General features: G+C 40.5%; 1 protein-coding gene across 4 annotated transcripts; it reads left to right on the top strand.

Moving 5' to 3' along the window:
* Positions 1-7,072: 7,072 nt before the first annotated feature.
* DUSP22 (dual specificity phosphatase 22) lies at positions 7,073-43,138 on the top strand. 4 transcript variants are annotated; one of them, XM_042461178.1, is made up of 8 exons: positions 7,087-7,186; positions 14,826-14,859; positions 22,895-22,977; positions 23,921-24,005; positions 29,244-29,293; positions 37,473-37,547; positions 39,608-39,779; positions 41,514-43,138. In XM_042461178.1, exons 3-8 carry the CDS (start codon positions 22,952-22,954, stop codon positions 41,688-41,690), a joined length of 585 nt encoding a protein of 194 aa, XP_042317112.1. In that variant the 5' UTR covers positions 7,087-7,186; positions 14,826-14,859; positions 22,895-22,951; the 3' UTR covers positions 41,691-43,138. The 4 variants fall into 4 exon arrangements, with proteins under 4 accessions (XP_042317111.1, XP_042317112.1, XP_042317113.1 ...); XM_042461177.1 differs by lacking the exon at positions 23,921-24,005 and having other exon boundaries at positions 7,073-7,186; XM_042461179.1 differs by lacking the exons at positions 7,087-7,186; positions 14,826-14,859 and adding an exon at positions 22,152-22,221.
* The last annotated feature ends 20,666 nt before the right edge of the window (positions 43,139-63,804 follow it).

Below are 63,804 nucleotides of genomic sequence, written 5' to 3'. Positions count from 1 at the left end.
CCTCTTCATGTCTCCCAAGACAGCCAGGGAGAATCCCTTCAGAGAGCACAGAGATCAATGAAGGAGGCTGCTGGAAAAGCAGGGAGGGAGCACTCTTCCCAAAGATTCTCTTTCCAGGGTTGGAAGAGAAGGCAGATTCCATTTGAGAAAGGGAGGGAGAAAGGCTCTATCCCCCCCCCCCATTGATCAGAGCCCTTCCCTGTCTGGGTGAGATCAGATGCCTCCTCGCGAGGAGCCTTCCCTTCCCTGTCTGGGCGAGATCAGAGCCCAAGCAGGCAGGGAATGCCTCTTCGAGAGGAGGCTTCCCTTCCTGCCTCTCCTCTGTTAGAAATGGGCTCTCCCCACACAGAGGGGAGGTTGCAATCCACCGGGGGAAGCCTTGTAGTCCTTTGCAGATGCAGGCGCTTGAGCAGCCGGGACTTCAGGTGCTTAAAGCGCTGAAGAGATTAAGCGCCTGTAAACCATTAAAATAAAAAATAAAAATAATCCTTATCTCTTATTGAAAGACCACAGCGGACAAAGGGGTGAGGGAAGCAAAAATGGTGACAGCCACGACGGATGGGGACAGAAAGGGCAACTCCCCCAATGACAGCCCCATCGCACTCCGCTCCTCCCATCCATCTAACCCGATTTCAAAGGCTGTCGTTCCTATTTAAATGCTCCGGTTCCTAACTCGAATCAATGGAAAAACGTAGGTCAGACCCTAGTATTTTTTTAATGCGCGTTAAATGACGAAAACTCGATTCAAAATTTTATTCCGCTCTAAGATTCGATTTGTAGTGGGGACGATTGCGGGTTGCTCTAGAACCGTTGTAGGTTTAAATCGGATCCTAATAGGAACGCCACTCCTTGGATTCGATTCAGAACGCGGGGTTTCACCTAGTGGGAACATCCCCTCAGTTTTCTCTTCACAATCTCTAAGCACTTTCTCTCCCATTCAATATCCTTCTCTCAATTCAATTTGTCACCTCCTTTCAACTTTTTTCAACTCACTTAAACTTCCCCCTGAACTGAACTCTCTTGAACTGTTTGACAGTCACTCACTCCTTCCTTTTATATCTACTCCTTCCCCAGCAGCCCTTCCCTCACAGTCACCCCAAACCAGGATTGGCTCTCAGGATCCAAAGTCTATTCAGTGACTCCATCACAGCTGTCTTACTTCTCTTTTTATCAATGGGCAAAGGCCTTTCTATTCAAGCAGGCATTTAGTGGTGGTCGTGAAAGCTGGACAATGAAGAAAACTGATAGGAAGAAAGTCAACTCATCTGAAACATGGTGCTTGCAAAGAGTTCTAAGGCTATCATAGATTGCCAAAAAGACAAATAAATGGACCCTAGAGCAAATCAAACCTGAACTCTCCCCAGAAGCCAAGATGACTAAACTGAAACTGACATATTTTGAACATATCATGAGAAGACATGACTCACTAGAAATGGCAATAATGCTTGAGAAAGCAGTAGGTAATACTGCTTTACTGTAGGTAGTAGTAAATGAAAAAGATAGATAGACTCAATGAAGGAAGCCATGGCGCTGAGTCTGCAAGACTGGAGCAGGGTTGTTGATGACAGGGTGAGTTGGAGGTCTCTTATTCACTATTAATAGAAGTCAACTTGACAGCAAGTTAACAAGGCATTTAGTGATTAATTGCTTTTTCATGGGATGTGTGTACATGCTGATTTTAACTTTACTGTTGCATTTTAAAATGCATTTACATTTTAAAATTGAGTGGATATGGTAACTTATTTATGCCTTAACATTTTTATTATTGCATGTTTAGCCTTTTCTTTAATATTTGTGTATGCTGCCTTGTGTCCCATGCTGACAAAGGTGGGGTTACTAAATTCATAATTAATAATAATTTGAACTTCCAGCCTGCACCCCTCTTGTGAAATGTGCAAACAAACAAACAAACAAAAAACTACCCTGCCACAGCCACCAGCTAATGAGCAAAAGCCTGTGTAAACAGAAAGACCATTGCCTTCTGGATGATTTCAGTCAGCATGGTGTAGTGGTTTGAGTGTTGGACTCCAGGACCCCAGGGATCAAATCCCCACTTGGTCCTGGAAATCCACTGGGTGACTTTGGGAACTTCATTTTTTCTCAGCCTTAGAGGAAGGCAATAGCTTATTTTGAATAAATATTAACACAATAGAGTTGCCATAAATTGGGATCAATCTTAACACATGTGCCAGCAACTGCTGCAGAATTTACTTTCTTAAAAGGTTGCAGGGCCTTCCTGCATTGTTTATCATGAAAACTACACATTTCAAGGCATTCTTGGTTTGGGGCTTTTAAAGCTTTTTTTCTTTTCATTTTGGGACATTTTGACAGTCTGTACAGCCCCTGTAGGGTCCCAGGGATAGAATAGTGATATATGGATGTGTTGCAGTTGCCCACCCTGCAAGCTTCTAATATTGGCAGCTTCCAATACCTTTCTGTTTGCACACAATAGCCATTTGGGTGTTATGCATTTCATTTCTGAAAGTGCAGAGCACAACTAGGAAACAGGGTTCTATTAGAAATGTCCTTGCATTTCTTTTCTGGCTTGGTACTATGAATTCTGGCAGGTTACAATTCTTACCTCAATTATAGGGCAAACATTACTGACCTGAAAATCACAATCAGGTTCAGATTTGGAACCTGATCCAGAGAGGAAAGTTCTCCCTTGTAGCCACTTAATGTCTTTGTTGCTCCAATGATAGGTGAAGACATAATACCCATCAGATTCCTGGCAGATTGGCACAGGGGCTCACTGAGAAGAAATGTGGTTTTACAAGCACACATACCATTACCACCCCACTAGAAGTGGTGGAGGTATGGAAACCAACGTCATCTATCTTCTTGTGCAGGCAGAACAGGAAGGAGGTAAAATGCACCGCAGAGATCTGGAAGCTCAGTGATGTGTGATGGGAAACAGATTGGCAACAAGAACAAAAATATCCCTGCCTCCTCTCCAGACCACCAGAGGTGCTATGAGATCCAGTTTGGCTAAAAAAATAAACCAAGGTCCTCCCTCTCCTCCAACTTCCATGGAAAATAATTTCATATTGCAATCATTACTGGGTAATGCTGGGCCATCAATAACTGGAATCAGCTTATTAAGATTCTGTAATACTGTGTTGACACTACACCGGTTTGCTTTTTATAATTTTCATTACTGTTCTGTCCAGAGTTTGGTGCATTAGTTTTTGGACATTGCATCCCAGAGAGGGATTCAGGGACTGTAGTTTCAGAAAGAAAGTTTCCAGGCGCTAGATGAATTAAAAATACAAAATTAGATTGTGAAGATAAAATATCTAGGTTCTGTTACCAGGCCTTTCAGACACTTTAAAAGCTGGGTTTATAAACTAAATATCAATTTGGCAAGATAAAACTATATTTGGGTTTTAATTTGATTCATAATATTTATAGCACAGTGTTGACGGACCTTAAAGGGGCTATTAGAACTAGGCTGGCCAGTTTGGGATATTGTACTGAGAAGCTAACATAGCAAATGAAATTGTCTAAAGGACTCACACCTGACACAGCTTTTGAGGAGATTTGGTATTCATTTATAATTTATTCTAATAGACTCCCACTTTGGTCCTTCGCAACAGATGATGAAATTCTGGAGGTTGTCTTTTTTAAAATCTTGTTACAGAGACGATTAAGCAATTAAAAGATCAGGTACCAGAAAGCCATTAGAAATGTCAGAGGATCATCAACAATTTTTTTCTTTATTTTTACAGTTGAATAGGGCATAAGCAAGGATGTAGCCGGGGGGGGGGGGTCCTTGGGATCCGGACCCCCCCTTCCATCAGAAAAATGAATGGTGTGTGCTGCTGTGCCGTCGTGCCCAAGCCACATTATAATGGTGGCACTTAGTCTGGACCCCCTCCCCCCCTTCCTAAAATCCTGGCTACGTCCCTGGCATAAGAGAGGCCCAGCTGCCTTTGGTTAAGCAGGTTTTGAAGTAAAAACCTGCAAACATCACTTATTGGAAAGGACAGCAGTAGTACAACCAATACCAAAGTCTTCACTATTGGAGTCTAGAACCTTGACTGTTGTCTGTCTCTCGCTGCATCCACACTGCAGAAATAATCAAGTTTGACACCACTTTAACTGCCATGGCTCAATGCTATGGAATTCTGGGAATGGTTCTTTGTTTGGATTCTTGTTGTTGTTGTATGCCTTCAAGTCCTTGCTGACTTTTAGTGACCCTAAGCCAAAGCTATCAAGGTTTAGAGGGGATTTGCCATTGCTTTCTCCTGAGGCTGAGAGAGTTTGACTTTCCTAGCTTCACCCAATCGCAGTGGTGCCCAAACTGTGTCCTTTAAGAGATTTTGGACTTCAGCTCCCAGAAACCTCAGCCATATTAGCCAGTAGTCTGGGATTCTGGAAGCTGAAGTCTAAAATCTCTTAAAGGACACAGTTTGGGAACTACTGACCCAGTGGGTTTCATGGCAGTGTGGGGATTTGAATCCTGTTCTCCAATTTCAAAGGCTGCATCCACACTGCAGAATTGATGCAGTTTTGACCCAACTTAAACTGCCATTGGCTCAGTGCCATGGAATTCTGGGAACTGTAGCTTTATTTCCAAGAATGCCCGTGCAATGCGCCATGGCAGTTAAAAGTGGTGTCACTTTTAAAAAGAGAATTAAGGAGTTTATCACATGAAAGGAGATTGGGAGTTTATCCTGTGAATATCCCGGAAGATGACGAGTAATTGCACGAATGATTATCACACGCAATTGCATAAATAAAGTGATATTGGGAATGCATTGTCACTGAAATCCTGAAAGTAACGATGGATGTTATCACACAGGAGGAATGTCTCTCCATTTCGAAAGAAAAGAAAGTAGGGCCAATTCGGAAATGAACACAAGTACATGGATGGCTATCACACCACAGAACACAGAGCCCATCCCAAAGCCAAAGTAGTGCGGATGCAAAAGAAATTATCATATGAGTATGTATCCTTCATAGTCTAGAATTCAAATTAGCATCCCTGCACATGTGCAGTGAGGGCAGAATCAGATCATGACCTTTTTACATTTCCGGTAAGGCTTGCCTCCGGTTCTCATGGTTTTGCCGTGTTTCACGTTATTTGTTCATTCATTACCCTTTATTTCACGTTATGTGGGCAATTCACATTATTTGTGTATTCATTACCTTTTATTTCACGTTATTTAGGCAATTGACCAATTCAAAACCAGTCGAAAGCAACCTTGTACTTGGTTTGAGCATTGGACTATGACTCTAGAAGGCAGGGATGGAATCCCACTGGGGGACCTGGTGCAAGTCACACTCTCTCAGCCTCCTCAGAAAATGGCAATGGCAAACCCCACCTGAATAAACCTGCCAAGAAAACCCTGTGACAGGGTCGCGCGAGAGCGAGCCCTGGCCAATCCCTTCCCTCCAGTTGGAGAGGATGAGTTTGCAAAGGGAAAGAGCCGGAAAGGGCGGAGGAAGAGGAGGGAGGCAGTCTGTGTGTCTCTGGGGGGAGGGATCCTTCATCCCCAAAACAGTCTACAACTCTGAGAGGCTGAGAGAAAAGCCCCCCCCCACACCCAGAGGGAGGGAGGGAAGGCGGACTTTGGTGCTGGCTTTTAACTTTTTGAAAAAGGCCAAAGCATTCGCCCTCCATCTGGGCAAAGGAGCTTGGGAATTGTAGTCCGATTCGAAGGCAATCCAAGGCGGACCGAGACATGCGTTTCATACCTGCCAAATTCAAATTGAACGCAACTTGGAGACGAGACAGGATTTGTAAATTCTGTATTTCCCTGCATTTCCCCTCTCTGGTTGACCCTGGATTGGGTTCGAACTGACCTAACTTTGGCCTGTTACAGACTGCCAAAAAAAAGCAGCTTCGGGTATCTTTGGAGGTATACTGTTTAAATGTGCCTGCATCCTAGAATCTGGAAGCTGCACCAAAGCTGCACTCCAGTGCTTAGAATGGAGTGTGGCTTTGGCCGACCTCCAGACTCTTAGGACTCATGCATCATTAAATAGCATATCTCCAAAGAGACCTGAAGCAGCTTTTTTTGGCAGTCTGTACAGGCCATTGACTTCAATTATGTGTGATAACCTCTTGCGCAAAAATGTGAAACCCCTTGATTGCATCCGGGATCACACTGCAAGGAGCTTCCAATTCCCCCCGTATGATAACATCTGACGTCACACAAAAACCTACCATTAAAGTGGTCCCATAGAAGCATTAACGCACATCTTTTTACTTTTGGGATTTCAGTGATAACACGTTACCGAATCCCTTTATTTGCGCAATTGTGTGTGATTATTATTTGTCAATTACTCGCCATTTCCGCTTCATTTGTGGGATGCTTTAAATGGGCGCTTTCATCTCTCTTTTAATGCTGAAATTAGCCTGTGTGTAAACTCCTATAGCTGAAAACCCTTTGCTCTCTCTCTCTCTCTCTTATATATATATATATATATATACTACTTTTTAGATCCTGTTTTGCATAAAGAGCAAAAAGAGGGGAAAAAACAGACCATCTGTCTGCCAAGAGAGACAGAGCCAAGGCAGGTCCTCCTCCAGACTCAGCCCTGGCAGCATTACTCACCCTTCCAGGAATGAAAGTGGGCAGAGCTCCCACGCGGAAAGGTGGAGGCAGAGCCTGGCCGCTGTGCATGTGGGACTGGTAGTCCCCAGGGAGGGGCCAGGCTGAGCAAGGGATGGGCAGCAGGCTACGTCCCAGGGAAGCTTTCGCAGAGACTGGGTTTGCTTGCTTTTCTCACACGCGGGGGGGGAGGGGGAGGAAGGGGTCTGAATCGGAGGAGCTGGCTTGGAACTCTAGGTCTGACCCAGCAAAATCCAGGGAACTAAACTTCTGATCATAAGAGACCTAAAGGAGGAAAGGCTTGGCCAAGGCTTGGAGGGGAGATGAGGACGATCTTGCATGCAATAAGAGAGTGCATGCCATAATAATAATCATCATATTAATCAATTATAATTGAGATATTATTATTATTATTATTTTAAGCTTATTTATAGAGGCTGTAAATTTGTACATCATCACCATCACCCATCATCTGCTCACTCCAGCAGAGCAATCTTGTCCTGCCCTTTCTATAGATATACTGTATATATATATATATTGTAGCTTCTTATCTGTTAGGCTGCCTCCTGTCTCTGGTGCTCAGGTTTCAGATCCGTTAAAGCCATGGGGAATGGAGAATGAACAAGGTAAACGTGCTTATGTTTTCTTTTGCCCCCCCCCCCCCACAAATATTATATATAATTTTTGGTCTTGGTGCTTTAGTGTTTTGCCTTTTGCCAAAGCAGGAGTCATATCTCCTGAATTTGCAAGGTGGTGGGGAAATGGCTTGATGCTGGGGAGGGGGGAACTGGTCGCATCCACACTGCAAGATCTAATCCAGTTTGAGCTCACTTTAACCAAGCTATGGAATTCTGGGAATGCTCACATACAATCGTGGGGAATATTTGGCCCTAGGGAATCATGGGGATTACTTGCCCATAGAGATCATGGGAATTAAATCCCCATGATTCTCTGTGGACAAGTATTCCCATGTTTACCTATGGGCAAGTCATCCCCAAATATTCCTTCTGGCAAGTATTCCCCAAATATTCCTTCTGGGCAGTATTCCCCAATGGTTCTCTCTAGGTAGTATTCCCCAGTGATTCCCTATGGGCAAGATGATTTCTCTATGGGCAAGTACTGTCATTTGTAGTACATCCCCCTTGGGATGCCCTGCATTTCGCAGGACCTTGTGTCCTCCTTTGCAGTGAGGACTATCTGGTCACCTGATCAGTGCACATTTTCATGACCCATCTGCCTGCCTTTGCACCTCTGCCTCTTTCTTGTTTGCGCAGGGAGGTGGAAACCCTTCCAGAGGTCCAAAATGTTTTATTCAGCTCTGGGCCCTTGAAATCTTTTCAGTTAGATCAGGAGCCTTGGTGAATCCTCTTTCAAGGAATTTTTTATTTGGGATGAAGTTACATGCCCAAAGCAACCTGCCAACCTCCCTTTTGTTAGACTCGCCTGATGTTGACACAGTTTTTAATCTCAGCCCACCCTGGAGCTTTTTCACAAATGCGTTGTAGTTATGAATGTGTAAACAAGGTCCCCTCCATTGAAAAGCATTGGGTCAAAGGTGCCATGAATCCTTTCTTGGTGCATCTACACTGTAGACACAGTGCAGCTTGACACCACTTTAAGTGCTGTAGCGTGGAATTTCTAGCTTTACAGGGTCTTTAGTCTCTCAGCTAAAGAGTGCTGATGCCTCACAAAATGATAACTCCCAGGTTCTGTAGGATGGAGTCATGGCAAATAGAGTGGCTCAAAACTGCATTACAGTAGGCTCTCCGATCTACGATTCTTTATCCACGGTCTCAACCATCCATGGCTTGAAGATATTTAATAAAAGTATATCTTCCAAAAAGAAACCTTGATTTTTACCATTTTATATAAGGGGCACCATTTTACTGTGCCATTGCATTTACTGGGACTTGAGCATCCCTGGATTTTGGTATCCACAGGGGCCTGGAACCAAACTCCAGTGGATAACAAAGGCCCACTGTATTTCTACAGTGCAGATGGGTGGTGATTAATTAGTGATGATGCTGTTGTTGTCAAGTGCTCATGTGTGTTTTAGTGCCAAATGGTGACATGTAGTGCCCCAAAAGGGCAACGGAAAGTACAGTAGACAGCAAGAGGAAATGGAGTGACGCCCTGTTCCATTTTGAACATGGATATCGTAAGAGGATAAATGGACTGTGGCTTGAGTCAACTTTACACTGTGTTATAATTTTTCCTGAGCCTGGATTAGAGTATAAATGGATTGTGATGGACTTGCAACTTAGTTACACACAACTCACAATTAGTATGCTTTATCATAGTAAAGTCCCATCAAACACCTATCTGTTATTACTGAATACTGATAACTTTCTCTAGGATGCTTACAACTGTAATTTCATCATGAAAATGGGAGTGTGTTCAGTGCAATTGTGCTTCTGTGTAGACAGGGTTTTTTTAGGATTGCAACTTGACTTGAATTTTCAGTAATTGTATCCCATTTTTTCTGACAGAATGACTTCATGGTCATTTGCATAAGAAATCTGATCTGTAATTAAGGATACAGTGTGAAATGTCAACAAAATCGGATTGCCTAATGTATCAATCATTGACTAGACATTGCTTAAAGTAAAGTAAAACTGAGAAAAGACCCTCTAGTCCAGTGGCACCTGCCCATCCGCAGAAGAAGCTCTCAGTTAAGGCACACCCTTGTGTTACAGCCCCCTTAAATGCCTGCCCTGGTCAGTTTGATACCAAGCTGTGTCTAAATGGCATGAGACTACGCCCGGAAGGCACCAGGAAAGCTTAAGAGAGTGAGGGGGTAGCCATAGCCAAGGTGGGGCCTGCCCACACTACAATTTGGTTCCTCCCCTCATTTTACACAGTTAGCTTTGTGTAAAAACCATGTGCAAGTTTAACAGCTGCCCCATAGTAGCCAGATCATCAGTTTGAGATTAGAAGAGGAAATGGCAGTGTGAGTGTGTGGCTTGTGGGGTGGCTTTGGCCATATTTTTTCATTATTTTGTACACGACACAATGCTTGATGATATAATTTCCTATCCTAAGAAGATCAGAGGCTAAACTGCAAAGCCATGACCCTCTGGAGATCTTGGCCACTAGTATAGACCTTAGTTGGGAAACTTGCTCATCACTGTGGCCATAGCCACGCAGGCTGTGGGCAGAGGACATCCGCCAGCCGTGGATTATTTCAGTTTTCAAAAACTCCCTTTGTTCTTTAGCCAAATAGGCTTACTTACTTCCCCTTAAAGTTTCTGACAGGGACACACCCCCAGAGGCTCTGCCACCTGCTGTTACTACAATTGGATCATCTGGCTATTGTTTGCTCTCACCCTCTGTCTGACCAGTGCTGACACAGTAACATGTCCGTCTTTGGAACCTTAATGAATGGGAACTAATGACATTTGCTTACATTTTTCCCCTCCACCCTCGTATCTTTTTCTGCCCTTCTTCCCTTGATTTCCCATTGCCTTATTTCACATAGTAAGCTTCCAGGGGCAGGACCTGCCTGTGTCATTTTCTAAAATACAGAAATTTGCTCTGTATTGTAATAGGCCAGTATTCTATTTAGTTATGGCCCTTATCAGATGAGGTGTGGAAACTGGGGGTTTTGTGCACTGGGTGATTCGAATTCGCGTTATTTCGCAAAGTACCCTCTACCAGCATTCGAATGGCCCAATCCGCACTCACGTGATGCGCGAGCTTCCGAACTGAATGCGTACTGACTCATCTTTTTGGAGCGTGTTGGCCAGTGCGCTGATAAGGGATTGGCGATATCCGGATTTTTGCTCTGTTCAATCTCAGTGCGAATGGGTCTTGTTGAATGCCTAGTCCTGAACTCCGTCGCAAGACCCCCCAGATTCCAATTTTACTTCCGGTGGGGTCTTTCCTCTGCGTTCCAGGGAAGCGGGGGGGGGGGGCGGTTCCAGCGGCCCCCTCCTTCCTCCTCCTCCCGGCTGCGAGGCATCCCTGGCTGCATCCCAGGCAGGGAAGAGGCGCGGGGGCCGCTGGAATCGCGGTTCCCGCAGCCCTCCTCCTCCTCCTCCCGGCTTGAGAGGCATCCCTGGCTGCATCCCAGGCGGGAAGAGGCGCGGGGGCCGCTGGAATCGCCGTTCCAGCAGCCTCCTCCTCCTCTCCGGCTTGGGAGCGCCCCGCCGCTGCCTCTCAAGCCGGGAGGAGGGGAGGAGGCGCTGACACAGCGGCGATCGCCGCGATTCTAGTGGGCCCCGTGCCTGTTCCCTGCTGGGATGCACCAGGCTGGATCCAAGCCGGGGGGAGGAGGAGGAAGCCGCTGGATCACGGCCGACCCCAAGAAAAGGCCATCCAGTCCAACTCCCCTTCTGCCATGCCGGAACTCTTAATCAAAGCATCCCCATTGACAGATGGCCATCCAGCCTCTTTGACAGCCGCTGGAACTGCTCCCCCCCCCCCCCCCCCAGATACCTACACACACACTCCCACACCACATGCAGAACCGGGGCATTGCTAATTGTTGCAGGAAGGTCATGGTTACGTTAAAACCAAGCAGAATGTAGAGAGGAAACAGTAACGGGCACGTTGTATCGCGATTGTTAATGTGCATGAGCTGGCTCTCCAGCTGTTTACCGGGCTGTCATGATGTGACCCTCCCCTTTCACCCCGGAAAGCGTTTAAGGTCGCAACCCATGACGGGCACCCCTGAGCTGTGCAGGCGGCCGATACGAATCGGCCAATCCGCATGTTGAGCTCCGGTTTTGACAAAACATTCTGCACTGAATGCACTTCTGCGCGAATGCGGATTGGCCATTTGAATCCTGCCAATGCGGAAGGACTCCCAGGTATGACAGTACATTGCGTTATGATGCGAATTCGAATCTCAGAAGACCCCCAGTTCCACACTCATCTGATAAGGGCCATTATCTGTATCAGACTGTGGTGAGTCTGTGGGCTGGTTTTCTACCCTTTCTATCTTCTATGGTGGTTGCACAAAGTGCCCAAAATGCCCAAACTGACAAATAAAACCAATTCAATGGAACTAACTCTAGAGGAATATTTATACAGCGACACTTCTAAGTAGGCAGTAGGCATGTGTAGGATTGCCCTGTTAGAGCAGTATTGCTAAGGTTAGTTGCTGTTGGTTGTCTTTAAGTCATTTCTGACTTATGGATACCCTAAGGGGAGCCTATCATTTTTTTCTGAGGCTGAGAGTATGTGACTTTCCCAAGGTCACCCGGTGGGTTTGCAGGGCCAAGTGAGGATTCAAACTGTGGTATCCAGAGTCATAGTCCAATGGTTTAACCACTATGTCATGCTGGCTCCTGTTACTAAGGTAGTAAATAAAATTTGCAGGCTTATAGCTTTTTGAAACCTGACAAAGGTCACTTTCATCTACTCCCTTTTTTTGGGGGGTGGGGTAAATCCCAATGATGTCAGTAGGATGACAAGTAGACATTAAAGAGTGGCACTGAAATGCACTTATTCATACAGGAATGGCAACATTCCAGAATAGAAATCGAAAAACGGTGTCCATCCGGTCAAATGTATGATCTGTCTATTTTTCCTTAGTTTCTGAGGCCCATGTGTGGCTGGATGGCCCTTTCATCCTCCTCTTTTTAGCACTTCCCTGGATGAAATGAAATGTATTATTACAGTCGATGACCAGCATAAAACAGTATAAAACAGTACAATATTATACAATAATGATGATGCTACCAAGGTCTTCTGTTCTTTTGGTAACATTGAGACACAATGCTGTGCATGCTCACCAGGGTTTCTATGAGCCTGGAAATGATCTGGCACTTTCTACCACAGAGAGCCGCCTCATTTGGCAGGACACACCATTGCCTAATGTTTGTGGCTAAGATGACAGTGTGCCTGTATTCCATTTCATAAGGACAAGGCAAAGGGGGGGGGGGGATGCAAGGGAAAGCAAGTAGCCTGTGTGATAAAATTGTGCAAAATATCACACTTGCGCTGGAGTGGCTGTCAGAATCATCTGGTGAAATGTGACATGCTAAAGCTTCCAGTACTTTAATAGGCATCTGTATCTTGTTGATGGCCTATTTAAAAAGAAAAAGAAAAACCTGGCATATGTTCCTTGCAAATGTCATACCTCTGATATCAGTATGTGTACATTCCTGAAATGATGAACAAGTTTCCTGCCCCCTTCTGCCTTGTCGAAGAATCCAAATCTGGTAGAGATCATGAGAGACAGGTTAAATCTGAGCACATTCTTTTTTGTTTGAACTGGTTGGCCTTTTTTGACATGATAGCTTCTTCTCTTTTAAAAACGTTCTACCAAGGTTGATTCATGTGGTTTACAGCCTTTTTTGATTCATGTCTTTACTTTTAAGTCCAACTTTGTTCAGAATACATCAAGGATAAAACTGGGGAGTTCAGCGTTGGAATGATCCATCAGATCGGTTTCAATGATCTATCAGTCCTTGTAACTGTAAAAGAAACTAAAACCACTTAGTTTTAGACAGCAAAACAAATGTTTATTTATTTATTTATTTTTATTTTATGTTGTTATCCCTCATTATCTTACCATTATAATGTAACTTAATTATATCTTAGTTACTGTAAAAATGGTAGCTGCTTCTTTATAACTTGTTATTTTTAAGTTCCAACAGAGGAGTATTGAAATAAGAAAAATCTTATGAGAAACAGGTCAGGAGAGCCCAAATTAAGCCTTTTCAGAAGGGAATTCCACAGAATGGGTGCCACTGCAGAGAAGCCCTGTTTTCCTGTCTCCATCAAGCGTACCTATAAAGGTTATAGATCACAGAACAGGAAAAGGGTGCTGAATGGCACTGATTGCATAGGAGGAACCCTCAGATGTGTCCTTCTGTCTTTCCACCAACACTCCCTCTGAATCTTCATTTTAGGAAGTCATGTTCTGTAAACATTTGTCTACTTCCCCCTTCTTTTGCCCAGCTGTCGATAAAGAAGATAGGCTTTCTAGAATTGTGGTTTTAAAGTATGTTTGGTTTCCTGTCCTAGTTTTTAAAGAGAGTCCAGAGCAGATCTGGACTGACAACCATGTGACAATCGTCCCTTTTACATCACACATTTGAAGTGCTGTGATTCCATGTGATTCTATGGAACACTGTGATTGGTAATTGAAGAGGGGGGGCATTTAGCAGCTACTTTAGTGCCTCACCAGACTACAAATCCCATTGCATGCCACCATTACATTTAAAGTTTTGTTGTGGTGTAATACGAAAGGGTCAGGAACTAGATTTGTGTATCCCACCAAGAGACTTGCTGGCATATTCCTCCTCATACCCACACCCTTGGCTCCATTTTGCAAAGAACATGTTATACCCCCAGGATCTAGATTTGGTATTAGGATCTCTAATGACTGCTCTTGGAGAATAAATTGCAAATCAGGATGGGAAACATGTGGCCTTCTAGACCTTTTGGACTGCAGCACCCATCAACCTTAGCTAGAATAGCAAATGATAAGATATCATAGGAGTTACTGCTCAACAACATGGTCTTCTCCATCCCTTTTGTTAATAATGGTGATGACCCAAAAGGAGATGGCACGCACACACACACGCACACACACGACTCTTCATGGTAGTTTAAAAAAGAAGAAGAAGTGTAGTGTACCATTTAAAAAAACAGTCTGGACATGAAAACAAGGGAAACTGTATTCGTGTAACAACCATCCAAATATAGTCAGCCCTCCTGATGCACAGATTTTTTTATCCATGGATTCAAGCATCCATGGTTTGATTTTTAAAATATGTAAATTCTGAAAAGCTAGACTTGATGTTGCCATTTTATACAAGGGGCACCATCTTACTGTGCCATTGCATTTCATGGGATTTGGTATCCACGGGGGGTCCTGGAACCAAACCTTAATGAATACCAAGGGCCCGCTGTATTAGCATCTTTGTTAGCTTTCTGGGGTGGTCTCCAGCTCTTAAATTTTTAGGTTTACTTGTTTTTGTGTTCTTAATTTAATTTCAGTCACTGCCATGGTTATGCTGCTTAATGTTACAGTCCTTTGTAAAAAAAAAATAATCCAGTAGAATCTCTGCTTCGAATATTGTTTAAAAACAAATATATACTAAGTCATGGAACATTTTAACTTTAAAAAAAGTTTCACACTGAAGTGTTAAATGGTGGAGAACGTTACAAGGAAAAACATGTTAACCTTGCTATGCTTACAGACTCGATAGAATTAAACAGTGTTATGTTCCATCCTGTATGCAAATTGAACTGCGTCAGATTGTATTACCACAAGATATCTACATATGATATTATATTTCTTTCTCACAGATACTTACTGGCTTGTACCTTGGAAATTTTAAAGGTAAGTTCAATCTCATTAGCAGCTCTGACCTTGCACTGTTGCTTGTAAACTGGAGGAATTCTCTGACTACCTTTTTCCATTAAGTTCAGAGTATGGTTGTCATGTGCCAAAAAATGAGGAATGCCTGGCTGTCCAGATCATGAGTGAGAAACACATGGCTCACAGATGTTATTGGATCTTCCAACTCCAGAACCACTAACCAGCATAGTCACTGGCAAAGAATACTGGAAGATGCAGTCCAACAATTTCAGGAGGGCTGTATGATTTCCACCCCTACTTTGACATTGTTGCAAGATATTGTTTCATCTGCCTGAACCAACCTTGATTTGAAATATGACTGAAGTCCCACATCATTTGGAGGACTGTGTGCCTCCATTCCCATGACTAAAAGCTGGATTTAATGATGTCTCTAGGACCCCTAGCCAGCATAGATAGTGGCAAAGAATGCTAGATTTCAGATCCTTATTTAAATATTGTTGGAAGATATTGTCCCATCTGTCTCAGCCAACCTTGATTTAAAATATGATTGAAGTCCCACATCCTCTGGGGTACTGTGTGTCCCCATTCCAACCACTGAAACTTATGTTTAATGATGGCTGTAGGAAACACTGAGTACAAAATGTGCAGAAGACTGAAGCAGAACAATACAGTTTCATAATGGTAGCTCTAACTCTTTGGTCCTCCAGATATTTTAGACTTAAGTTCCTAGAGGCCCCAGCCAGCATGGCCAGTGGTCAGATGTTATGGGAACTGGAGTCCAAGCCAAAATGTTAACGGGTTTGCCTCTTTCTTCCCATTTGCTTTCCTCAACTCAAGAGAGCTGCACAGGAGTGGAGGACATTGTGCATGCTGTAATCTTAAAAAGAAGAAAATGTGAAATATTACTCTGTGAGGAAGTACAACTTTGGGTGCTTTTGTATGTGAGCATGGGCAGCACAGTTTAAGCATACTCCCCAAGTCAACATGTGTTTTTGGGCATCTGAATATAGCAATCTTAGCTTTGTTCAAATAGTTTTGGTAACTGGCCAAAAGATACTTCCCCCTCATCAAAAATCTGGCAGATTAGTACAAAACAAGGCAATGATACTGTATTGGCAATCTGAATCACTTTATGAACATGTGTGGAAACAAAATTCAAAGTTTGTTTTTTAAAAAATCAAAGTAGCTTTTAGAAAACTTTTCTAGAAACATGTCAGCATGCTTCAATGAGGTCTTGTTACTTGCTTTGTGAAAGAGATCTTCATATATTAAATTTAAGAGATGAATTTACATTGTGGGCAGGGACACATGTTAACATTTAGCTTTAATAAAATTACCATGAGTATTTTCAAATTGTGTGTGTGTGTGTGTGTGAGAGAGAGAGAGAGAGAGAGAGAGATAATAAATGTCATGTAAACACTTTGTTAACCAAATTTATTGCAAATTATATATAGTGTTCATATCCTGGATCTTCTCCAGAAGGAATCAGTAGGCTAGCAAAATGTTACCCATTCTTCTCCTGCTGTCAACTTGTTCCCTCTACCATTGGACCTTATCACATGTGGGGGGGGGGGTTTGCAGGTCAGATCCACAGTCACTCCTGTTCTAGCAATGCAAAGTGTGATGTTTCTTCACACTAGATCCAGAGTCACTCCTGTCTAGCAATGCGAATTAAGGTTAAAACGTGATGTTTTACCACACCTGGTTGCCTTTCTGTTGCCCTTCCAAATTGAGGGGGAAGCGAAGTCAGTTCAATTCCAAGCAAGTCACGTGATGCGGATTCAAGCAAAGGGGAGTGAGTGCACATTGTATTACCACACTGGAGGGTTCAACGATTTGAATCGGCACCCTTGCACATGCTCAGTGGGGCTCTGGATGCTGTTCTCCTTCCCTGTCCCCTCCTTAGCTGTCATCCTTCATCAAGATGAAGAAGCAGTCAGGGGATGATGGGATAGATGGCAGTTTGGCAGAGAGAGTGAGATGGGGATGCAGGAGCAATCGGGGGATGATGGGATGGATGGCAGGGGGTCACTGAGGCCAAGATTGGGATGCAGGAGAAGGCAGGGGACGATGGGATAGGTCGCTGGGGGTCCCTGGGGCCAGGATTGGGTTGCAAGAGAAGGCAGAGAATGATGAGATAGCTCGCTGGGGGTCCCTGGGGCCAGGATTGGGAAGCAGGAGAAGGCAGAGGATGATGGGATAGCTTGCTGGGAGTCACTGGGGCCAGGGTCGGGATGCAGGAGTAGATGATGATGATGATGATGATGATATAATAATAATAAAATGTATTTATATACCGCTATTCCAAGGATCACAGCGGTGAGCAATAAAAGATAAAACATTTAAAATAACACGAGCCCCAACCCCCCCAACAGAATTACAACAGTTAACAACAATTAGCAGTCAACAACAATAAAAAACCAACAGCACCCCAAGCAAATGGCTGTGTAGAGTGGAATACATCGTAAACATCGCCAAGGGGAAAAGAATAACAGACAAGGCTCACAGGGGAAAAGCCTGGCGGAATAAGAAGGTCTTCAGATCCTTCTTAAAAGTATTAAGGGAGGTGCTAGTACGGAGCTCATTGGGGAGGGAGTCCCAGAGCTGTGGGGCTGCAACAGAAAAGGCCCTCCAGGATGAAGCATATCTAGCATCTGGAACTCTTAAAAGATGTCTCTCACCCGATCTGAGAGTGCGGGGCGGATTGTATGGGGAGAGGCGGTCCTCCAAGTACTCTGGGCCCAAGTCATTTAGGGCTTTATAGGTGATAACCAACACCTTGTATTTGGCCCGGAAGCGAATAGGCAGCCAATGAAGATCTTTTAAAACTGATGTTATATGGCTGGCCCTGAGACATCCAGTAACCAGCCTAGCAGCCATATTCTGCACTAATTGAAGCTTCCGGGTTTGGTACAAGGGTTGCCCCATGTAAAGCGCATTACAGAAATCTAATCGAGAGGTTACCAGAGCATGTACAACGGTTTCAAGGTCCCCCCGGCCCAGGAAGGGTCGCAGTTGGCATATCAGCCAAAGCTGATGGGAAAGCTCGCTGGGGGTTCCTGGGGCCAGTATCGGGATGCAGGAGAAGGCAGGGGATGATGGGATAGCTCACTGGGGGTTCTTGGGGCCAGTATCGGGATGCAGGAGAAGGCAGGGGATGATGGGAATGATGGGATGGGTTGCAGGGTGGCAGAGGGGGCGAGATGGCATGAAGGAAGAGGAGTGGAATGACGGAGCAGGATGCAGGGGGCCAAGGGGGGTGACATCGGAGTGGTTTTCCACACCAGACCAATTCGCAGTGCAATCAAAGTGAGCCTGGAAGTGAATTCTGTGAAGTCCCTTTTTTTCGGTTTTACCAAAATGAGGGGTCACTTTGGAATCACTGCGGAAGCACCTTGCAAGGAGCTCCCATAGAAAGGAATGGCCTCTGATAACACATTCACATTCTGATGTGAATGTGCATCGTTGGAAGCACAGTCACATCAGAACTGACCTGCAAATGCTTTAAAAATCTCCGTGTGATAAACCTCCTAGTCTGTAAAGGGTGCCTGTTGCTACTGGTTCTCGACTTTCCCCTTACCTAACTTCCTGTTGTGGAGAAATCCTCTTCTCTTAAAGGGCCTACCCATCATTGTCACTACTTCTAGGAGTCCTGGTGGCGCAATAGTTAAATGCCTATACTGCAGCCACTCACTCACAAACCATAAGATTGCGAGTTCAGTATCAGCCAGAGTTCAAGCTCGACTCAGGCTTGCATCCTTCTGACATTGATAAAATGAGTACTCAGCTTGTTGAGGGCAATTAGTTTACAGTTGTAAACAGCTTACAGACTGCTTAGTTCAGTATGAAGTGGTATATAAATGAAGCTGCTATTGCTATTGCTATTCTTCATGGTTTGGGTCCTGATAGTGCTGAGTAAGCCTGCCAGTTTGGCAGTCCCGGAAATGACATGGAAAAACTTTAAAATTCCTAATTTCCGGGAAAACCCCCGGAAATTGGCAACATTGCTCCACAGTCCAACTATTTCTGCACAGGGAGGAGAGAGGCAAAGCACTCCAGGTTGTGTGTCCCTTATTTAGTGGAGATTATTGCACACGTTTTTCCCCCGAGGTGGGCAGTGTCTGGGTATCGGCAAAAACCACTTAAAAACAGATGTTATCACACATCTCCATGCCCAGCTTGGAGGCATCGCATACCCAATCTGGTCTTTGCAAAGAACAGGACTTTCCCTTTCTTTGTGAAGGCCAGGTCAGGTATGCGATGCCTCTGAGCTGGGCATGGAGGTATGCGATAACATGTGTTTTTAAGCAATTTTTGCCCATACCCAGCCCATGCCAGCCTCAGGAGCGATAATCTCCATCGTTACATTTGAACTGTGAATCAGTACACATCTTAATTTTGAAAATCTAGATGCTATCCATTTACTTTTGTGTTCCCCACTTCCTTTTCAATGTAAAACCACAGTGGTGTTGACAAGCCCCAATCAACCATGGCCTGTTACAGACTGCCAAAATAATGCTGCTTCGGGTCTCTTTGGAGGTATGCTATTTAAATGATAGATGGGTCCTAAGAGTCCGGAGATCGCACCAAAGCCACACTCCATTCCTAAGCACTGGAGTGCAGCTTTGGTGCAGCTTCCAGATTCTTAGGATGCATGCATCATTTAAATAGCATACCTCCAAAGAGACCCGAAGCAGCTTTATTTTGGCAGTCTGTAACAGGCCCATGTGATATTTTGCTTTGAAACTGTAGCAGAACTGGCTGTAGTCTTAGCTTTAGAGCAGAGGCCTGGCATTTTGGAGCTGGCAAATAAACAGTGGAGGGATCCAGGGTAGTGAAAATGGTGAGGTTCCACATTGTTACCAAGCAAACTGTGAGTCACCATCCAAACTAGGGTTTAGACTGTAGCTCTCCATCAGTGTGCTATTGGTAGGTTACAGTTCGTGATTATACCTGGAAATTGGGAAAACCTGGTAAGCAGAGGAGTTTGGTGTGTTTTTATTGGGTCTAATTAAAAATTCAGTGAATTGTTTATACACTGCTTTGGATATTTGATAGAATGTCAATAATAGAATAGAGAGCCAGTGTGGTATAGGTTTGAGTGCTGGATGACAGCTCTGGAGAATAGGGTTCAAATCCCTACTTAGCCATGGAAATCTGCTGGGTGATTTGGGCAAATCACACTCTTTCAGCCTCAAAAAGAAGGCAAAGGCAAAACCTCCTCTGAACAAATTTTGCCAAGAGAATCCTGTGATAGGTTTTCCTTATGGGTCTCCAAAGTCGAAATGACTTTGAAGGCACAGAACAACAACAAATAATAGAATGTGATAAAAAGTAATAAAAATAATGAGAAAATAGTCAAAATACTGAAATTAGATATCAATAAGGGCTAGTTAGTCCAGATTAAATAATTTGAGGTGTCTGTGGTATTTCTCTTTTGCTTTTAAGGAAAAACAAGATGGATCTACACATGCTATGTTCCTTGAAATTCGTAGAATGTGACTCAAGTGATCTTCTTCTTAGTAGCAGACCTTTGTGGCAAAAGGCAAAAAACGCCCAGTGTGATGAAACTGATATCTAGTATCTGTTTCCCAATTTGGTTCCTTTTAATTTCTCTATGTGCAATAGAGTCAAGACCAAAAAAAGGTTTTAAGAGACTGTACAGAGTGAGTCAGCAATTCAGCCTTTATTAAAAACTTTGCAGCCTTTCTGCCTTGTAGAGCCTGCTGGTTCCTACATAAGTTGGGTCTATCAAATGTTGCCAGCTGTTCATACAGAGATTATAATAACTATGTTGACAGTAAAGACAGTCCTTCAAACTTCACTCATGTTTACTTGCCTCAAAAATTGTTGTGGAGATACAAAAATTAAATAAGGTTTATGGTTGATTTTTGTTTCTGTATTCTGTTTGAACTATCATATGGCTTGGTGTTGTTTTTAAAGTCCTTCTTGCTGTTTACAAAAAATAAAGAAATGGTACATTTTAGAGACTATTATAAAAATAAACTTTGATTTTTAAGGCCTTTGCATTTTTAAGATTTAATAATAATAATAACAATAATAAAACTTTATTTACAACAAGATCAAAGCAGTTTACAAGATCAGTCAAAAGGCATATATAACATCAATTACAAGTCACAGGTATATTCCATTAAAACTTTAAAAACAACATATCTTTTGGTAAGATGATTTATATCCTGCTACTTAGACGGCTGCCTCTCAGAGCACCTAACAAAAGTTTTAAAAGCAATCAGAAACATTACATTCTCCCATGAATGTCATGAAAGCAGGAGAAGGAAATCCATATGGAAAAAAAAAGCAGTGCTCAAATTAAAAGCAGAAGATTGTTGACTGGCGTTGGAAGGACACCAGGGTTGGCAACAGGCTCTTGGCATCTGCTGGGGTTTGGTTCCAAGACCTTCTGTGGATACCAAAATCTATTAGTGTTCGTCCCATTATATACAGTGGCTTAGTAAAATGGTGTCATACATAAAATAGCAAAATCAAGGTTTGCTTTTTTGAATTTATATATATTTAGAATATTTTCCAGTTGTAGATAGTTGATTTCATGGATAAAAAACCTGTGGATATGAAAGGCAAACTGTATAACATCAGGATTAATGTAATCATTTTTCTAAATTGGATTTCTTTAAAAAAAATGAAGCAAGCAGAATTCTTTAAAAAAAATGAAGCAAGTAGAATATTAAGAATGCTGTTTTTGGTCATTTGCTCCTTCTTGTGTTTTTGTTATGCAATTGCATGTAAAGGAACCCTCAGGAAACATACTTTCCTCTATAAGTATGAAGTATGCCAGGGGAACATCTTGCCATCTCGGTTAGAATCAACCTTTCTTCTGCTTTCTTTTGCATAGATACCTAAGGGAAGATGTTTGAGGATGTAATTGGTTTCAGTCTTGATCTTGCACTGAATTGTGACACAATCCTTTAAATTTTTTAAACATATTTTACATTTTAATTTTTTTAAAAAACCCAGTCCTCTTTAATAGAAAAAATAATGAAGATCAGATTAGCTGTGCTGTTAACAGAAAATAAACTTGCCATGAATGAGTTGATCTTATGGTAATGGTCTATAATGGAAGAAGCCAGGGGGTTTCCCTTGTGCTTGTTTTTCTGACATGGAGATGCCATGATTAGGGAAAGATGCCACAGTTGAATTTTTGCAGCAGGTACCTGGGCCCTACCACATTTTGGTGTCAAACCTTCTGGTCCTTCATTCTTGATTCCACTGACTTTATTAAAATAATAATCCAGGAAAATTTAAATGTGTTTCTTTATAGTTATATACTATACAGTATTTCTCCCAAGACCTCAAATGTGGTGGATATGGTTGTCCCACATGTTGTCATCGCAACAGTCCTGTGAGGTAGGTTAAGCTGCAAGTAAGCTGCCTGAGGTCTCCCAGTCAGCTTCAGTGCAGTGGCAGCTGATCCTCATTATGGCATGTGGGGTGGATGGTGAGGTCACTACAGGTGAAGGCAGTGGGTCTTGTTTGTGCCATAACTTGCCTTCTGGTACTCCCTGATGTTTAAGTCGGTAGATGGAGAGTGCCCCATCTGCCCTTACAGGAGGGTCACTTCTGACTTTACCCCTGAAAGAGAGAAGAAATGAACTTGGACCCAGTCTAGCACTCTACCCCTGGTATAGGACTCATGCAGCCTCCAGATACTGTTGAAATGTAACCCCCAACTTTCCTCCCCACTGGTTATTCTAGCTAAGGCTGCTGGGGCTTGCATTTAAGCAACATCTGGAGGGCCATGTGATTCCCTCCTCTGTTTTGCTTATACACAATGCTGATTCTCTTGATTATCATTATTAAGAAGATCCTTGCTTAGAATGATATTTGGTAAACATACTGTCCTTCTCCTTAGAGACTGAGGTTATGTTTAAGAAGGCAAGACCTTCCCCACCCTTTAATTGAACATGTCACTTCTAATGGGGGGAAAACATGTCTCAGACTTGAGTTTTTGTGGTGTTATATGATGATAAGGTACAAGTGATGTTAAACCATTTTTCTTTCTCATCTCTTTTTATGACAGATGCCCGCGACACAGAACAACTGAAAAGGAATAACATAACTCACATTCTTTCAATCCATGATACTGCTCGGGCCATGCTTGAGGTATGAAAAGAAACTTGGCATGAGTCATGGAGAGATGTGAAATTGCTCAGGCTTGATTTTATTGTTTCTCCAAATCGTACCTGTGTTCTTTTCCTGTCTTCATTTTATTTTGGGTTGTGAGGATTTTTTTTATCTTGCTGTGAGGGATTTCCCCCAAAAAACATATATTTTTCATTTTCCTCCTTTGCTTAAATGTGCATCCATATTCCAGCAGTCTACATTTTAAAATTACATTTAAAAATATATGCATGGTTTTGTTCATATTTTAGTTCTCTGAAACGCAGCCCAAGCTCACAGATTTTGGAGGCAGAGTGCTCTTTCTCTCAGTGTGTTCTACAAAATGACTAGTTTTACCAAGAATTTAAAAACCCATAAAAATTATTTTCCAGCCCTAAGTTCAAGCCAGTGCAGTTTCCGTAGCTATCCCCATCTTCTAAACTCTGGTTACATTTCTTTGTCACTTTAAGACCGATATAATGGGATGAAACTGTCATCTGGCTTTCATTTGATTTTGTTCAGAGCCATGTTCCATCATGCCCTGCTTGTGTATTTCTGCAGATCATGTGGTTGGGTCACTCTGGGGGAAAGGATTCTGGACAAGATGCTACATGCATTGATTCTATACATACCGTCTTATTAGGTCATGAAATGTGATTTCAAAAAATCTCCAAGAACTCTATGGTCAATTTCCAGCAGAGTCACGCTGGAGGACCTAGAGATTCCTAGAGAGAACATATTACCCAAATCTGTGAATAACATATTACTCAAATCCATGAATAATCAAAAGCCAATGCTGCAAATGTGGAGGACTGACTGTATGCCACACCCATAAATTCTAGTTGTTATGGAATATATTTTTGTTTTAATGACATAGGTACTCTTTTGTGTGCGAAGATGTCTTTCTGATGTCCTTAGCCCAAACTGAACCCTTTTCATTCCACAGAGTGGTTGCTACTGCAGAGAAGGCCTGTTCTCTTGTCTCCATCAAGTGTTCCTACAAAGACTACAGACCACAGAACAGTAACAAGGTGCTGAATGGCACTGATTGAATAGGAGGAGCCCTCAGATTTGTCCTTTCATCTTTCTACATACTCCACAACCCCATCTCTCTGAATCTGCATACTTAGGAAGTCATGTTCTGTTAACATTTTGTCTAATTCCCCCTTCTTTCCCCCATCTGTTGATAAAGAAGGTAGGCTTTCTAGAACTGTGGCTTTGAAGTATGTTTGGTTTCCTGTCCTAATTTGCTAAGACCGATTCCAGAGCAGATCTGGACTGACAACCATGTGGCAGTCATACCTTAGAATTGGATATTCTGCCTTAAGATGTCCTGGGGCCCTTTTATACTGCACAGTGTGATTCCACTTTAACTGTCGTGGTGACATCTTAAGGAATCCTGTGATTGACCGTTAAGGGAGGAGCATTTATCATCATCAGCCAGAGAGCTAATCTACTGCTGGTTAAACATCTTTCTGGTTAAATATGTATCTATTGTTCATGTGTCACAAATTTTGGGAGGGGGTGAATCCTCTGGTAAAATGGGAAAAAAGTTTCCATTTCACCTAAAAATAATCTGTAGGTGCAACTGGGAGAAGAGTTCATATAAATATATGCCATCATATCTGGGTATAGCTGTGATACATTAGAAGTTAGTTCCAGGGTATACATTTTCATCCTGAAGATTCTCTGGCTGAATAGGGAGCCTTTCAAAAATAGATGTGATTGTTTGCATTTGTAAAATTCTCTGGTGGGTCTGACAATAATTTATCAAAAATATCTATGGGGGTCCCATTGAAATGAAATTTTTGACGTTAATCTGAAGAAGTTTAATTGGCAGATTTGTTGTTGGAGTTTATGATTTTTGTCCTGATCATTTTTTCTTTCCTCAGCCTGCTTCTGTGAGCTTTATAGTTTTGTATACCAGTTTCACTATGAAAGATGAACAGTATATTTTTGCAGCAAAATTCAGTCTCAATACATTTTGAATGTTGGGATGAAATGTGCAGTGTTCTGTGTTCTGAAGTATTGCATAAGGCTCTAATTTTGGTGGATTTTTTTTAATGTGTCCTGTCTGTTTCCTTAAAGTAGCGTGCTAATTTCAATGATGAAATAACGGTGCGCTGCATTTGCTTATTGCTGAAATGTTTGATTATTTTCAATAATAATATGAGTCACAAACATGCAGACAGGTCCTGGGTGACTGCTCCTTAAAGCAACTGAAAGGACAAAGAAACAAATAACTGGCCGTCCCCCATCACCACCTTCCTCCACCCGCCTTGGGCTATCTAGCTCTCTATTGGGCAGAACTCCTGATAACCTCTTGCGTCTGGCTTGAGAAACCACCACTGTTTCCTACTGATGCCGTTTTGGTGAAATGCCCCTCACCTAAAAGAAACGCATCCACCCCTCATCTGTTGATGTGGCAAGTCAAAATAACACAGGAGGGTTTTTTTGGGGCTAACCTGAAAGAACTTGCCAGGTGTTCGAGGTTTTCTATTTGCATCTGGCTTCAAAATGATGTTCTCTGAAGTTTTGTTTTTGGCTTTTAAAAAAGTATTTCTTGGAAGACATCGTTAAAGATTTACATAAATTTAAATACTGAGAAGTTTAAGGCCAAAAATACTGCTTGTCTTCTTTTCTTTTTTTTAACTTCTTGATTTCAGTTTAGAAATCGGTAGTCAGGTTTGCTTGGCTTAAAAATCCTGATTATTGCCTTTCCAGTTGATAAAATGATTCATGTGTCTGTGAATAAGTGGAGGTTTGAAATTTCAGTTTAGTACAGTATCTAAGAACTTGCAAAAGGGCTGTTGGCATTTATATACATTGCTTGAAATGTACAAAAGGGATTTTTTTTTTGCTAATTTTAAAGATGGTTCTCTAGAAAGTCTTTAACAGAATATGGTTAAAAGTGGATTGTGACTTTTACACTTTTATCACAGGCTTAGTGTATGTGGTTTGCAAGTTCAATGAAACTACATAGTATTCTTTTAGTTGCGAATACATATCCAAGAGTGAAAAAAACCTATTGGGTGTTTTGAACATGGCACATTCATTACATCTCTGTACACGAGAAAGTAAAGTAATAACAGTTCATATTGGTTTATGCTTCTTTTTAAAACAATTGCTGTTTAAGTTCATTATAGCAGTTGTTTTAAAGTACTTTTGAACTATGCAGAATATAAATGCAGCGTGTAGCTACTACATGACATTGACATTTGGATTTTCCTTTCTGCTCTGGTTTTTTTTTTTTTCTTTAAAAGAATTAGGACCAGATGCAAAGTACAGAAAAACAAATTAGAAAGGTTATTGTGAGATTAACAAAACTGGAAAAACATTTTTCAAAACGCTGTGCGTTGTCATGATATCAAAACCTAATAAAACTTTTTTTTAAAAAATCTACTAGGAAATCTGAATCTTTAATTGTAAATTTTATTTTGTATTTCCTGAAGAAATGTCTCCTTTCTATAATTTGCTAATTAATTATAAATTAATTACCTTAAAAGATTCACTGTTCCAATCTGACTGTGAACAAATGTATTGTGAAAATATGGAACGTATATTAACAGCAGCAAAGAAAATGGTGATAATATTTATAAACAGATAGATTAACTGGAAGGGGGAGAAGCCTTCATTTGGGCAAAACCCTGGTGAGAGAATTTACCTAGCTTATCTGGCATATTGAGTAGGTAATAACACAACGGTAATTTGAGCCATAAGAGCGAATTATAGAAATTCAGCTGAGCCGATTCTTGCTTCTTTCAGCTTTGGCAATCTTGAAATAAGAATACTTGCGCTAGTTTTGTTAACTCTCCCTTTGTATCGGTTTAACTGTTCTCTTGACTTTCAGGGCCTAAGAGAAATAAAAACGTTTGTCTTTGTGGTTACTCTTGTCTGATGAAATAGAAAACTGAGAAGAAAATGAACTTCTTGGCTCGACACATTGGCAGGCATCTAAAGAAGCAATGGAATTTGGGGAGAATCTTATTTTGACTGGCACCTGGCTTCTGCTGATTGCTGTCTCCTATCTATTGACGCGCCAGATATTATAATGGCAATATATAATGTGTTTTGCAGCAGGCATGGCCTACTGGAAGATGGCTTTCTGCTTTTGCCCTTTTTGTAAATTAAAAAATTCCTACACAGAACTGCCTTAATTTGTGGAATTAGTATGGAACTATTCATACCTGGTAATTTTGCATACAGGCTTGTTTGAGATTTTTGCTGCTACTTTCCAGGATGCATGCAATATCATATTGATAATGATTATCCTTCCTTTCTTAACTTTAAAGATTCTGACTGGACTCCTCTAGGGTACTTAAATTTTTGTAAAAGGGCATGTCTCTGGGAACTGGAACTGGGCAGTTATGTAATGTAAAGGTGTTGTTATATTACTACATGGGGGGCTCACAAATTATTATTATTATTATTATTATTATTATTATTATTATTATTATTATGCTTTATTTATATACTGCTGTAGATTTGCACAGCGCTGTACATACAAACAATAAAATAGGTAAGAGTAAACCTACCCATGGCATACAATCTAAGAAATAATAGTATAATACATATAACTAATACATAACAATACAGGCAAAGTGACTGAAGCATAATGGGACTGATGTGCCTTGGGATCTTGAGAACCAGACCAGACCAGAACTTGGAATTTAAGATTTTAAAGTTTAAAATTATCTTTCTTCAATGCCTTGCTATAGTGTTTGCAAGTTACCTTTTTGCTGGCAATCATTGCAGTGCTGGGAATGTAACTTATTGCCTTCCTGGTTCTATCCTTTCTTTCTTTTCTATTATTTTCTATTACTTTTTTAAAAGAGAGGGAGAGGGAGAAAGAGAGAGAAGGAAACAAATTGGCCATTTAGGGAGGGATATTTGAATCCTTAGCTGAATTGCTTTTCTCCTGCCTCACCACATTACAAATCCCAGGATGCAGCCTATGGCACTTAAGGTGGAATCATAGTGCTATAATTGTGTAGTGTGAAGGGCCCAAATGAGTATAGTGTCTCTAGACTGAGGGAAGTACAGTAATAGTATCACTCTATTCTGCCTTGATCAGACCTCACCTGGAATACTATGTCCAGTTCTGGGCACCATAATTCAAATAGGATGTTGACAAGCTGGAGAGTGCCCAGAGGAGGGCAACCAAAATGGTGAAATGTCTGGAACTGCCCCATGAAGGATGGCTTAGGGAGCTGGGTATGGTTAGCCTGGAGAAGAGAAGGTTAAAAAGTGATAAGACAGCCATGTTTAAATATTTGAAAGTGTTTCACATTGAAGATGGAGCAAGCTTGTTTTCTGCTGCTCCAGAGACTAGGACATAAAACAATGGATTCAGACTGCAGAAGAGGTATATTCCACTAGGAAGAACTTTCTGACAGAGCTATTCAACAGTAGAATATACTTCCTCGAAGTATGGTGGAGTTTTCTTCTTTTGAGGTGTTTAAACAAAGGCTGGATGACCATCTGTTGTAAGTGCTTTGGTTTTATGCATGGAAGGGGGTTGGATTGGATGGCCCTTGTGGTCTCTTCCAACTCCATGATTCTAATCTATTCCATAAGGTCGCCTGCCTGGTACTGTTAGACCTCTAACCCCTGTCATTCATTGTATGTCCAGTGAAGCTATGTCTTTCTCTATCCATGTTCCTCTCTTGCCCTGGTGAGGCCCAAACCCTACACTTGTTATGCTAAAATTCTTTCTGGAAGGGATAAGAAAGTGAATGCACATTATAGGAAATTGCTATGGCATCAGAATGGTGTAGTAATAATTTTTAGCATGAACATTTCTATTATAGAAATATTTTCTTTTTGACATTACACACACACACACACACACAGTTTGGTTAAATAAGTAATGAAACTAATTCAGTAAAGCCCTGAGAAGAATAACAGCCTTCCTCACCTTCATGCATACACATTCAATTTTCTACATTCATTTTAAGAAAGCAAGGCGCGCACACACTGCATGTTAGCAATTCTGAGTACTTGAGCAAGTGAGGCATTTTACTGGATAAATATAACCCTGAAGCTGAACAAGATGTTTCCACTGCAGAGATTCACTTTGATGGGTTTGTACTTGTATGCTCACAAGTGAAAAATATGGCCAACGGAACCATATTTTAAAGTAGTATGTCACTTTTGGCTGCCTAACGTAACACTTATGCTAAATGATAATAAAGTTCAAATTTTGGCAGTCTGATTATTACATCTTAACTTTTATCTTCCTTGTTTTCTATCTTTCTTTTTTTATAAAGGGAGTGAAATATCTGTGTATTCCTGCTGCAGATTCACCCTCACAGAATTTGTAAGTATAGAAAATACTCCCAACTAAATGAAAATCCAGATTGTTTAATGGCACAGGATGTCTCTTGATCAGATATACAGATATGCTTGACTTCTCAGCGGCTCCACTTTGTTTTTGTTTTTTTAACAAATGGGAAATACCTATGTCAAAATGACATCTTGCTTGTTTAAAGTTGGTCTCAAACCATGGAAGCCTGGGTTCTATTCTCAGTCTCTACCACAAAGTTCCCTGGGTAGCCTTGACTAATTTGTTTTTAATTACCTAATCAGCTCATAGGGTTGTTGTGAGGATAACTTGGAGCAATCTCCTATGTGCTACCCAGAACTCCTTGGCGATGTGCTAGGACAGAAGTATGATAAATTTGTGAATAAATGACAAGCATAATAGGCTGAGGTGGAGGCAAAGCATAGACACACGGCCACCATTAGTCCTTCTGAGAAGCCAGCTCCACCTGACTTTGCTTCTTCCCAACTCTTCCAGCAGCTGTTCTACAAACTGAGAAACCTCATGAGATTAAAAACATAGGTTTGCATTTTTCTATTTCCCTTTCCCCTCTCTATCCCCCTTTCTTTCCTTTTTTGTTGTATTTTAGCTTGTAAACCAGATGTCAAGAATGATCTTGGACTTTATCACACCTGAGGAATTTCTCTTAATTTCGAATGAAAAGAAAGTGGGGCCAGAACACATTCATGTGAATTCACTAGTACAGTGAATTTATGTGAATGCGAATTGCGTTTGAACTGGCTTCCCATTGCCCGAAAATAGCATGCCATTGACTGAATTTGTGTGTGGTAGTGTACCATGCAATAATGTGAAACCACATGATTGCGCTCAGACTGATTTCCCATTGCCCGAATTTGTGTGTGGCGGTCTATCATGCAATAACGTTAAACCCCATGATTACGTTCAGATTGCCATCGGATTATGCTTCCAATTTCCCTTGTCTGATAAACTCCCTTGTCTTTTTGAAACTGCTGTAATCATCTCTTAACAGCATTTTCATAGGTAGCTGGATGAAAATGCAGTGAGATGGATGGATAGATGGATAGTATTTGGGAGGCTTGGGAATGACTACTTTTGTCCTAAAGCACAAATTGTGAACTACCAAGCCAAATGCTGCTGTTAGTGTGGTCTGTCAAATGCTTAATAAATCTCTTGGTTATTTGCCTGTCTAAACCTGTAAAAATTAGGAGAAAGGGCTTTCCCACACTACCGTGGTTTCAGGCCATGATCTATGGCTCAAGGGCAGCCTTTGGGTTTCTGATTCACTAGTTGGGTGGGACTGTCTTGAGACTCCTTTACCTGAATGTTACCAGACAAGGTTTTTCAAGCTGCCTTGCATCTCCAGGTACTTGTATAAGCTTCATGAGGAAGCTTGGACAGAAACCAAGTTTTTCTTCTAGTGTTCTCAGTTTATGCTTATGAAAGGTGAGGAGGGAAGAAGGGGGGTTCTGCCACTTCCTGACAATTTGGTTTATAGAGAAACAAAAGTGGTTTCAAAGGGCCTGCCTGGTGTCTACGGAAGGAAATGTAGCACTGCCTTTTTTTTCAAATAGGAGTGCTGCCTATTTGCCCTGATGCTTTCGAGAGATATTTTTAGTATAGTATTTGTTTCTTTCTCATAGAACAGCAAGATCTCAGTGTGGCATCTTGTAAATGTATCAGTTGATGAATTCAGCTCATCCAGTATGGATTATCTTATCTCCTTTGCCTTTGTTGTTGTTCACATTGTGTCATCTATGCCTATGTGATTTTGTAGTGTTGCAGTAGTCAGAAATAAGCAAATGTTTGTTTATATGCCTGTAAATAGATGGTGGCATCCAGTGGTGTAGTGGAGCCAGGGTTCATGGGGCTGCAGTGCCATGACTTTTGATAAATGTGGATAGTAGGACATCTGCCAAATCCCATGCTTCTCTGTTTTCTCCAGACTGAGTGGCAACCCGCATAGTAACATGAGGTAGGTGTGGGAAAGATTTGCTCAGGTCTGTGAGCTCTCCCAGTTGTGATAGTCTTCTGAAATATTTTTGGCATGAATGTGGAGTATTACAATCAGTTTGGATTAGAAAAGAATCATGGGAGGGAGAAATGACAACTGCTAGAATTGATTTGTTGTGGGATAGCATGTTCTTCCCTGGTGCTGGGAAACACCTGTATTTGTGGGCATGTATGCATGCACACATACATGTCCATGGATTTAGAAAAACTGCACATATTTTTAGATTCTCTTTGGTTGACATGTCTATGGACTTTTTCACATGGAGAAAATTGGAAGGTTAAATGAACATCAATCTGGGGTCATCAATGGGATTTCACGTTATTTCACAAGAGAATATCAAATGACGCTGCAGGCAATCCAAACACAATCATGAGTCATCCCAGGCATAGCTAAATTTGGAGAAACATCAAATTTATAAATCCAGTTCCACTGCGAATTCGCAGTTAATTCGCATTTGCGTGAGTGTGAATGCACCTCCAGTTTGGCCATGGCATTCCTCCTGTTACAAACAAACTACAATTCCCATGATCCTCTGTTGCAGTTTTCCTTCCTGTACTCCCTGGCTGCTGAGAGGAAAGCAGCTGTTTCAGAGGCATTAGAGAAGGGGGGAAGGTAAAGATGAAGAGGCTGAGCATGTCTCCTGCCTCCTCCTTATTTCTGTCCACCTCTAACTTGAGGGGTGGTGGTTTCCTAGTGATCAGTACTGTAAAATCTTCCAGATGAGGTCCTGCCCTCCCTGCACAGGTGCAAACACATTAATTCACAATAAAAAATGATTGGTATGTATTCATGTGATGAATTCATTTGCCTCCGCACTGCTTTCTCTTTTGGATGGATGCTGTTTTCGTCTTTGCATATGATGAGCTAGTACGTAATTTTGTGCATTTTCGCATTGGCCCCACTTTCTTCTTTCGGGATGGTGATGCATTCTTCCAAGTGAAAAAGTCCTATGAGGACTGTTATGATCATGCTTGAGCTTAAACATTTGTAGGAACATCACTGGTTGGGTCTGAAGTTGTAGAGCAAAGCACATGGCAAACAGAATCTTCTGTCTTTATACTTATAGTTTCCAGGAGATTTTAGTGTTGCCTGGTGTAATAGTAGCAAGGATTTCTGGGGGTTGTCCTCCAAAACATGGGTGTCCTGCTTTACCAGGAGACAAATAAAAAGATGAAGACAAACATAATGATGATCATGATGATGATGAAAAAGAAGAGAAAGAGGAAGCAGCAGCAGCAGCAAATGAGATATGATATGTTTTGTGTCACTTGAACATCCTCCAGACCAGCGATGGCAAACCTATGGCATGTGCCCTCTCTGTGGGCACACATGCTGTCGCCCTAGCACAGAGTTTGCCAGAGTTTCTTACTAGAAAGCCAGAGAGATGTGGCACTTCACAATAAATAAGTGGGGTCTGGGTTGCAGTTTGGGCACTCGGTCTGTAAAAGGTTCACCATCACTGCTCTAGACAGATTCAAAGAAAACTTATTGTTACAATATTCCCAGTTTTGGACTGTTTTGAAAATGTGTTACACTGTATCCCATCCAATGACAAATCAAAATATTCAAAGATTTCAACCTAAGGGTTATGTGATCCTGTTTCCTAACAAGTATTTCCGCTGTGATAGCCTTGGCTGAAGAATGGGGTATAAATAAATAAGTATTATTATTATTATTATTATTATTGTTGTTGTTGTTGTTGTTGTTGTCCTGAACTAGTCGCTGAATGAGTGGCAAGCAAGAAAAGTTTCCCAAAAACAGAAGTTAATTTGTTCTGTAACTAGGCAAAATCTCAAGAGATAAACATATCCTTGGGAATTACAGTTCAACAACATCTGGACAAATACACAATTTTCAGCCCTGAACATAGCATGGAAGATATAAGGAACCATATAGTCTAAAACCTCTGTCAAATTTTTTTCTGTATTAGGGCTAAACATTATTTGAGACATAGACGTATCAGTGAAAAACATGACCCCAGCTATGTAAAACGTTCCTTCAGAAAAGCAACTCATAGTATGAACTGGAGAAAAAACACAATGGAGTTTATCACACAGAGGGCGAATTGGTAAAATCCAATGCAGAAACGGGATTTTAAAATCCTAGTGTTGTTTGTCAGATACTTTGGTGTGAAAGAGAAATAACATGAAAATATAGTTTCTTTGCCAAATAGAAAACTCCTTTGTACTTTGGGAATTTACTGAAAGTAAAAAGGAACTGGTTTTGACAACTTTGCATTCAGGTTACTTTCACGTTATTTCTCTTTCATGCAAACGTCATCTGAAATGCGAGTTTTTTCAACTTTCGGTTCAGGTTAACCCCAAACATAGTCTGCAAAACATCCCACAAATGTGGGTTGTTTTCAGTTTAAACTTAGGCGGGTTACACACCGCCATTTAGTACGTATTCTATATGTACTAGGGTTAGGAAGGAGCGGTGCTTCCGCACCCCCCTAACCCTAGTATGTATAGAATAGTAACAAGATGGGGGCGCCCTGTTCATACGGCGCCCATCTTACGTATCGGCGCTGTGTGTCCGAACGTCGTGCGGCGTCATGCCGTCCGAGTCCACCCCAGGCGCCTCGCAATGTCATAGAGGCGCCGCAAAAGAAGCTCCAAAATGGAGCTTCTTTTTTGCTCCGCGCGGGAGCCGCGCAGTGTGGCGTGCTGCAGCTCCCTCACGAGCAAATGGCGCTGGCAGGAGACCGCCTCAAAGCGGTGGTCTATAACCCGCCACAGTTTCTGCATGGGATTCATCCCGTGTGATAAACTCCAATGTTAAATTTAAAGTATGCATAGTGTCCATTATTCCAGTCTATAAATTTGGCCTGTATTTATGAGCACTTGATTAAAGGTGGCCGTTGAGGCTGTAGCTTGCCTGAAACCATTTCTGCATTCAATTACTTCAGAAATTAGGAAATTACTTTTTAAAAGAAATTTCTTTCAGCCTTTCATTGCAGTGAAGCGAAAGTAAGCCATTGCAAAGCAACCCATTGTAATTTTATTGTACTGTGCTATCAAGTCATCTTCAACTTGTGAATCATCAATGAGAGGTGTCCAAGAAATACTATTATTCAGAGTCCTACAAATCATTGTATTTTCTAGTGACTCATGCCATTTCATGTTGTCTCCAAAGCAGAGTTTTCCCCCAGTACCACTTTTCAAATGAGATGATGTTTTCTCCTGCCAGCTTCCTTTGCTGTCTAGCTTTTTATATGACATGGATAATCCTGACTTTGGTATTCAATGATATTTTTCGTACATGAGCATCTTATCTAATTCCTTCATAGCTACCTTTCCTTTTTTTTTAAAAAAATTATTAAATGTTCAAATTATAAAATACATCTTGTTTACAAATGTTTCAAATCGTAATATTAGAGTTTTCTATTTATATCCTTCCTCGAATCTCCATCAAGGTCGTATTTATAGCTACCTTTCCAAATATTACTCTTCTGGTTTCTTGACTACAGTTTCCATTTTGATTTATGACTGAGCCAAAGTATAGAAATCTTTAACAATGTTGATAGCTTCTTCACCCATTTTAAAGATATGCTTGTCATCTTGTCTTAATGTTCAGCTGTAACCTTGCTTTTGCACTTTCTGCCTTAACTTTCCTCAGTAGTCATTCCAAGTCTTTGTTAGTTTCTGCTAGTAATATAATATCAGCTGAATGTTTTAGATGATTGATGATTCTTCCTCCAGTTTTCACAGTTCCTTCCTCTGAGTCTGATCCCACTATAATGTGTTCTGCATATAAATTAAATAGCTAGGGCAACTTGCCAATCAAAAACCATTCTCTTTTTCCATAGTCTGTGCTGGCAGTGGCCCCTTATCCTGAGTATAGATTATGTATCACAGCAATGAAAGGTTGTGGCACATCCATTTCTTTTAAAACTTTCCATGGCCTGCTTTTCATAGTCTGCTCAGTCAAACATTTTTCTGTAATCTGTAAAGCACTGGCACTGGGTAATTTTCTTCTAAAATCCTTTGCTGCACTTCACTAGCCAATGGATGCTTGAACTATGATCTCTAGTGTTTCTTCTTTTTAGCTATGTTACTTGTTAAAATGTTCAAAAAGTAGCTTGCATTACTCAATATGTTGCTTTTTACTTTATTACCTTTCCATACTTTAAAAAAATATATTTAGAATTAATAATGTCAGAAAACTTGACAAATTCAATTCAAAATTCATTAAATAGCCCTAACTAGAAATAACTGGGGCAAAATATAATAATAAAAGGGTGTTACATATTGCACCGGACATGAATGCACAGACCATACACACTTCTCTTACATTGTTAACTCTTTTATTTTCAACTATTAAATTCCAAGCTTTGGAGTTAATTTCATGGCTCATTTGAGATCTGAACCCTTTGATGAGCTTGGACTTGGACCGGGGAATCATAGCACAGGAAGGATAAGATTTTAGATGACCTTCTTTATCAGGATATCTCCAAATAACAATGTAAGTGGGAAGGTGTTATTCTGCAATTGGCTTCTGATTGGCTATTGTAAGAACAATAGTGGGCTACATAGGCCTTTGTTCTCATCTAGGAAGGCTGCTGTTTTGTCTCCTGGTCACTGTATTTTATGCTGTTATTTTTAGAGGTAGGTCACCCACTTCCATTTCACAGCTAGGGTTGTCAGGCACAGTTCTGGTGCCTTGGCTGTAGAGAAGACAGAATTTCAGCAGGTGTTTCTTGTCATGCAAACAGATAAGAAGCAACAATTGCTGAAATACCCTTTACAACACAATAGTTAAAGGTACAGGAGTCTTCTCCAGTTTTCAGTCTAGTAACCCTATTCACAGCCTCATTTTAAATGAGGGTTGGAGGGACAGGCTGAAAATTGTCAGGGAAATGGAACTGATTGGTAAGATCATCACATGACAGCCTTAGTTTCTGTGATTATGTAGTAACAACTTAACATATTTAGGAAATACCTGCACAATGTATAATGTTTTTCATGGATTTATGACTGATTTACATGTTATATAGGTGTGCAGATAAGTCCATGGAACTAACTAGCCCACCTATCCATGTGTATACCTGTGTTTGTCTTTCAAAAGCCTTTTTTGTTCTCTTGAAGGTTGGATGATTGTGTTAGTTGTAGTATAAAGGTTACTTGTCTTAGCTCTGTAAGCAAAGTGGAGCCAAAACCAGGTAGGAGTGTTCACTTACACCCTCCTCCTTTTCACAAATCCCTTCCAAATCTCCTTCCCTGCCCAGTGGGATTTTGGAGGACAGGCAGGCCTCTGTCAACCAGTAGTCTGAACAGAACACTTGTAGATATCTCTTGGAATTAGGTCCAGGTCCACAGGTTGCTCACACTTAATTTAAAAAAAGGAGGAGGAGGAGGAGGAGGAGAAAATCCCAAAGGTTTAAGTGAAACTTCTCTGCCAGTTTTTTGCCTTCACCAAGGGGTAGGCAGCTGTGGCCCTCCAGATGTTTTTGGCTTACAGTTTGCATCAGTGCTTAGAGATGATGTGAGTTACCTTCCAAGAAAGTTCTGAAGGGCCACAGTTATCCAAATCTGGCTTCACCCAGTTCTTACTTGCTACAGGCAACTAGGGGCTAGTCTACATTAGAGGCAAAATCTGAATGCACTGAAGCCCTTCCTGTTCCCACACCCGCCCTGGAGACACCCTGAATACCAATACTTTCAGATATAGGAATGTAAGCTTGCAGTATCAGTGTGTTCCAGGGCTCTACTTGTGATTTTACTTTGCATTGTTGCTTGGTATTTTCTGCCCCATTTGATGGCAGAGCTGTGGTTCTCATTTAATTTTTTGAGGACTATTAACTTGCATCAGCTTAGCTATTCTTAAGTGTATCTTTGTTTATTTTATGGATGCACTTTCCTTCCCAGAGTTTGCCACTTTTTGTTAAAAAATGGAGAACTGAGCTTCCTAGCATTGAACTCAAATGGCTCTAATAAACTCTTATGAACGATGATTTAGCATATGAACATGATGTTGTCTTATCATCAAGGTGTCTCAGGTACCATACAAACATTTTTATGCAATGGTAAACATACTATTTTAAAGAACAATACATGGCCACACTTAAGCATCTCCTCAAGCCTCTTAGTTTCAGATACTATTAGTGACTTCTTATGTTTCTGTCCTGTAGTCTTTAATTTTAATAAATCAGACTTTAAAACAAATTCTTCATCTCCCTCTTAGAACCAGACACTTCAAAGAAAGCATTGTATTTATACATGAGTGCCGGCTTAGGGGTGAAAGCTGTCTGGTTCACTGGTACGTATTCTAAATTAGAATCTTCATGTATTCTTTAGGTAAACGATGGTAAAAATGGAGCTGCCAACAAAACATTGTGGTCTGGAGTTCAATGTTGGAAAGGCTTTAAAAAGAGATTAATACATGGAAAATACAGTGGACCCTTGTTATACGCTGAGGTTTGGTTCCAAGATCCCCTGTGTATAACAAAATCTGTGTATGTTCAAGTCCCATTAAATATAATGCCATAGCAAAATGGTGTCCATTTTAAAAAAATAGAAAATCAAGGTTTGATATTTGAAATTTATACTTTTTTTGAACATTTTCAAACTGTGTATGCTTGAATTCATGTATAAAAAGTCTGTGTATAAGAAGGACAGACTGTATTACTGTCAGTGACAACTAGTCACCTGAAGTATGAAAAACAGAGTGACTCGAAATACCAGTTGCCAGTCACAGTTGGTAGCTTCCATGTTGTTGTTTGCCTTCAAGTCATTTCTGACTTAGGTTGATCCTAAGGCGAACCTCACAGGATTTTCTGGGGCTGAGCGTGTGTCACCCGGTGGGTTTCCATGGTCAAGTGCGGAATTGAACCTGATCTCCAGAATCGTAGTCCAACGCTCAAACCGCTACACCATGTTGGATCTATCTATCTATCTATCTATCTATTGAATTTACATCCCTCTTTTCTCCTGGGATGGGATCCAAGGACTTTGAACTGTAAAAATGCTGTCCAACATTTAAGTTTAGGACCTTTTATGGCTTCTTTAAACTTTGAACTAAAACCCATAACAGTATTCCATCTCAATGATATGGAAGTCAACAGTAACCCATGGAGCAAACAAGTGGGAGGGTGCTGTTGCACTGATGTCCTGTTTGGAGGTTTGCTGTAGATAATTGATTGGCTATGCTGGCTGGGTGATTCTAGAATTGTAGTCAAAAATGTTTCATTACCAAGCTCTTGATTTCTATGTATACATTGCGATCTATGAGGGGGTTTCTCTGCTGCATTGTGCTCTTCTTCACAGCTAATTTTTGCCTTTTTAATATATGGATGTTGAAGACAAATAGCAACAGGCATTAGGAAAACTGGATCTTTGGGGATAATTTTAATCAGGGATTATTTCAACATTGAAAAATCAGTTATTATCATCATCATTTATTTATATACTGCCATCACAAGTCAAACAGCAAAAAGAAAGCCAAAAGTATACAGTCTAAAAATATGCATGCACACACATACATGGCAAGGAAGGAGCAATACAAATGAATATTAATACAATACAACTGTAAAACAAATTATCCAGATATAAATACACAAACCAATGGGGGGAAAATACAAAGCAAACTGACAAATACATGAAACATATTTCAGGATAACCATACTAATCATAAAGCAAAATGAAACAAAATCCAAAATTCACAAAGGAGTGATACCCTTATTGGTCAGCCAAAATCCACAGAACACCAATGAGAGCTTTCAAAGCTCCACTGGCTTCTTCATCTGGCAAAAGATGTTAAAAATCATATTGGAGGAAGAAAAAAAGTGACACTGTTGAAGTCACAGGCATACATTTTATATCAGATGTTGAGTTGGAGGGAACTCAGTGTAGGCAGAAGCCAGGTCTTTCTTGGCCTTGTGGAGACTGAGACTAAGGGCAGTAAAATGTAAACTCCAAACCCTATGATAAAGTCACCTTAGAATCGCCGTAAGTTGGAAATGACTTGAAGAAGGCACATAGCAGTAACGTAACTTCTCTTGGAATCCAGAATGTCTCTGTCTCTTGTGAAGCCACAGGCCCCTTTCTTGGGAAGAGAAGAACCCTGAATTTCTTAAGAAGTCTCTGTACTGCTACATCTGGAAAAACTGTTAGGTGCTGAATAGCTAACTCTGTTCTCTGCCTAAACATCAATATTTTATTTTATTGATGTTTATGTATGTATTAATCTATTCTGGTTTGAATATTCTGTAAAATGCTTTGAGCCCTAGTATTGGGAAACAGCGGGATTTCAGGGAATAAAGTAATAATAAGTAACTTATTTTGACCTATCTGTTTGCCTTGATTTGGGTGGTGGTGCAGTCTTGCTGGAGTTTCCAGGAGTGCAACCTTGGTTGTGGCCTACATAATGACAATCACTGATTTCGGCTGGGAGGATGCACTGTCCGTGGTGCGAGCATCAAGGTCATGTGCCAATCCAAATGCAGGTTTCCAGCGTCAGCTAGAAGAGTTTGAGAAAAATGATGTTGCTCATGTAAGTAATATGATCCTTGAAGTCTCCACCTAAAATCTTAAACCAAGTTTAGGGAACTTCTTTCAGCGAAGTGGTTGAATTCAAAGAAAGAGAATTGGTTGGGAGCCACATGCAAGTGGTGACGGGGGCACAGGAGACCAAAAAACTGCTATATTTTAACTTAAATGTCTTACAGCTAGTAACAAAATATTTGGAGAGGCATTTGAACCATTATACAAGGTGTGTGTCGGGTTGAGTGCTTTATAAATGCTGGCAAACCACAAAATGGTGGTATCATGGGAAAATGGAATGTGGTCATCTAGAGAATACAGGAGGGCTAGATTGGGACATGAAGAGAACTGGATTTGACCTCAGATGCAGTCCTCTGGCCTTCCACAGTTGTCCACCCTGATTTAATGGATAGTATAATTAGATGGCCGTGTGTGAGAGAGAACTGGTGTAGATTAATTTCTTCTCTCAAGCTAATTGAGAAATCCCAGGAATTAGGAGAAAATCTGTGTTCTGTTTCCTTTCCCTCAGCTTCTGTTTCTTGACAGACAACTCTTCCAGCCCAGTTGCTAAACCTGCCTGTTTGCTCTCCATCCCAGCATTCACTCTTTTCTGCCCAGTTTGGATGGTTCAATGTCTGTTTACTCCTTGGTCTTGCCTCTTTTAAAAAAGTTTTTTTAAAAAAAAAAGAATGTGCTGTATTTTAAGCAATATCTTTTTTAGCACTAGGTATTTGTTTTTCAAAAGCTTAACATTTCCCAGCTTATTAAGGACTAAGGCAATTGGGAATATAACGGACATTATGTAATAAGAGAATGGAGGGTATTTCCAAGCCAGTCATGCCACTTCTTGATTTGAACCCTTACAGTCATTTCAGATCTGATAGGTCTAAGCTGAAGAGGAAGATTGTCCTTGTGTTATGCAAATAACATTTTTAAGATGGTCATAGAATATATGACGGGTGTGTGTGTTCACTTCCATATTGGAGGAGTATTTTTGCAGCTTTTATAGGAAGGTTCATGTTAACGTGTGAAAACATACTTGCATAGCCTTCCTTTTAGCAATGCTGTCTGGGGATGATGGAAGTTGTAGTCCAGTTGCATCTGGAGGGCACCATACTGGGGAAGACAGTGCTCCAAAATGAAGTCAGCTCCATCTCCTTTTCGATGGTATTGGTTCTCAGCCATGGACCTCTGGATATTTGGGCCTTCTACTCCCACAGTCTCTTGACAGTGGCATGATGGCTGGAGCTTTTGTGAAAAGTCCAAAAGATCAGGAGGTCAAAAGTCTGAGAATCACTGGAATAAGGGCTACAGTACTCATGCCTCTCCTATTGTGGAGTGTGCCTTGTTGTGGGAAAAATAGGACATCCTAATCATGTTTATCTGAAAGTAAGTCCTGCAAGTTCTGTGTGTTTTTAGGATATCAGGTTAAATTCTGGAGATCACTTGCTGCAGTATTAACCTTACATGGACCAGGAGTATGGTTAAATATAATGGGTATTTCTGTGTTAAATTAATTATGAAAAATCTTATGAAATATCTTATGAAAAAAGGAGGGGGAATTTTTCAGCCACTTTGTGCTTTTTAATAGATCAGCCATTAGCAGCCCCTTATCTTCAGGTGCATTAGATTTATCTCATGGTTCCTGCTGCATTGTAATCATGGCAACCTTGTTGTGTAAAATTATTCTTTTCCTAGTTGTATTTAAACATTTTCTGTTATCTTTTATTTCTAAACCTTCCAGTTCAGAGAGTGGCTCAGAGCTGAGTATGGAGAGAGTCCCTTGCAAGACAAAGAAGAAGCCCAAAATCTTCTGCAGAAGTACAAAGCACATGCAGCAGCTCAGTCAAGTGCTTCAGGAAGGCATTGGAATGATAACTTGGCATCGGTGACCTCCTTGTCCATGTCTGCTCCTGAATAGAAAGCAAGAATATATAATGTTCCTATGGATATGTTTGGTGTCTTGGTAAACCTTGGTTTATTTTGATGGATTTGAGCCTAGGTGTGCTTTGAGTCTGGTCTATTTCTGACTGTCAGACTGGAAGCATTTTCTTTCATTTTCAGTTAACCACAGTTTACTGTTGCATTCAAACTCTAATCTGTGGTTTTTAGCTATGGTTTATTTAAAATAGGTCTAGCTTCATAATCCATGGCGTGACTGACTCATTTCAAATAAACCATAGTTAACATTAACCACAGCCTATTGAGTTGAAGGATACAACAAACTGTAGTTAATCAGAAAAAGGAAAGCTTCCCAACACCTAGAAGAGAGTCAATAGGAGCACATGACTGCAAAGTTCACTGCCATAATAAGCCATAGTTGATTGTGTCATACACATGCAGCCAGCAGGGCACATTGCTTTGATAGGCACATATGTAAGGAAGACATGTTTTCTTTATATATTAGCTCCAGGATGAGATGCCTTGGTCCTCTCAAATAAGCTTATCTCTCAATATATGACAAGCAGGGTTCCAGAGTTCTTAATTTGGTGTCACACTTGGGACTGGCTATGCTATGTGGTTGCAAAGACCCCTCTTCCAGTGTTCATATAAACAGCATGCCTCTTTCTGACTGTTGAGATGTCAAATTAATTTCTACATATCTCTGTTCTTCAGGTTGTTCCCATAGCCAGAATTTGGCACTGCTGCACTTTTTACAGTTACAGATTAATCTTTTTCACAACCTAAAGGATGGAAATATGAATGTCTGGATGAACCTTGGTCTCAGCTGGTTTCACTGCAGCAAGTACCATAACTGAAGAGGCAACCTGTTGTGTGATGTTTAAAGCAACATGTCTCTTTAGTAATGGAAATGCAACAACCAAATCAGCTGTGTGCATGGTTGTCTCTCTCATGTGTGTCTTCTTTAAACTTCTTTTTAAAAATCTCTTTGAATGTATGGGTACTAATGTTGTATATTTTATTCAAGATGGAAGTATAAGTATAGCCAATAGCTGTGCAAGCATTAATCTCAGAGGAATTGTTCACCTGGAGTATGTTCACGGGTAAGGTATGGACAGGACTGAATGTATATTGCAAATTTATATACTTAAAGACTATAGTGGGTTTATAATGGCTGATTTGCTATAATAATATTTTAAACATTCTCTTCCTATTACTACTGAAAGAAAGATTCTTCACATGTCAGTTATTTTGATAAAGTTTGACCAATGATTGTCTTCCCTGATAGAGTGTTGTTTAATAAAAGCTTCAGGTTTTTTTAAATGAATGAAACATTCCAGTGTTATGTCATTGTATTGGCTGGATAAAAGCACTTCTGGTTGACTCTAGTTGTTGTTTATGATGATGTCAAATGAGCAACTTGAGTAGAATCATCTAAATCCATTATAGAGTCTAGAGCAGTGATCCCCAAACTGTGGCCTTTAAGAGATTTTGGACTTCACCTCCTAGAAGCCTGAGCCATGTTGGCCAATAGTCTGGGATTCTGGGAGCTGAAGTCCAAAATCTCTTAAAGAGCACAATTTGGGGACCACTGGGAGTGTCTCATGCTATAGGGAAAACAAACAATCCAGACTCAGCATGGCAAGTTAAAAGTATACCAATAAGTCTCCTCTTCATTCTGGAAAGTGGGGAAAGCCCCCCTCAGCAAGACTCAAATTTCTTAGGAACATTTATAGGTCCTATACTTGCAATACCAGTTGTTAGCCCCAACCAGTACGTCCTGTGGTGGGTGACAATGAAAATTGTATTTTAAAAAACATAATACAATTAGCCCTCCATACCCACAGATTCCTTGTCTACAGATTCAACCATCAGTTTGAAAATATGAGCACACACAGATTTGGGTATCCTCATGGGGTCCTGGAACCAAACTGGAGCAGATATCAAGGGCCTACTGTAGTAATCATTTTTATATGATATGTATTCCTGGTGAATGCCTTCTTGAAGTATGGTAGTTACACAGGCAAATAGCAGCACTCATACACACAATCAAAGTAATGGCAGGATTAGGGCAATCCAAAGGCTCACAGAATGGACATCTTTGGGGAGGCAGAAAGGGTAAGTGAGATATGAAACCTCAAAACAACTTAGCATAGACTGAGCATTCTCTGGGCACAGTCTGCTGAAGGTGGTGATGGTATGATCAAAATAGAGTATCCTGGAAATGAGCATGGATGGTTACCTCTCTTGGTTATGCTGACTAGGGTTTCTTGGACTTTTAGTCTGACCACATCTTGAAGGCCACATAGTTCCCACCCCCAATTTAGGCTTTAGTATTCCAAGTGATTTACACATGTTGTTTATTATTCCTTAAAACAGCCCAGGAAAATGGATTGCTATAATTGTTTTGTCCATGTTAACCTGGTAAGAATGGAAAACATGTAGGGGTAGCTGCAGGGGTAGCTGTGTTGGCCATTTAACAAATACAAACAAAAATCTATTTATTGGCCAACTGGAATGCACAGTATACTTGTTGCAAGCTTTTGACACTCCATGGGCTTCTTCATCAGGCAAGATGTTACAAACCAAACAGGAGAAAGAAAAAACAATTGGAGATGTTAGTCAGAGGCCTGCATGTTGTTTCAGTCCTTAGTAAGGATGTTATGATGGGGAGGATATATTTTGTGCAGGCAGGCTCCTCCTCCTTCTGGCCATGTGGCAATAGAGAGATTTTCAAAGTCCAGGAAATTCAGAGTCCATGGATATCAATTATTAGAAAGCTTGATCAATCATGTTTTAATGCTTTCTAACATTAACAATAAAAAGTTATTTGGCTTTGATATGATTTACATCTCTCAATAAAATGTTGGGAATTATGTTGACAAGTTGGTGCCTATATGAGAGTATAGGACTATACCAACATAAGACTAAATCAGAAAATTAAATAGCAAAACGCAGTTCAGATGTTATGACCAGTAGCTTACATAATAATTGCTTTTTAAAAAGTGCACTTTTAAAGTAGGTTGTTTTGGCTGAACTTATGTTGACTGAAGAATTTGTTTTTGAATGGCGTTTCTTGCACTATAAAATAAAGAAGTAGCTGACATGGGATAGAAGTCTAACAATGAACAACTGCCAATAAACTGTTAAAGCTAAAATGTTTAAATTCAAACAGTCATTGTTGTTCTACTAAGAGGGTTGGACTGTAGTAATAACATCTAAACTTTTTTTTAAAATGAATGATCAGTTAATTATTCCATTTAAACAAATCTGGTTTAAATCACCTGACCATGGTTTATATCTCATGTAAGGCATCACTCATATCATCAGTGGATGAAACACAGACATTACAATACATTGTTGTGTCTATTATATATTTTTATAATAGATAAGTGTGTGTGTGTGTGTATACATACATTAAATGGGATATATATATATTATCCCATTTAATATTGACATCAAAGATTCTTGCTCCCTGTGGCAGGGTAATTAGTTATTAGCTAGGATCAGTACTAGAAAAGTTGTCAGACACAGCAAGGTTCAGTAGAAGCTAACAGTCTAGTTCTTTTATCTTAGGTAGTAGCTTTTATACCCTCCTTGCGCCTTCTTTGATCTCATCTCCAACTATCTGAAATGGATCTAACCCCCATTAATGTCAACAATAACTTCCCCATTTAATTGGAAGTGAGATTTCTACAGACTGATGGCAGTCATTCTAACTGACTGCCATCAGATGATTGTTTCAGGTTGCATCAGCCAGCAGATATGAATAACCCTTTTGTATCAATGCTGTACACCTTTTTTGTTTGTTTTCTTATATGCTGGTTATTGATTTAATATTTCTCTATTGGACTTTTCTTTCTTCCTCTTCTTCTTCTTTTTTTTTTAGTATTTTTACTTTATCTCCTTTGTCTTAAATTAGATGGCTTCCTGCCTAGAACTAGCTGGTAAACTGGGACAGCCATTTGATTTCTTATTCCACACTCTCACACTTCTTTCATTAAAACTCAGGCTTCAGAGGTTTAAACTTTGCAAAATATGTATCAAATTAGTTCTCAGCCTACAACATGTCCCATTTATTTCAATCTACTCAAAGCATGGGTATATCTAGAGCCAACTCATTCTTTGGTCCACTGGGATCAGAACTGGTATGCATCTGGAGTCAAGGTAGCTATATATAAATACAGTGCTCTGACTTGGAAATGTTGGCCTTCATTCTTCACAAGTAGGGGGAAATACCAAGTGTGCATGTGTGTGTATGTACATACATGTCCAAAAGATGAGCAATCCATAAGTCCACATTTCCATTCAAAATGAAGGTTAATGTCCCTGTGTGAGAAACCAACCATAATATAAGGTGGGGGAAAACAAGTTGATGATTCAATCAGGAGTCAGATCAATGAGTAAATTCCAGATATGTAGATGACCATGGTTGTCATCATTGACAGGGAACATGATGGAGAAAGAAAGATCACATTGGGTACTTAAAGCCTACAGTCAAAAATTCCACATTCTGAGTTATCTCATCATCAGCTCTCTCAGCTTCTGACAGGGTTCAGGCTAGTGGCTTAAAGAAATGAATAGCTCCTGCTAGTGAGGCTTAAACTAGACTATGGGATATCTCTGCTCCATAGAATGAAGAAGAATCATGTTGGACCAGATGCAAGGTAAATGGAATGATGTTCCCTGCTTCCAGCTGGGAATGTGTTATCTTTACTACACTCTGCTTAGGTAGAGTACAGTAGATGTATACCTTGGGAAATTGGGAATAGCTACACTGATGTCAGTGGGGCTGAGTTCTGTGTTGCCATTGACAAGACTACACTGTAAATCTGCCAGAGAAACCAAGGGACCTTAAAGCGATTCACTATTGTAGTCTGGAGTGTTTCTTGTTTTATTAAAATGAGCCTTTGTAACCTAACCTCAACCTTATCCTCAACCACTGTGGTCCTCTCTTGGATTGATAGGGGATGATGGGGGTCATAGTTCAACTCAAGTGGAGGGTGGCAGATGGGGAAGGTTGGCCTAAGGCAGTACTATCACTTCTGGTGCTAAACTTGCATTGTGATCTACAGAGATCTTTCACTGCCTCTTGCCACCATCATAGGCAGGGTGGATATCACTGTACAACATATGTTTCCAGTTGTGTCTCTCTCCCTGGCATGCCTTTAATAGTTGTTGAGAGAGTGGGTTGAAAGATTTTGTTCTACTAGGTTTTATGCCTCTATAATCCATATAGGATGACTGAGGCCGGCCTTTCAAATTACTCACTTGTACTGTTGAGCTTGCATCTACCTTAATAGTCATTTTATGATTGTTTTATTAGACTATGATAATTTCAGTTGCTTTTCTGCAGTTTATTTTGATGACATAGGGCTCCTTTCAAACCCAAGTGGTATAGGAATGGAAAAAGTAATCTATGGGTTTTGTTTGTTTTGAAATCAGAGATGTGTTTGTTCCAGATTATGGAACAAACACAAGGATTTTAATTTGATTAAATTGGAATGAAAAGAAGGTGCCCATTGAGGGAAATTGTGTGGTATAGTGGTTAGAGCAACCTTTCCCTCAACCTGTATTCATATATTTTGGCAAGACCTGGAATGAGAGAGAGAGAGAGAGAGAGAGAGAGAGAGAGAGAGAGAGACTGGAAAGTTACCCCTTTGGATGACAGTTCCCAGAATCCTCTAGTCAGTGCAATGTGTTGTGGAATTCTGAAAACTGAAGCCCAAGAAAATAACTTTCCCAAGCTTTGTATAAATGAATAAATGCTATTAATAGCAATTTCACCATTCTTATTCCCAGCCACACTATATCCTTTCATCTAAGGAACATTGCACCTACTCTTTCAAATTGCTTTCAGAATTAATTGCTTCATGCAACTCTTTCAACTGTTATGTTAGTGCCTCCAAGGAGTTGGCATTATATTTCCATGTTGCCAAGATACATTTGTGCCTTTGTTATATATACCACAGTTGCACAGCATTGCTTGGCCCTAAGTTATTATTGTAAGCTGTAGTGTAATTTTCACAAACCCTAGAAGTAGTACATTGAGGTGATGAATTATCTTTTTCAGTGAAAGCTTATGACAGCCCCCCAGTGGCAGTCTTGGTGTTTTCCCCCAGCAGCCTTTTCTGTAGGACTGTACAAGAGAGGAGAATAGTAAGTTCTCTAATAAAGGGAGGTGCCACAAGGAGAATGTTTATATTTTGTATTTTATTGCTGCCAAATCAATACATACTGAACTATGAGCCTATGGGTATCTCTGCCAGTAAGCATGCGATGTAGTTAACTTAATTATCTGCACATATAGATCTGTTAGAGAATTGAACTCAACGAAAGCCCATCCTTAAATAAATCAGTTAATTTAAAGGAGCTATGCATTCCTTCTTTCCTCTCCCTCTTTTACTTTCTATGCAAGTATATGCATGTTTGTGTGTGCAAGTTTATTTTCTTAATTTAGAAGATATTATAAACCTGTATATGGTTTAAAATAAAGCACATACCTTATATATCTTCTGGAGTGCTTGTGTTTAAAATGTTAACCTCATGTAGTAAGAACAACAAATAGTCATGTGGTGCATTGTAGTCAAACAGCTTTATTATGGCATAATAATTTAAGAGACCACACCAAGACTCACTGTTGTTACATCTTATATAGGCTTCTGAACCCTTTTAAGAAATGTGATTTTTAAAAATTATCTTCAAAGCTGGTTTTTATTTTATTTTTTAAAAATGACCCATTTCATATTTACAACAGGAGAGTTCAGAATATAATCCTCAACCCACTTCAGAGGGCAGCCAGAAAAAAAAAATCAGTAGGATTTACTTCCAAATCTTTATAGGATCTGAGTATGAGTGTGGCTGAATTAGGGTTGCCAAATCACTAGCTGGACTTCGTAATCTCACTTGCTATTTAGGATGGCACAGGAGGAGCAAAAAAGTTGGCAACCTTAGACTTGATATGGGGGAAAATGGGTGGTGGAAAAAATAGGTAACCAGGTGCAGTGCAGCTTGACTTGAAGCTTTAGAGCAGTTGGGCAGAAGGGGAAAACTAAGCCAGTGCTGGTTGGCATTTATGGGTGGGGTGAAGAGGGGAGCTGCAGCTGCTGTGAATTTCCCCTTCTGCATAACTAGCCAAGGTGCAAGGGCCTTGCCCTTTGCACCTGTGCTCCCTTGTGAAAGTTCACTCTCAGGACCAGATTGAGAAGATAAAGGCTCAGAGCGTGGCACCATTTTTTATTATTATTACAAGTCCCTTAATCCCCCAACCATGGTTGTCATCCAAAACCATGGACCAGGGTTGTCAGCCAAAAAAGGTAAGCTTGCCAAGCTCTGCTATAGATGATTGCCAAGGCTGAAGCTACCGTTGCCCTGCAATCCCCCAATTTCCCATGCAGTCTAACATTTCACGGATGAAAACTGGGACGTGTGTGTCAGAGCAACATCGATGTGATCATAACAACATAGGCAACAAAAGGGCAAAAGTTTTTAATAGGAAATAACACACAAAGCTTTTAAGCAGAGACATCCTGGAATGTATGTACTGAATTCAGGAAAACCTGAAAAATTTAAAAAGAAACATATCAAATGAGACTACTGGGAGGGGCAAGACTCTACTCCTTCCTCTCTTCTTCCTCATGTTGAGATGTGTGTATGTGAGTGAGTGTGTAAAATACCTGTTGACATATGTGCCTGTCGACTTATGGTGACCCCATGAATTTCATAGGGTTTTCTTAGGCAAGGAATATTCAGAGGTGGTTGTATCAATACCTTTCTCTGAAATACAGCCTACAGTCCTTGGTATTCATTGGCAGTCTCCCAACCAAGTACTAACCAGGGCTGCTTACCTTCCTTAACTGAGCACACTACTTTTGCACTTTGAAGTCAGTTTGCAGCAACTGAAGTAAACTGAAGATGAAAGAGAAAAGGAGGAGGGGGAGAGAAACCAGGACATTCTGAGGCGCATTACAGACCACCATTTAGTATGCGCTCCGCGTGTACTAGGGTTAGAAAGGGGCATGCTAGGGTTAGGAAGGATCTTACCTTCTTAACTGGCTCTGTCTCTAGTACGCGCGGAGCGCGTAGTAAATGGCAGCGCCCATCCACACGGGTGCCACCATTTTTACGTCTCGGACGCACAGCGTCCGGACGTTGCATGGCAGAAGTGACGCTGCGAGTGTGTGCCTCACGCCTTGCAGCGGCACTTCCAGGTACCAAGAAGAAGCACCATTTTGGCGCTTCTTTTTAGCTGTGCCGGGAAGCCTCATGGTCTGGCCGCTGGGGCTTCTCGGCACAGCTAATGACGGCAGTGGCAGACCACCCACTTTTGGGCGCTCTGTAACATGCCTGAGAGCAGCTGAGAAAGTGGGACAGCAGGGAATTGACCAGAATTATCCCTGCCAAATCAGAATAATTATAGTATGATCTCTACTAGAGAGGACTGAAAATCCCATTGCCTGAAACTTCAGCTTGCAGTCAATGATAGTAATACTCAGGTCCTTCAACCAGTGGCTTCGATGCCTTTGTTCCTCATCATCGGGTATAACTAAGCTGTACATTAAGATGTGGATAGATTCAGAAGGGAAATCATAAATAATCCTTGGCATCCAACAATCCTGGATTTACTGTGGGACAGTAGCTATTGTGGATCATAAAGGGGACCCAGGAAGCTTCATATTGGACTGATTTGGGGATCTGTTAACTGTAGATTACTAACATTATCAAACACAGGTTCAAAGGCAAATTGAGTCACCCCCCAAGGGCACATTAAAATTTCCCACCACATATCTGCCATGTATGTGAAATCAATGTGGTATAGTGGTTTGAGCACTGGACTATGACTCTGGAGATCAGGGTTGTTTCAGTCATGGAAACAATACAGGATGACCCTGGACAAGCCACTCTCTCTCAGCCTCAGGGGAAGGCAAGGGCAAACCCCTTCTGAATAAATTCTACCAAGAAAACCCCATGATAGGTTTATCTTGGGGTCACCATAAATCAGAGATTATGTGAAAGCACACAACAATAATGTGTCACAAGCAAAGTTATAGAAAAGGGCCTGGTTTAAGGTGCAAACAGCTTGAGATCTTTTTGAAAAGAGGCCAGCCAGCCTAAATATTTGCTAAAGTAAAAAGGTTCTTTGAATTGCTAGCCAGGCATCATTTCTTCCTCTTTGATTTAAAAGCCCTGTTCAGTTGTGTGTGTGTGTGTGTGGGGGGGATCCTGATGTACTTAATATTCTTTGAGATAGATCTCTAGTGCTGTAGTTGAGGGTAGCTAGGTTGTTGTTGCTTGCCTTCAAGTCATTTTGACTTATTGCAAGCCTAAATCAAATTTATCATAGTGTTTTCTTGGAAGAATTTATTCAAAAGGGGTATGCCTTTGCCTTCTTCTGAGGCATCTGAGAGAGTATGACTTGCTCAAGGTCAGACGATGGGTTTCCATAGCAGAGCAGGGATTTGAACCCTGTCCACCAGAGTCATAGCCCAACACTCAAACCACCACACCACACTGGCTCTCAGTCTATGTACCTCATTAGTTTACAAACCCCAAGATTCCATATTTTAGAGTTATGGCAATTAAAGTGGCATCAAACTGCTATAATTGTGGAAGGTAGATACCCCCACTGCATGGACTCCCAAAAAAGAAAAATCCAGAAGCAGTTGGAAATACATTTCAGGTTTTAAAAATAAGTTAACAGTGAAAGGGACATGGCAAGCTAGTTAAAAAGTGAAATGCCACTCCTGGAGGTTCCAGAAGAGGCAGTGAACTCTTCCTCTTCAGAAGAATATGTAGGGGATCAAGGCCATAAAACCAGTGTTGGGAGGGATGGCATGAAGTCACAGAGTCACACTTTGCCTATCCTGTTATAAACTATTAGCATTGATAACTTTGATACTGACACATTCTTTTTTTTCTAACAGTAGCCCACAAATGGATCAAATGCAACAAGCAGTACTATGAGCTATAGATAGGGTTCTCAGATCTCAGAGTCTCAACCTTTTTCTCCAATATTCAGGGTGAAGTGAAGGAACCTCAGGATGAGAGTGCTATCTTCAAAAGTCTTCAGAGGCTGGATGGCCATCTGTTGGGGATGTTTTGATTGAGAGTTCTTGCATGGCGGGGGTTGGACTGGATGGCCCTTGCGGGCTCTTGCAACTCTATGATTCTATGTGTCAGTATCACACAGTATTACACAGACTAGGTGTTGTTGTTGTGTAACCACTATGTATAAATGTGGTTAATGCATAATTTATCCTGTAGCATCAGCAGAGCCCACCTCCTGTGACATCATATGAGTTCATCTCCAGGTCTAAGTATTGGCCCTGAAATGAAATGGCAAAGCTATTTCAGCTTTCATATAAACATCTACATTATGTGATCAGATGCTACGTTGCTCTGTAGCTTCAGTAGTGATATGTGGAAAAACTGTGTCAGGTACCATTTGTCATGCAGGGGTGGGGGGAAAACGCTGTACCTGAGGAAATTCCCCCTTCTACACAACTGTAAAAATACATGAACCCTACTCCATTTCACATCTGATCATAGGGGCATGCCAAATACTGAACCAGTTCTTGTAAGCAAACTTTTAATAGCAGCCTGACATGTAGATCATTGTTGTGTGAGAGGTGATAATTTTTATCGCCAATCTATGATAAGCTTCACCTGCAGACAAGATTTCTTTTTTGGAAAATGAGACAACATTACTTAATTTGACATAAATGCAATACAGGACATGAAGTGGAAGTTCTTATTCATGTGTGACACATCTGTTATATTTCACTGAAAACATGCAGTATATGTTTGCATTATTACCAATGTTGAAAACTTTTATCCTTTCGAAAAGAGATTTAATGACCTTGTTTTCTGAGAGGTGAAAAACTGACTAATTCTGATAAAGTTGATTTTTTGGGGGGGGAAATATAAATTCGACTCCTAAAGGTGTTGTCTGTGAGGGGAAGTACATCTACTTAGAGCTATAGCAGGATGAACTGCAAAGTAATATGATACCAGTATTTGCAAATGCAGCATTTTATTACTTTCAGATCAGGGCTTCATTGAGTGTTTGAAAATCTATCTATATATGCGTATATGTGCATGCGTGTAACAGTCTCTAGGAAAATTTAAGGGAATATAAACTGTCAAGCACAGTGGTCAAGAATAGGATGATGAATTCTATTAATGCATGCATTCAAGAATTGGTTTACAGTACAATGTATCAGACTCACCCTTCTTTATATCCCTTCTGTAAAAATGCAGCTTATTTGCACAGCAACCACTAGCAATGAGAAGGGGCATTTTCTGTTTACTAGTTCACATCCAGTATTCCTGCCTACATGAGAATTTGGGTCAAGAACTTTCAGAAATATATATATTTAAAAGGAATGCAGTTAACAGTGGAGTTTAATATAGCAACGAGTCAAAAACTGCTTGTGGATGTATGGGAGGTGTCCATTTTCTATTTTGTCTCATACAGAAGAATGTCTTGGGTCCAGGCCTGTCTCATCTTGGCCATGTTGAGGTCCGTAGTGGAAGAAAGGTAGAATATCAACATACTAAAAATGGCATGTCCTTCAACATTTCACAGTTGAAAACTGGGACATGTGTGGCCAAGCATCATCAGAGTATGGTCAGGTTGACAAGAATGGCCAAGTTTACCTGGGTGCTAAAGGATAAGCTCACTATCATTTGATCAAATGTTTGATTACACTGTTTCTTCTTGGCCATTAATCTGATGAAATAATCCTTTTCAGCCCTTCTTACTGCATTTTGACCATTTGCATATGTCTTCTGTATGTCTAGTATCTTCATTTTGTAAAGAATAAGAAGAAAAACATAGGTTTTTTTAAAAAAAAATCATTATAAAAGGGAAGTGCTCAGCCATGCTGAACCTTTTGGGTGTCCTTCCTGTTCATGGGAGCAACCAGGCATGCAGTAGAATTTTTGTTCAAGAGAAGACAGACGATTTGCTGTTGGAGCTAATGAAATGCAGTTATGACTCTATCAGCTGTCAACAGTCGTTGCAGCTGGTAGTTGGAGGAGCAAAACTGGATCAACGTTAACTGTCAGACACATCTACCAAGATATTCAGAACCTACTCATGTATTTCCTTCTTGAATGCTAAAATAATGGGACAGGTTACTAATCTTACAACTGTTTATCCATTTCAAAAGGACCTTGACAGCAACATGGAGGCCATAATTTCCGAGGGTTATGTGTGTATGAGAGAGAGAGAGAGATTACTTTAATTGTTTTTCCTGGATGTTACTGAATATAATGGTAACAGTTGTGACATAAATAACTAACAAAATGAAAATTATACCTTTAAATTACATATGCACAGCCTAAATGCATTTACATATACAGATACATACTTTCATGTGGCTGAAGTGAAAATTTGGGGAAATTTGATGTTTTAAAAGAATTTTTTAAAAAATTAAACATTTAAAAACTGGGGCTTCTCCTTTCCCCTCCAATTTCTCCTCCCATTTAGCTTCACCCCACTCACACCATCTTTTCAGCATTTTAAAAGGACACAGGTGAATGCTACAGCCTGTTTCTACCCAAACGCAAACGCACCACATAGTGATGCCACTGCCTAAACCAACTGGAACAACTCTCTTCAGCACTGGTGAAGATCAGCTTCTTCCACCACAATAGAAGGCACTAAGCAAACTGAAGAGGCCACAGGCCAGCTCAGGTCATTAGAACTTATTTTGGACTACAACTCTCAGAATGCACTAGTCAACATGGCCCATGATCATGCTGGCTGGGGGACACTGGGAGTTGAATTCTGCTACTAACATTGCCACACTCGGGGTAGAATCCTGTTGGTTACTCCCAATTTGAGCAAACTGATTCACTCAATTGTTTGATGGTAAATCGACATGTCCCTTGACCTAAATACATAAAGGAAGCAGATCCTGTCTGATCTTGGAAGTTACCATATATACTCATCTATATGTCAAAAAATTTAAGCCTCAAAATGGGCTCCAAAACCCTAGGTAGACCTATATATGGGTCAGTGTGGTAATACTTCTCCGTGAGCATTCAGAAAGCTGTGGAAAAGAGAGAGAGGAGGGAAATGGGAGGTATCTGTCCCTCTTTTTGCAAACCATCAGCCTTGGAGAAAGTTGTGGGGAAGGGAGGGAAATAGGAGGTCTCTGTCCCCTTTTTTGCAAGCCAGAAGCCTTGGGGAAAGTTGTGGGGAAAGGAGGGAAATTGGAGATTTGTGTCCACATTTTGCATGCCCAGACTGTGACCCTTAGGAGAGCTCCAGAGAGGGACAAGGGAGTGAAGTGGTGTTCCCCCCTCCATTTAGATCCTTTGTTACATGCCCCTGAGTTTGACCCTGAATTTAGCCACGGGGCATATCAAAATCCACGATTTTGCCCCCCAAACCTTCTCTCGACATATACATGAGGTCGACTTATATACAAGTATATATGGGTAAGAAAAAGGGAGGACCTTAAATGTCCTACATTTTGGGCTGAGTTTTGTCCTGAAGTTGTCCTACAGTTTGGTCTCGAATTTGTCCTACATTTTCTCCCTGGTAAAAGTGGACAATTATGGTAACCCTAGGTAAGCTCTGGTTAGTACTTGGATGGGAGACTGCCAGTTAATAACAGGTGCTGTAGGCTATATTTTAGAGGAAGGAACTGGCAAAACCACCTCTGGGTATTCCTGGTCTAAGAAAATCCAATTGAATTAATGGGGTCATGATAAGTCAACAGGTGATTTGAAGGCATGTGCCCAAACACACACAAATCAACAGGTAGGTAAATCCCTTTATTCAATGGGTTGGCTCTAACTGGGAATAATAATAGGACAGGACTGCAACTTTCCCATGTATCTCACGTGCAGAAGTTGCAGTCCTGTCCTTAAACACTGCAAGGAGAGACTTGCAGTGTTTAAGAGGCTCCCTATCACCCCTCCCTCTGCATTTGTCTCCTGATACATTTTGCCTAGTGATAGGGCCAGTCCTACTTAAAAAGAGGCAAATTTTTTTTGGGGGGGGGGAGCACAAAGCCTTTCCTGGCATGGTGATAACATGGATTGTAAAAGCTTTTCCTGGTTTATTTGTCCAGCAAATGATATGTGCTGATTACCAGTGGCATCTCTAGTCATATCTGTGGTACAGCTGCAAAAATCAGTTGGTTTGAATATGGAAACCACAAAAAGAGGGTTTTTAAAAAGAGATTACTTTATACAAGAGGTAAAAAGTGACATGGAACTACATTTATCTGCAATCTCCTACCTCAGTATGTACTGGCCACAAATTTCTTCATCTCATTTTCCTTTGTTTCTCACAACATTTTTTAAAAGAACAAACTCCATCTGTTAGAGTTCCTATTGTGAGTTCTGAAATCTTTTTCTTGCATTCAGACCTCAAATAAATAGACTTGAGAAAGATAGTAAAATGTTTTCTCAAATACTTGCTTATTTGATCAGAGGCAAATATATCCTTTTTTTCTATGCCTAGGTAAAATATATATAGGATTGCAGCCTTTAAAAAAGTAAAAGAAAGAAAGAAAAGTTTCAATTTGAGATGAAAAGATGTGATCAAAGCCATCAAGGCATGGGAAATTAATTTTTGGAGTTAGGTTTTGCAAAGCTCCTGACCAGGGTGGAACCACCAAAATCAACCAAACATTGAAAAGGAGCAAGAAACTACACAATGTGATAGCACTACAACCCACAGCAAACTAAGCTACACATGATAAAGGAAGGCATGTTTAACACAAGGCTGCCATCTTTGGACACTTGTCACAACTTGCTGCCTTGAACCATGCCATTCATCTCATGTCCAGGCTAAAGAAAACCATAAAGGGGGTTCATGATTAGAGCTGAGATAGTATCTGTTTTATCGCACTAGGAGGCAAACAGGATTTAAACGAGAGTTAAACTAGACAAAACCAGGAAATGCCAGATGTTTATCACACAACATTTCCTGGGTTTGTCTAGTTTAACTCTCGTTTAAATCCTGTTTGCCCCCTAGTGTGATAAAGCAGATAGAAAGTGTCTGAGAGAGTTTAACAGAAAATCTTGTTTGCTGTTGACAGGGAAAGCTGTCATAAATATTAAGATGTTCATTTCTTTTTATATATTGTTATCCATCCTCTCATTGGAAATCACAATAAACCTTGGTAAAGTGGAAGGCAGTTGAAAAAGAGCAAGCTCACACTATAGGTGGATTGATTCCATCAAGGAAGCCATGGCTCTGAGTTTGCAGGACCAGTTGATGAGCAGGGATCTTTGAGGTCTCCCATTCATAGTGCCACCATAAAGCAAAGTCTACTTGGTGGCAAATAATAACAACAATCCAACATTCCCATAAAACAAAGTTAATGGGACAAATTATTAATGTTAATATTGTAATTCTTTTCTTATATATAAAGTTGAGGGGAATGGTTGTTAAGCATAGCTGCCACTGGGATAGTGGTACGACCATCTGGAATTTCCAGTCCAAATATGAAAACATATTTGCTCTATTATGAATGGCTGTGAAGCATCACCATTCAGTGGTGGTTTTATCACCTTGCCTGTTGGCTTCAATCTCGTGCTTGTCTAAGCTACAGTCTCTTGTATGGGTGAGAACAATCCTCAGAAGGAAGATGAGGAATCACTTAGAAAAGAGTAATTAGCCCAGTGCTGGTAGGAGTGGGTGGCGTTGCATTCTTAGAAAAGCAACTGTATAACGTACTCCCCATGTAAAAATGTCCATGAGGGTCCACCACACGTAGTCTAATAGCTTACAGAAAATGGTGACTCACCAACAGCTATTTGGGAAACAACAAGATCATGCAAAAGTGGCAACATGAGATGTTCCCTATTTGTACAAACTTTGTATCATAATGAATATTAGCTTTTTTAAAATTTCTAACTGTAATTGTTTAAGTACTATTCATGCCCAGGTATGTACAATGTATATTTTAAATTATACTGATGCTGTTTTTCTTTTCTTTTTTATTTTTTATACTGGTCAAAGACCGAATAAACGATATTACATTACATTAGCTTTTTAAAAATATATCTATATTTGATTTCTTTTTCTTTTTTCAGTGAAGTGGCTAGCAGCAAAACTAGGATTTTTTTTTAAAAAAAGAAAAAAACGTTCATTTTCACATTTGTTAAATGTTTTAATCAGTTTCACAAAATGTAGAAATTTGTTTTACAAAGAGCTATTTTTTTTAATAAAATGATCTAATTTGTACCACTTTACAGGGATTATATCGATTTATATTCAGTCTTAATTTCTTACCAATAAAGAGAGATTGTTTTCTCCTCTTCATATGTTTGCCTTTTTTAAAGCTCAAGTTCTTTTGGTCCCAGATATGTTTATTTATTATTTCAAAATGTAATGAAATGGAATTATTTTCCATTTCCAGTGACCAAATTCAATAGGTATAGCTGTTCTTAGTGCAGTGTTGTGTCTGCCTACCTTATAGGTGTTGAAAATCCTTTCTTTTAAGATAGACAGACAGACAGACAGAGATACCAAACCCTTTCAGAAAGCCAGATATTGTGCATGTGTGTATATGTATGTGTGGTCACTATCTCAGAATCTAACTTCTTCTGAAAGCTTTTTGTGAGGATGACATGAAAGAAGAGTGTATATCCTGAGCTCCTTGGAGGAAAAGTGTGATCAAATTTAATAATAAAATAACTCACAGTTAATATTTGTACCTGAATCCTATGGGTTGTTCCAGCTAGAGACAGACCCATTGAATTAGTTCCAACAATGAGTCAATATATAGGTGAACCCCACTGATTCAGTAGGTCTAGTCCAGCTGGGATTCAGGTAACAGATGCAGTTTTGTGCCAGATCCTCACACTTTTGGTTTTCCAGAACTTATGAACAGAATTTGGCCCTGTTTTGCTTGGATTGTTTGCTTTCAGCAAACTTTCACTTTTGTTATCACTGGACTCTTCCAGGTTCATTTTAAGAAGTATGCGCTCTTATAATATACAGTAGCTCCTTGGATTTTGCTAGGTTTTCTGGTATTTGCAATCTTGTCCTCTCATTCCATTCTTTTTGAAGGCTGACAGCATCAATTCCAAACTATTTTTAAAACCAGGGCTTGATTTGATTTCCCATCATTTTATGAGAATAGTTTTCCCACTCTGAACTTTCTAGAATTTTTGTCTTAGCATTATAGTGCAATACTGTCATTCCACTGATGCACTGATATCACAGAGCACTGTAACTCTATTTAAATGAGAGAGAGAGAGAGAGAGAGGTTACATTTTGTTTGAATATGTCCTGGAACTGAAAAGAAATCCACTTGAAGGAACAAATAAAATGGTGCAGGTGGTACCAGGAATTGCCACAAGATAGTCTAGGAACTTTATCGCACCCGTTCCCCCCCCCCCCCGTTACGGGTACGGGAAGAGGATGCCTGAACATTCAACGCCCCTCAGCACAGAACAGGGATGGCTTGGCACCAGGGGATGACGGAACAGGGCCTTTTGGAGGAAGTTTTGGCGTGCGAGAAAATCCGTTTTTGGCTGGTTGTGCACTCACACGAGCATCCTCTTTCCGTACCTGTAACGGGGGGAAAAACGGGTGCGCTAAAGTTCCAGGACAACAGAAATATCATTTTGGCATTCAAAAACCACCCACAAGCACTGTATCAACAAATGCTGTGGCTTCCAGCAACACTTGCCACACCTGAAGGAATCAGCTCTTGCTCCTTTTGAAAAGCTCCTTGAAGGCTATTTGAAGGACTCTTTCTCCCTTTATGAGTAAATTAGGGCTCTAAGATCTTCAGGAAAGGCCCTTCTCTCTGTTCTACCATCTTCTCAGGCTTATTTAGTAGGAACAAGAGAGAGAGCCTTCTTGGTGGCTGCTCCCAGATTTTGGAACTCCCTCCCTAGAGAGGTCAATATGGCTCTATTCTTGCTGTCCTTCCTCTGGCAAGTTAAAATATTTTCATGCCCTCAGGCTTTTAGAAACTGTCTGAGATGGGCTTTTAATGGTGTGCTGTGCTATTTTGTGCTCTAGTCTTGTACTATATTGTGTATAGCATTTTAATACATTTTAATGATTTTAAACAACATAACTTGTTTCATTATACCTTAAGTAACTTATATGTTTATCAGTTTATTAATGTTTTTGTATAATTTTAATCTGGATTGCTTTTAACATTCTGTAAATTCTTTGGGGGAAAAGTAAGTTACAAATGAGTAAAGTAATATAAGTTGAGTCTCTTTTATTTGGAATCCTGACACTGGAAATATCCAAAATAAAAAATTGTTCATATGGATGGCTGAGATAGTGACACATTTGGTTCAAGATACAGGAACTTTTTTTCATGGACAAAATTATTAAAAATATTGTGTAATAAAATTATTTTCAGGTTATGTAGAAAAGGTGTATACCAGTGGTTCACAAACTGTGGGTTGAAACCCCGGAGGGAGAGCATGAGAGTTGTTCAAGGGAGGGCAAAAGACTTGGAGGTCCTGATCCATCCTCCTCCTCTTCTGCTTCCCAAACTTTTTGTCCTCAATAGGAAGACAAAGGCAAGGAACTACATCTTGGAACTTCTGCCTGAGGAAGGAGGAGGAAGAGGAGAACTATTTCCTCATAAAATGTTAAAATATGAATATATGCGAATGTGTGAACAAAAATAAGCATGCTAAGCAAACAAAATATTTATATTCATGTACTATGTTGAGCGGTATGTGTGACATCTGTATGAAGATATAAAGGGGGTCACAAGAGTAAAAGGTTTGAGAACCACTGGTGTATATGAAACATAAATGAAGTTCATGTTTAAGCTTGGGTCCTATCTCTAAGATATCTCAATATATATATATGCAAATATTCTAAATTCTGGGGAAAAAATCCAAATTCCAAAATGCTTCTGGTTTCAAGTATTTCAGGTAGATGGTACTTTCAGAACTTACTTATTAGTGCACCTTTCTTCTCAGAATTCAGAACAGGAAAAGAAAAGCGGCATCATGATGGGAAGCAGCTGCTCAACAAGATCAAAGTTTGGCACAAATAAGGTCGTGGCATGATGAGCCATATATTTAGATTTATATTTATTTATGTACTTATTTATTTAAATGTAGTTTTATTATTAAACAATTTTATTATATTATTAAACCTGCCTTCTATGTACAGCTCAAGATGGCTAGCAAAATTACTCATTTTTATTTATATTTATTTACGTATGTATTTACTGTAAATGCAATTATATTTTTAAAACTGATTTCCATATACAGCTCAAGGTGGGTAGCAAAATTAACCATTTTTATTTATGTACTTATTTTTTAAATGCAATTTTTAAAAATTAAGTCTGCTTTCCATGTACATCTTAAGGTGGCTATCAAAATTACAATGAACAGTAAAGCAGCAACCCATAAAAATAATAAATAACAAGTAGATCAGCAAACAAAGAATAAAGCAGCAAATATATATATATATATATATATATATATATATATATATATATATATCCCACAACCCCAAAACCTTTACAGTAAGAGCATAAGCAAACAAAAAGCCTGTAGGTTAACCTTCCGAAATTCAAGAACTTCCCTTAACCACCTACAGATTTTGTAGGTGTCTCAAAGCTAGATTGGGAAGGCCTCAGTTGCACAGTGGCTGAGGCTGTGGGGAAGATTCTCAGTTCAAACTACACCTCTGCCCCATTCCCACTTAATAGATACAGTAAACCGGTGTGCGATTTGAATTGATGGATCGATTCGACATCTGAGAGTGGGTCCCACTACATGTGCCCCAATCGCATTTTTTCCCTCCAAAATAATCCACTTGTGGTTCCCATTCACCAAAGAATCAATTCAAAATGATTTGGTTCCAGCTGGCTGAAGGGGAAATTTGAATCAATTCTGATCCGTATGTGGTTCACATTTGCGCAGATTTGATTTATCGACAAAGAAGCAGAACAAATCAGTGTCAAAAAGGTGCAGGTTAAATAGGTCTAGTGCATGGCCCCCCTCTCGGAATCGCTTCAACAATTCAGATTAAATGGGAACCAGGGTTGTTTGAACCGGTTCAAACTGATTCACGATCCAGTTTAAAAGTTAGTGGGAGTGAGGCTGAGCATCCATAGCCTAAGAGGTGGCTTAGCATCATCCTCTTCAGCTATTATATGGGTATGAAAATACTGGCTTTACCATACTATCATGGCAATAACCTGTAGAAACCTGGGGTTTGGAATTTAAGCAGGGTTATTTAGAATTTTCTGCTAGAGGGTTCTAGTGTCTCACCAAATTACAAATCCCAGGGTTCTGTAGGTAACAGTGATGGTAGTTAAAGTGGAATAATAGTTGCCAACCAACTCCAAGCAGTCTTGGATGACACCGATTATCTTGATCCATTTCAAACTGGCCTCAGGTCAGGATACGGAGTCGAGACCGCCATGGTCGCTGATCTCCATCTGTGGAGCTCTCAGCGGCCTTCGATACCATCGACCATGGTATCCTTCTGGAACGCCTGAGAGGGTTAGGAATCGGGGGCACTGCTTTGCAGTGGTTCTGGTCTTATCTTGCGGGTAGGTTCCAGATGGTGTCACTTGGGGATAGTTGTTTGGTCAAGAGGGAGCTCAAATCAGGTGTCCCTCAAAGTGTGATGCTGTCTCCAATGCTATTTAACATTTACATGAAGCTGCTGGGTGAGATCATCTGTAGACATTGGGCGGGGTATTATCAGTATGCTGATGACACCAAAATTTGCTTCTCCATGTCTCGGACCGCTTCGGTGACCAAGGATGGCATCTCCTCTCTGAATGACTGTCTGAGGTCAGTAATGGATTGGATGAGGGAAAATATACTTAAACTGAATCCAAATAAAATGGAAGTACTCGCTATAGGCAATTCTAATCCAGGAATGGTGATAAGCTCTCCAGTTCTGGACGGGGTCACACTTCCCCTAAAGGACTGTGTTCGTAGCTTGGGGGTACTCCTGGACTCGCCACTTCAGCTGTCAACTCAGGTGTACGCAACGGCCAGGAGCGCCTGTTATCAGCTTCGGCTGATACGCCAGCTACGACTCTTCCTGGAATGGGAAAACATAGAAACGGTTGTACATTCACTGGTAACCTCTCGTCTCAATTTCTGCAATGCGCTCTACATGGGGCAACCCTCGTTCCTTGTTCGGAAGCTGCAACTGGTCCTGGAGGTTTCACATCTTTCTTATATAATCCTTAGCAAGGACTGTGCAAGGTTTGGACCCGCCAAACAAAATGGAGTCTACCAGCCATACATGGTCAACCTACCAGATGCTGTACCATCTTCCTGTTTTTGCCATTCTATGCAGGTGACAAAAACAGGAAGTTGATAAAGCCCTCATGAACATGTTAGTAAGTAACATGATGTGTAGGCAATAATTTTCCATGATTGATGATGCTGATGCAGATGACAATGGATAATTATTATTTAGGTTGGCTTGTTGTGCTGAATATTTAAAGTGATTTTGTTGCAGTTTAATTTGGATAATGCTGTGTATAGACAGACCCCAAGACAAAACTAGAGAAAACGATTCAGTGCAGCAAGCCACAGAAAGTACCGTATATACTTGATTATAAATTGATTTCATGTATAAGTCGAGGGCAGGTTTTGGGGCCAAAATTATGGATTTTAATGTGACACATTCATAAGTCAAAGGTAAAATGTAAGGGCATAAAACAAAGTATCTAAAGGAGGAAGCAAAGGGAAATGATGCAAAACAACGTATGAAATTCCAGCAGACATAATGTGCCAATAACACATTCTAAGGGTTGGATGGATGAGAGACAGAGTGGGGTCAGTACTTCAAGGATAGATTATATTCTCGCTTCCCACAGAGGATGGTTCCTTTTCTTTATGAGAGTTAAAGTAGAGTACTTGCATTGACCTGTGGATATACTGACTCTGTTTTTGGGGCCATTTTTAAACCAAAATTTCTAGACTTCTACATGAGTATATACAGTAGGTTAATTTATTTATTTATAGCAATAGCAAGTGCATTTCTATACTACTTAGCAGTGAACTAGCACTCCTTAAGTGGTTTACAATGTGTAAGCCAATTGCCTCCAACAAGCTGGGTATTCATTTTACAGACCTACGAAAGGATGGAAGGCTGAGTGGACCTTGGATCCCTCCTCTAGGATAGGACTTACAATATT

This window comes from Sceloporus undulatus, chromosome 4 (genome assembly GCF_019175285.1).
Source record: "Sceloporus undulatus isolate JIND9_A2432 ecotype Alabama chromosome 4, SceUnd_v1.1, whole genome shotgun sequence".
Taxonomy (NCBI): domain Eukaryota; kingdom Metazoa; phylum Chordata; class Lepidosauria; order Squamata; family Phrynosomatidae; genus Sceloporus; species Sceloporus undulatus.
This window is presented reverse-complemented; position numbering and strand designations above follow the sequence as displayed.

Excerpts from the sequence above, each read along its gene's own strand:
- DUSP22 (XM_042461177.1), top strand. Across the intron at positions 14,860-22,894 it reads GTACCTTGGAAATTTTAAAG|ATGCCCGCGACACAGAACAA; the intron begins GTAAGTTCAATC and ends TTTTTATGACAG. Across the intron at positions 37,548-39,607 it reads GAAAGCTGTCTGGTTCACTG|TCTTGCTGGAGTTTCCAGGA; the intron begins GTACGTATTCTA and ends GTGGTGGTGCAG.